Source organism: Oryx dammah, unplaced genomic scaffold, assembly GCF_014754425.2.
Source record: "Oryx dammah isolate SB20612 unplaced genomic scaffold, SCBI_Odam_1.1 HiC_scaffold_25, whole genome shotgun sequence".
Lineage (NCBI taxonomy): Eukaryota > Metazoa > Chordata > Mammalia > Artiodactyla > Bovidae > Oryx > Oryx dammah.
Genome location: NW_024070209.1, coordinates 7,169,588 through 7,230,254, shown reverse-complemented (window position 1 = coordinate 7,230,254; position 60,667 = coordinate 7,169,588). Strand labels below are relative to the sequence as shown.

The window sequence follows — 60,667 nt, the reverse complement described above, 5'->3', positions numbered from 1 at the left end:
TTATTAATCATGACCAAGAGATGACTTATTAATCATGACCAAGAGATAACTTACACGAGTATGGAGTTCTTCATTGATGGACTCTTTTTTATTGGTCTTTCTAACATCCAGATACCTGACCAGAGGGCCAACTGTGATTCCCTACGTTGTAAACAACAAAAGAAAGGGTTCTGTTGTAGCAAAGACTGTCACTGTAGAGACCACAAATCTATTAGCAAAACTATGGGGACTCCCAATTTTTATGTCTTTGTTTTGTACTAGTTTCTCCTGAATAAATGCTCCAGTGTTTACTTTAGTTCTTATTCAATGTTTCTAAATTCTGCAATAAAAACAGGTATTATATTTTAAACCAAGAACCTAGTTTCATTCTTTAAAATAAACTCCCATTAGTTTGCTAAGCACTAATTCCAGTTAAAATAAAAACTATTTAGTACTAACTGGAATCTTATTTTCAGTAATACACATTAGAGGTGCTATCATTCACCTGTACCTAAGAACATTTCGATTTTATTATTCAAAAGTCATCAAAATTTTAGAGTTTATGGCATGACCCAAAACATGATCTAGACATATTTGGGAATTTAGTTTCAGTATTGAACACATATCTGAAAATCCGACAACAGTATCCTTGTCTTGGTATTTTATTAATTTAACACACAATCCTGAGAGGAATAGACTTATTTCAAGTAGAAAAGAAATCTACCAACCTGAATAAATACGGTAAAATATATAACGACTAGAGTAGCGGTGACAAACAGTTTCTTCCTAGGAAAAAGAGACAGAGGAAGCAAAAACGCAAGGGAAAAACTCCCAGCTCCTCGGACACCGCTGTAGAAAATTACGCACTGGTCCTTGATGGAGAAGGGGAAAGTCCGAAACTGGTTACTGACATAGAAGAGGACAAACACGCCTAGAAGGGGGAGAACATGTATTAGAGGAGAGGGCCATGAATGAGCAGACACAGTGCTGGTGAATACAGGTCGTGCCGTGTGCCCCCAAGCAAGGCGACTGAATTCCATCACACCCAGGACTGTCCGCGCCCAACAGATCAGCTCACAAAGCTTCTCACTTCTCAGCTAGTGGCACAGCAGTGCTTCAAGGCAGAAGCCTTGTTCCTGACAGAGATGCTCACAAGTGTCTGTGTTTCCATGTGTGTTTCCGTGTGTGTGTTTCCTTGTGTGTGTGTGTTTGGGATTTCCCAGGTGGCTCAGTGGTAAAGAATCAGCCTGAAATGCAGGAGACAAGGGTTTGATCCCTGGCTTTAAAAGATCCAGGAGAAGAACATGGCAGCCCACTTCAGTATTCTTACCAGGACAATACCATGGACAGAGGAGCCAGGCGGCCTACGGTCCATGGGGTCACATAGAGTTGGACACGACTCAGTGACTGAGCACATCTGCGTATTTAGAGGAATACATCTCGATTCTTTTGCTATAAGAAATGGCATCTGTTTTCATCAACTTTGCTCTGCCTTTCAAAATTAAGGAAAGCAATGGTATTACTTGGAGGGTACGAGCCTTTCTATCAACTCCTACTCTCACTGAGTCAGCAGAGGAGGTGTGTGACTTTCAAGGTGAGAGGGGCCCTCTCAGTGCCTGGGGGGTTCTCTGCAGGCGAGCAGAGCTTGTGTGGGTGGTTTGGTTCTTCTTGAAACTCAATGCAAACAAGAAAGGAAGTTGGCAAGGGGTCACCAGGGGGCTTCTTACTGTCAGGAAGTGGAAATGGAGGGTGGGAGAGCTTCTTGGAAACAGGTGTTGTCTATCACATCTTTCTCCATCTCCCAGTGGCCCACACGGCTGAGTTACAACCAATGCAGGATTTCCTGGTGAGAGAGGTCCCTTCACTTAAGCTCTGACTAATCAGAGAATAATAAAGCACTCGGTATCCTCATGTGACTTCTAATGACACAGACATCTCAGCAAGCACCCTTGACACTAACTCTACTGCCCTATAGATTGCTGTAGTATTAGAACTGAAAGGGACCTAACGAATTGGTCCACACCCACAGTTGTGTGCTTGGGGTAGAAGTTTTTGAGTAGTTGACTGTCTGCTCAAGGTCAAATAATATCACCAACTCAAGAGACAAGAATTTGAGCAAACTCTGGGAGATGGTGGAGGACAGAGGAGCCTGGCGTGCTACAATGCACGGGGTTACAGTCGGACATGACCTAGCTACTGAACCACCACCACCCGCAAGGTCAAACGGCTAGTTAGCGATAGTGACAAGACTTGATGTGACATTATAAATCTATATCAGAGTATTCTTAATTCTTTTCTCCCCTGAAGACCCAATAGGCACGTATATTCAGAGTTAATTCTATGAATAATTTAAATATTCCCACATTCTTGTTATTCTTTCCTAGCATCCTTTGATAGTAGGGACACTGCAAATGCAGGAGACAATGCAGTTTAATGGTTTTCATTTTGCTTTGTTTGTCCCGGCTCCTCCACGGGCTAGTCATGTGACCTTGGACAAGTGTCTTAATCTTGTCAGGTCCTCAGTGTCCTCATCTGCTTTATGGAGATGCTGACAGTATTTATATCAGAAGATGGAGGTAAAGTTCAATAAACTCAATATTTATAAATAACAGAAAACATGACCTTCTATGTTATAACCCTACGTGAGTGAGAACTATTCTTAGCTACGATGAGTCAGGTAGTAGCCAGAGAGCTGGACTCTGACACCTGGCTCCGTCCCTCACCCTGATGTGGCCAAGTCATTTTCTTGGGAACTGTTCCATCATTTCCCTTGGATGGAAAATACAGGAGCTGGGCTGGATGGTCACCAAGGGTCAACCGTGATGAGGTCTCCGCAACATTAATCTGCTAGATGGTTTCTATTCTTGTTGGCTGGGCTGAAGCTCTGAATCTGATGCTCCTCTTGACATTAACTTGACTCTGTAGGTCCCTGCAGTATTAGAACCTAAAAGGACCTAAGAAATTTGTCCACGTCCACTGTTTTGTGATTGGGGAAGAAGCTTTCCAGTAGTTAACCTTCTGTATGGGTGCTCAGTCGCCTCCAACTCTTTGTGACCCCATGGACTGTAGCCCCCCAGGCTCCTCCGTCTATGGGATTTCCCAGGCAAGAATACTGGAGTGGGTTGCCATCTCCTTCTCCAGGGGAATCTTCCCAACCCGGGGATTGAACCCATGTCTCCTGCACTGGCAGACAGATTCTTTACGGCTGCGCCACTTGGGAAGCACAGTTAAGTGTCTTCCCAAGGTCAAATAACTAATTAATGATAAGACTTGATCTGAGATTATAAATTTATATCATAGTATTCTTAATTCTCTTCTCCTCTGAAGACCCAAGGCACACATATTCAGAGTTACTTTTATCAATGTTTTTAATATTTCTGCATTCTTGTTATTCTTTCCTACATCCTAAAAACCATTCTGAATTTAGAATGGATATATTCAAGATGAGTTCTCAGCCATTTCTCCTGATTTCTCTCTGAGTAATTGGCTTGAAACTACCTAGCAAAGTCATGTAAAAAATGCTTCAAATATTGGTCAAAACCATTTTAAAATATAACTGCTTCCAAAAGAAATCTTATAGTTCAGTAATGAGTGTTCTTACTAATTCCAGAAACAAATATACAAGTTAAATTAAAAGGCCTTTGACAAGACATCTCATGTTTTTAAATGATGCATATTTGATTGGGATGATCCGACAGGGGAACCCAGCATGCAGCAGTCCTGGGATCGCAAGGATTTGGACATGACTTAGGTACTGAACAACAGACAATGAGTTACATGGCAGAGTTGCCTTTACAAAGCATTTTTTTTTTTTTAAAGAAAGAATCCACTTCCTTTGTTTTCTATACATCATACTCAATCCTTGACTAAAACCATCTGTAATATTTAGGAGATTGTTTTCTAGCAGGATTTGCCTTCTATAGACTACAATTTGTGAGATTGCACTTTTCCTATACAAAAGTGTAAAAGAGAGCCTGCAGTTTATAATCTATATCTAATTTAAGGTGCAAGAAGGTACAAATTGGCAAAGATGTGATGAGCAAAGGGTAAATGTACTGAGTTATATTTAAATGTGTCTTTGTGAAATTTCTCTCCTCAATTAAAAAAATAAAAGTGCTCTGGCTCCAGCCTTGTTTTAGTGCAGAAACTTATCAGCCAGTAATTATTTTGAACTGATTGAGGAAGCAACCAGAGAACATTCCTGGTCACCATAAGGTACCCAACCCCTCTTACCCCGACCCCCAACCAGTTAAACCAGTTGGCATCATCTCATTGCTTATGCTTTAACCTTGCAGGAAGGAATAAGAAAAACAAAAAGAGAAGCAGGTAGGACTCTGTGGGCCCTGCCATGTCTTACTGATGGCCCTCCAGATCTGGCAGAAGAGCAGGGTGAAGCAGATAAAAGCCCAGTTCCACTCGTGGTTCTTTCCAATGGTGGACACGCCCATGAAGATGAAGATCAGGGTCTCGCTGACGCTGCTCAGCATCTTCATGAAGTACTTGATGGTGGTGTATGAGGTCTGGGACACGTTTTCTTCCACATACTTTTTCATTGTCACCGCACAGGCTGTGATTCTGCAGCAGGAACAGAGAGAAGCCACAGGACCTTGTCCCTCACCGGAGATGGTGTATATGGATGCTCACTCAGTTGTGTCTGATGTCTTTGTGACCCCCATGTATTGTAACCCCTCAGGCTCCTTTGTGCATGGGCTTTTCCCAGGCAAGGATACTGGAGTGGTTTGCCATTTCCTCCTCCAGGGGATGTTCCCGACCCTGTGTCTCCTGCATTGGTGGGCGGATTCTTTACCACTGAGCTACCTGGGAAGCCCACGATGGCACAGAGACACAAATCCTGTTTTTATCCAGACAGAACATCTCCAACTGCAAATGTTCATTTTCTTTCTTTTTCTTCTCACTACCCAAGGGGTCTGCACAAGTTGACTGTGATGGGGGAAGGTGGGAGTGGCATGGTTTCCAAAAAACAAAATGGTGCATAATTCATGCAGGAGCCAGAAGCAGGACTGTTTCTATCTTGCTCTCATCAAAAGCTATGTCAGCCCTACCTCTTACCCCCAGCTTCACTCGCCTTAAACCAAAATAAAGCCAGTGCAGTCGCCCAGAAAGAATAATTCAGCAAGACCCCTCATACCATAATGTTCCCTACAAAAATTTAATGAGAACATTTTCACTTAAAATGCTTCATTCTAGAGCCACTTAGCAAGTTTGGAAAGGAAAGGATTTGCTTTGTCTTAGTAGTTTGTTCGATTGTTTTCAGTACATAGTAGGCTTTTATTATTCAAAAAATATATATACTTTTAGTATATTAAATAAATCAAGTGGGTTTCAAAAATGCAAGATAGGTTACATGAGCCAAATACATTAATTTGAATAAAGTGGCAGAATCGTTACTTAATTTTAGACTTGCGACTTCCTGATGAGAACTAGAAATTTCCTTTTGCTGATGGTATTTAGTTATTTATACTTGGAACATAACTGCTTTACAATGTTGTGTTGGTTTCTGTCGTACAACAGTGTGAACCAGCCATAAGTGTACATATATCCCCTGCCGCTTGGTCTTTCCTCCCACCACCCCCCACCCATCCCCCCGCCCCCAGGTCGCCACAGAGCACTAGGCTGAGCTGCTTGTGCAACAGCAGCTTCCCGCTATGTTTACACATGGTCGTGCACATACGTCAATGCTTCTCTCCCAATTCTTCCCTCCGCTCCTTCCCCATCTGTGTACACAAATCTGTTCTGTCTGTTTGCAGCTCTATTACTGCCCTGCAGACAGATTCATCAGTACCGTTTCTCTAGCTTCCACACATGTGTGTTAGTATATGATATTTGTTTTTGCCTTTTTGTCTTACGTCACTCTGTACAACAGACTCTAGGTCCATCCGCATTCACTTTTAAGGAAAGAGAAGGATGAGTGCCTAGACTTTGTGAAAGTGAAAAAGCGTTAGCTGCTCAGTTGTGTCCGTCTCTATGTGACCCCATGGACTGTAGCCTGCCAGGCTCCCACGTCCATGGGATTCTCCAGGCAAGAATAACTAGAGTAGGTAGCCATTCCCTTCTCTGGGGGATCTTCCCGACCCAGAGAATGAACCCAGGTCTTTTGCATTGCAAGCAGATTCTTTACTGTCTGAGCCGCTAGGGAAGCTGCCTAGACTTTACATTACTGTATGTAATCAAAATAAATATTTCTATACAATAAAATTGTGCCCAAGGATCTGGGTATGAGGATAATGTCATTTAAAAAAAGGCAGCATGATCAGATATAATAAACCAAGTTGAGAAGCCTTATTCCAAGATCTGAACAAGGATAAACATTTCAAAAAATATTTTCATTAGAAAAAAAAAATCTGAATTTCTAGTCTTATCCTATCTCTTGAGTTTTACTCCACACTGACCAGTCCTGGAGCAATGACATGACTTAAGTGAAAGAGCAGAAAGCAGAGTCCAGGAATGAAAGTAGTTCCTGGCATGCTTCCCTTTAAAATAATGCATTTTTCAAGGAAAAAAGATAACAACTGAAGTGAAACCTTAACCTTGAGCCTCTCCCAGCTCATCTCTGCACTAGCTTTTCTGAGCATTATAAATTGACCTTGTACTTGGCTAAGCAAGCTCTCTTCAGGCAAATCACCAGGACAGAGCAAACGCAGGTGCTGGGGAGAACATTTGTTTGGCAAAGGACCTGAACCAGATTTCACAGAAGTTTCAAGAAACCTGAATCCTGCATCGCTTTTGAGGACTAGCTTTAGAAGTCAGGCCTTTCCTAATTCTGGTCCACAAGATGTGGTCCTAAACTCTCCTTCTTGGATGCGAGTTGGTCCTTCGTTTGTACTCACGCCAGGATGCCAGAGACGTAGAGTGTCTCAGCCACTAAGTAGGACAAGTAGCTGAACATGAAGACGATGAGGGGTTCAATCGCAGAGATGTTCTGGGTGAAACGGGTGATAAAGGCAGAAATGAATCCAAAAATGACACCAAAAAATACACCCCCACACCCAACGATGATAAATCGGGCACATCCAGCCAAAATGTCCACAGGTTCTATGTCTTCAAATTTATGCATCTTCGTGAAGGCAATTAATATGTTATACAAGACCTAGACAAAAAGAAAATGAGAAAAGGAAAGTAGACTTAAATTAGAAATGAGAAACAGTTGTGCTTGCTTTGGCAGCACAGATACTAAAATTGGAATGATACAGAGAAGACCAGCGCTGCCCCTGCTCAAGGCTGACATGCAAATTTGTGATGAGTTCCACATTTTTTTAACCCCAATACAAAACAAAAAGTTTAAAGCTTGGGAAAAAATAAAAATAAATTTAAAAAAATTTTAAGCATCTTAAAAAAAAAAGAAAAAGAAATCAAGGTAGCCTTTACAAAGTCATCTACATAAATTTTCCAGCTAGTAATACCAACCAGTCCTTACCATGAATTCAGATGTTAATTTGTTTAAATCATTCATTAAAATTCATGTAATTAATTCTAAAGAAACAAATGAAAAACAGTTTACATGCAGATCTTTTTTTCAAATTGTTTTATTATGGTAAAGTCACATAATATAAAACACACTATTTTGACCAGGTTTAACTGTATAGCTCAGTGGTACTAAGTACATTCACATTGTTCTGCAATCTTACCATCATCCATTTCCCAATTTTCCACCTTCCTAAACTTAAACTCTGTCCCTAATAAACACTAAGTCCCCAGCCACACAATCTACTAAATATACTTTCTGACTCTATGAATTAGTCGCCTATTCTAGGTAACTCATTTTGAGTGGAATCAAAACCTACGTATCAACACCTACTGTAAACTGGAATGCATTTTCAAGCTTAGCTTAACACATGTTCTATAAACAGATTGTACCTTAATTTTTTTTTGCTCACTGTGCTGTAGAGTAGGTTTTCATTGGTTATCTACTTTATACATAGTTGGTTTACACACAGATTCTTAACTTTGGGTCTAGCTGAATAATATACCACAATAAATTACATAAGAAGACATATTGACACAGCTGCCTAAAATTATACGCATTCCAAATAATCGGGATCTGTTCAGCTTCAGGGAGTTAAGTACAATCTGTCCTGTGCTCAGTTGTGTCTGTTTCTGTGTGACCCCATGGACTGTAGCCCACCAGGCTCCTCTGTCCATGGGATTCTCCAGGCAAGAATACTGGAGTGGGTTGCCATGCCCTCCTCCCGGGGATTTTCCCAACCCAGGGATCAAAACTGCATCTCTTGTGTCTCCTGCATTGGCAGGGGTTTCTTTATCACTAAATTACCTGGGCAGCCCCAAGAAGGATAATACAGCTTTAAAGCATGGAGCACCTGCTTCGTGCCAGCCTCTTCGCTGAGTTTGGTATCATTATCAATTGATTTCCTCTGGCTCTGAATGCACCCTACAACATAGGCTCCATAATAAACAATGAAAGTCTTTTATTGCTCTCCGGAGTCAGGATGGAATCAATTCATACACTTTTTGCTGTCCATTTGCACATGAAGATCAGAATGTTATCCAGCCCAGCACAGGTTGTCTTTTGGAATGTGAGTTGGCAGAGAGCAACATTCCTGAAAGTAGTTCAAGTGTTACCAGTCTTCAGGTGGGTGGCTTCATCTAATGAACTCTACTAATGGAGAAGAAGGACCGTGAGGGGGGCATGCAACTGCCCCTCTGCTCACAGGTACTCATGCCCCGCTCCAGGGCAGCTTGGCCACACTGCCTTCTATGTTAGTTCCCTAGGGCTGCTGTAACAAGGCTTCCCAAGTGGCGCTAATGGTAAGAACCCACCTGCCAACACAGGAGACACAAAGCTTCCATCGCTGGGTTGGGAATATCCCCTGGAGGAGGAAATGGCAACCCACTCCAGAATTCTTGCCTAAGATATCCCATGGGCAGAGGAGCCTGGCGGGTTATAGTCCATAGAGTTGCAAAGAGTTGGACACGACTGAGCATGCAAGCACGGATATTATTTAAGCAAAGCAAAGCAAAACCATGCTCTAAGAAAAACCTTGCCTGAGTTTTTACAAGAAAATTGTGACTTATGGTTTCAAAATGAATCCAAAAGAAACTTAGTGGTTGTATCCCAACTCAGTGACTGTATTTAGTTCAATTTAACCTTTTGCCTGACCTTGGAGCAACCCATGTGGAGGTCTTAGAAGCCCTGGGTGTTGCACCTTTGAAGCTGTGCTCATGTTCCAAGGAGTGAAGCCAAGATGAGAAGCCGGAAGCTAGCATGAAACTCAAAAAGCAAATTTGAATGAGTTTAACTGGGACTCTGAGAGTTTATTTGACTCTTAAACCCAAGGAAACTCACGGAGTGTGATGGGGACTCAAAGATTTGCATGTTTAGGCCACAAACGAAAACTCTTTTGCATTGCCTTACAGATTATAAGAAGCAGCCTGATGAGGTGGATGAAACTGGAGCCTATTATACAGAGTGAAGTAAGCCAGAAAGAAAAACACCAATACAGTATACTAACATATATATATGGGATTTAGAAAGACAGTAATGATAACCCTGTATGCGAGACAGCAAAAGAGACACAGATGTATAGAACAGTCTTTTGGACTCTGTGGGAGAGGGAGAGGGTGGGATGATTTGGGAGAATGGCATTGAAACATGTATACTATCATGTAAGAAACGTATCGGCAGTCTAGGTTCGATACAGGATACAGGATGCTTGGGCCTGGTGCACTAGGATGACCCAGAGAGATGATATGGGGAGGGAGGTGGGAGGGGGGTTCAGGATTGGGAACTCATGAACACCCGTGGCGGATTCATGTCAATGTATGGCAAAACCAATACAGTATTGTAAAGTAAAAAAAAAAAAAGAAGCAGCCTGATCTGTTCCTAGGACCTGGGAAAGTCAACAGGACTACTCCTGGCCCCAGACACCAGTTCGTGCTGCCAGGAAGAGGCTACGGCATTTTCAGAAGCTAAAGTCATACGTATAATTAAGAAGACTACACTTACAGACATAATCCATACGACTACACGGAAAACAATTCTTATCTTTCAAATTATATGGCTCTGGATGTCATTACAGTTATGAAAGATTTTCTTTGGATTCCTTTCAAATCACAATCATGTGTGTATATTTTTAATATATTGGAAGGGGAAACTCAGCCAGTGCTAACGCTCAAACACATGCCTGGCACTAAGGGGAAACAAAATTAGATTTACCTTCTTCGCTCAGTGGGCAGGTGCAACATCAGGACAAAATAAGAAATATATATCTTAGAGAATTTCCCTGGTGGTCTGGTGGCTAAGACTCCGTGCTTCCCAGTGCAGGGGCCCTGGTTCCACCCCTGGTTAGGGAAGTAGATCCCACATGTTACAACTAAGAATTTGCATGTCACAACCAAAGATCCCACATGCCACAACTAAAAGATGCTGGGGGGAAAAAAAGGATCCTGTGTGCTGCAACCAAAAGCCAGCGCAGCCAAATAAATCAATTAAAAAAATAAAATAAAATATTAAAACATATACATATATATGTTTTTCTTTGTCCCCAGTACCTGGCACAAAGTCCCTAAAGATCTAGCAACTCCCTGAGTCATTTGTAGTGAGTGCTTTTCAGTCCCTCCTGAATTTACACTAATGAGGTGACTCTTGCTGGGGTTCCCTTTTACCCTGCCCCCAAGGAGGGGGACTGGTTGCTGGAGGAAACAACCATGTGATGAGAAGGTTGTATCTTTCATCCCCACTCCCTGACCCTCCAGGAGTGGGGAGAAAGGCTGGAGCTTGATTTCAAGCTGACTCATCAGCTATAGACCCTCCTTGGGGTTGGTTAATTTGCTAGAATGATTCACAGAACTCAGAGAAACATCTTACTAACTTGATGACTGGTTTACTACAGAAGGAACAGCCAGATGGAAGAGATTCTTAGGACAAGGATGGGGGCAGAGCTATGGGGTTCCTGTGCCCTCCCCAGGACCACCACCCTCCCCAAATCTCCGCCAATCTGAAAGTTCTCCAAAGCCAATCCTCTAGGCTTTTTACAGAGGCTTCGTTACATAGACTGGGTTGATTAAATCACTGGTCATGGGTGACTGACTTTAATCCAGCTCAGCTGCCTTTCCTGGAGGTGGGAGTAGGGAGGCTTAAGGAGGGAGACTGAGAAGTCCAACTCCTTAATCATAAGGTTGATTCCACTGGCAACCAGCCCTCTTCCTAAGGTTATGTAGGGGCTTTCCAAAAGTCACCTCATTAGCATAACAAACAGCTCTCTTCACTTAGGAAATTCCAAGGGTTTTAATGAGCTCAATGCCCTGAATGAAGATGAGCTGGTTGGATGGCATCACTGACTTAATGGACATGAGTTTGAGCAAATTCTGGGAAATAGTGAAGGACAGGGAAGCCTGGCATGCTGCAGTCCATGGGGTCACAAAGAGTCGGACATGACTGAGCAACTGAACAACAATAGCAATGCCCTGAATGTGGACAAAGACCAAATATATGTTTTTTCTTGTAAATCATAATATTACAAACACCAAAGGTCTGTACTTAACTCTGTGCCAGGCATTGTTTTAAATGCTTATGTGTATCAACTCACTTGAACCCTCAGACATCCTGGTCTCCAGTTTGCAGAAAGGAAACTGAGGGTCAGAGGGGTTAAGTCACTCAACTGAAGTCACACAGTTTGCAGGTAAAGAAGTCAGGACTTGAACTAGGGCATGGGCTCCCTGTCCATGCTGACGGGCACAATTTACTGCCTCTTGAATAGGATGTTCCTGGAGCTAGAATTTCTTTGAGGCAGGAAAATATTAATATACACCAGAGAGACTTTTGGAGGAAAATTCACCCCCAAATGAATGTTTTTAAAAATCTCTTCCAAATTAGACACAGTTTCCTCTGGCAAGCTGTTCATTGCCATCCTAGCTTGCTTTGAATTTACCACGTCATCCATACCACCCGGGTCAGGACGATCCTCTGGAGAAAGAAATGATGATCCATTCCAGTATTCTTATTCCCATGGATAGAGGAACTTGACAAGCTACAGTCCATGGGATTGCAAAGAGTCAGGCACAACTGAGTGACTAAGCTTGCAAGAAGCAAAGTATGTAAAATACCTGCCAGTGTGGCTGGCCAAAGGTTCCTGCTCAGAAACTTTCAGTGGCTCCTTCTACCACTCTCTCATCCACTGTGCTCCCAAAGAATGGACCACAGTGGCACCAAGATGCCCAATGAAGACATTATCAGAGGAAGGAGAAAAACTAGAGAAGAAAGTAGGGGGACAGTGAGCAAGGGGTGAAGAGGCAGCATGGAGTGGCAGTTAGAAGCAGAGATGCTCTGGAGCCAGGCTGCCTAGGTTCAAATCCCAGCCTTGGCCAAGCAGACTTGGGGTCCTCTCAGTGAGGTGGAGGAGGGGGAATGCAGGGACCTCTCAGATGAGGTGGAGTGGGGGGATGCTGAGACCCCTCAGTAAGGTGGAGGAGGAGCGTATGGGGTGAGATGCGAGGCGATAGGAACCTTGGTGGCCTTACCTTGTTGCTTATTCAGCAAATCGATGCAGGAAAACCAGGGAGGAATACAAATGTAAGAACAAAGTGCCTACAGTACCTGAAGCAGTGCTATATTTAAAACCAAATGCCTACTAAGAGGGAGCTAACCAGCACAGACATCCATGAGTTCAGTTCAGTTCAGTTCAGTCGCTCAGTCGTGTCTAACTCCTTGCAACCCCATGGACTGCAGTACACCAGGCCTCCCTGTCCATCACCAACTCCTGGAGCTTACTCAAACTCATGTCCATTAAGTCAGTGATGCCATCCTATCATCTCATCCTGCGTCGTCCCCTTCTCTTCCCGCCTTCAATCTTTCCCATCATCAGGATTTTTTCCAATGAGTCAATTCTTCACATCAGGTGGCCAGAGTATTGCAGTTTCAGCTTCAACATCAGTCCTTCCAATGAACAACCAGGACCGATTTCCTTTAGGATGGACTGGTTGGGTCTCCTTGCAGTCCAAAGAGTCTTCTCCAACACCACAGTTCAAAAGCATCAATTCTCTGGGGCTCAGCTTTCTTTAGAGTCCAACTCTCACATCCATACATGACTACTGGAAAAACCATAGCCTGGCCTAGATGGATCTTTGTGGACAAAGTAATATCTGCTTTTTAATGTGCTATCTAGGTTGGTCATAACTTTCCTTCCCAGCAGCAAGTGTCTTTTAATTTCATGGCTGCAAACACCATCTGCAGTGACCTTGGAGCCCCCCAAAATAAAATCTGCCACTGTTTCCACTGTTTCCCCATCTATTTCTCATGAAGTGATGGGACCAGATGCCATGATCTTAGTTTTCTGAATGTTGAGCTTTAAGCCAACTTTTTGACTCTCCTCTTTCACTTTCATCAAGAGGCTCTTTAGTTCCTCTTCACTTTCTGCCATAAGGATGGTGTCATCTGCATATCTGAGGTTATTGATATTTCTCCCAGCAATCTTGATTCCAGCTTGTGCTTCATCCAGCCCAGCACTTCTCATGATGTACTCTGCATATAGGTTAAATAAGCAGGGTGACAATATACAACCTTGACGTACTCCTTTTCCTATTTTGAACCAGTCTGTTGTTCCATGTCCAGTTCTAACTGGTGCTTCCTGATCTGCATACAGATTTCTCAAGAGGCAGGTCAGGTGGTCTGGTATTCCCATCTCTTTCAGAATTTTCCACAGTTTATTGTGATCCACACAGTCAAAGGCTTTGGCCTGAGTTGGTGTGATATAAAACAACAGCCAGCGTGCATGGGGTTCTCCCTGCATGCTGAACACTCACTGTTCTAAAAGCTTAACAGGAATTTTCTAGTGGTCTTAAGAGCTAAGTAATACCATCACCCTAATTTTACAGAACTCAGGCACAGAGATGACCAGAATCTTTCCTGGATCCACACGCAGGACTTGGCCAAACAAGCCAACTCTATTTTGGAGAAAGACCGCTGGATTTCCTGCCTGCTGGACATGAGCCCGGTCTCCTCACTGGTAACATATGGGTTCTCTCCTGTCTTTCCAGCTCCATGAGCTGAACATTCAAAGGGTAAGAATAAGAGAGAAGAGAAAGGGGGACTTCGCTGGTGTCTCAGTGGTAAAGAATCCACCTGCCAGTGCAGGAGACACAGGGTCAATCCCCGGGTCAGGAAGATCCCACATGCCGACGAACAGCTAAGCCCTGTGCCACCACTTTTGTGCTCCAGATGCCATGCTCTGCTACAAGACAAGTCATGAGGAACCGATGCACCACAATGGAGGGTAGTCCCTGCTCACTGCAACTAGAGAAAAGCCTAGACATCAATGAAGAGCCAACACAGCCAAATACAAATAAAATGAGAAAAAAAGAAGAGAATGGGAAGAGAGCTTCTTGTGCACCCATGTCTGGTCCATCATGGCCAGGCTGGATGCCCTTCTGCAACTTCACTCCCTTTGCTATAGTTTCTTCATCTGTGAAATATGGTTATTCATTCAGGCCTGACAGTAAAAATCTAGGGATTGGATCAAATAGTAAATGCACAAGTGACCCCATACAGAGCCTGAACATAGCAGCTGCTTCTCTCTTTCTGCTATGAAGTTGGCCATGAGATTCAACTGAGGATGCGTGGTGGTTTAGTTGCTAAGTCGTGTCTGACTCTTGCGACCCCATGGACTATAGCCCACCAGGATCCTCCATCCATGGGATTTCCCAGGCAAGAATACTGGAGTGGCCAGTTCTTTCTCCAGGGGATCTCCCTGACCCAGGGATTGAACTGGCAGGAGGGTTCTTTACCACTGAGCCACCTGGGAAGCATGTGCTGAGGATACTAGTTATTATTTTAAAGGTACTTGGGTTTTGTCTCTGCTTCCTCTGCCCACCACTAAGGAAGTTCTTATGATTAGAGCCATAACCTAAAATTTGCAGCAAGAGGGAGAAGTTACGTGGACAAGAGGCCTGGAGGGTCATCACTCTTTTCCATGGTTCTGCAACATCTTCCCTTCAGCGCCAGGCAGCTCTTCCATGGATGAGGATCTGCAAAGTTGTCTCAAGTCACCCGCAAATCACAGGTCTCTCTCTGCTGACTCAGACTTTCTGCTGGAAGAACCCGCGTGTGAAGGCTGCCCTCCTCAATGAAAGGGTGAGTCCAAGCCCTGAGCTCAAAATACAACTGCCCTGCATTAAATACCAGTTGCTGTCAAACTGCTTTCTAAATCCAGCCCCGAGCTTCTCCAGTTTCACGCAGGGATGCAGAAGGGCCCCAGCACACACTTAATATCACTGTGCTGTGGGTGACCAGAGTGACCCGGAGTGACGTGTGGCAAGCCCCCATCTCAACCCGGAGCCAACGCCACAGCAGCTTCGCCGGGTGGAGGTCACAGCAGGGCCGTCCACAGATACTCTGGTCAGCCGAAAACTGCAATTTTATTTTGAAATGATCATTAAAAAAAAAAGTCCAAGTGGAAGCAATTAAACTTTGAGAAAGTCAAACAAATGTCGTCAGCAAAGAACCCCCAAGCCGTGACAGGTCTAGATGTAAAATCTAGGGACAATTCAGGCCAAAGTGAGTCTCAAGTTCAGAGGCAGCCAGGGAGATAGCAGAGCCCCGTGTTTTCATGGCCACCTGATGCAAAGTGCTGACTCATTGGAAAAGACCTTGATGCTGGGAAAGACTATCAGCAAGAGAAGAGGGAGACCGAGGATGAGAATGGTTAGATGGCATCACCAACTCAATGGACATGAATTTTAGCAAACTCTGGGAGATAGTGAAGGAAAGGGTCCATGGGGGTCACAAAGAGTCAGACATGACTTAGCAACTGAACAACAATAAAGAATACGTCTCGGCAAGAAAGTTTATAGGTTGCATCAAGAAAGAGATTGTTCTATGAAAATTAAGTGAGGTGATACTATCATTTCTAAATTTCTCTAACTGTGGAGCCCTATAGCAAGATCACAGGTGTAAAGGCTTTTGCCAAGGCCACAGATGCAGAGCCCTGTACCAAGGTCACCTTTGGAAGTGACCGAGCCCCTTAGCAACCATTGCTTTGAATTTCCCTGACCTGAACCATGCAGCTCTCGGACCCATATTAGGTAAAAATGCCCACCCATAGAATCCTAGCCAATCACCTAATGCCAGCCTTCCAGCAGGAGTTTCCTCCGTCTTGAGGCTGTAATAATTGGCTACTATCCCCTGAAAGGTGTCGGCTCTCCCTTGCAATGGCCCACTGTTCTAACAGCATCTCTCACTCTAAAAGACCCTATTCACCTCTCATTCTGTCTCGTGTCTGCAAATTCTTCTCCACCTGGCGCACAGACCATGACACTAAAGATTTATGAAGAGGAGAAGAATAATGGCCTCATGATGGGTTGCCAAGAGGCCTTACATGGCATTACAGTCAGCAAGGGACCCCAAGGGACTTGAATGTGAGTACAGTGAGATGATGTCTGGAGGCATCATAGCTCAGAGAGGCTGCCTTAGGAGGGGGAACTGGTTCCCAGCTGGCAGCCCTTATTCTATTGTAACAAAACCCAAAGTAAGAAAGCATCTAAAGAAAGAAAGGGTAAGGGAAAGGGGATCTCCAAGATGAGTCTAGCCCAGTCCTTTCCCAGATGTAGCAACGTTTTATATCCAGATGGGTCAGTTTCTTGACACTTAAAGGCCATGAACCAGGAGTTCTCAAACATTAGCCATTGTCTGAGATGCTGGTTAAGAATACAGATTCCCAGGCTCCATTCCCAGACAGTGTGGATCAGTGGGTCTGGGGTGGGGTTTGGATGTCTGAGTGCCCATCAGACTCACTTGGGGGATTCTGAGGCACAGAGCTTGAGGGCCACATGCTGAGAAATGAGGCCTCTGCATGGGCTGGCAGGCTGGAGTCCAGGGTCCTGTGGCGACTCGCTGACATCTTGGCTTTCTGAGATGCTCACCCAGCAGGAAAGCTTGTGCCCATCTGATGAGCCTAGAGTCATGCTCAACACTTAGAGATTCTCATTATGAATAAAGGAAGTGATTTCTAATTTCAGGTGTGGGTCTCTTCCACTTGGTGAATCCACCCCCATATCTTGGATTATTTTCAAAGCCTTCCCCTGCCCCCAGTACTAGCTATTTTGACATCAAATTCTCACAATAGAATATTGTGCCAGGATGAACAAGGTCCTACTGTAGAGCACAGGGAACTATATTCAATATCCTGGGATAAACCACAATGGAAAAAAATTTTGAAAGGAAGGTATGTATGTATATAACTGAGTCTCTTTGTTGTATAGCGCAAGTTAACACAACATTGTAAATCAGCTTCAATAAAACTAATACACAAAAATTCTAAAAAGAGAAAATAAAATTATGGCTAACAATACTAAAAAACTGTGTGCTAGGTGACTTACATAATGAATTGTAAAAGGGGGGAAGTTTTTTTTAAGTTTATATGATTTTTGGTTATGTACAATGTCAGAAAGCAAAATATGAAAAGAATATGACAGTAGGTTTGACTACATACAAATTTAAAACTTTTACAGGACACCAAGATTTAAAAAAATTAAGGAACAGAATGGGAGAAAATATTTGTTTTTTATGTAGCATCCAAAAGTTTCAAAAGTTCCTTTTTAAAGTTTTCTTTAAAAAAGAAAAAAAAAAAAAAAGACCAGCAAATGGTCTCAAAGAAAAGTGGACAAACATCAATGCTTGTATACAATAACTGGGACACACTTTTTAAATATGATTCATAGTTTATATGAAATCCAAGTTTAACTGGTGTCCTATATATTTATTTTAAGTCTGACAACCCTGATAGGACATGAACTTCCAATTTGCAGGATAAGAAACACTAGTGATCTACAATTGTTGAAAAGATGCTTAATCATCATGCAAATTACAACAAACACTTGTCATCCTTTTTTTCTCGTTAGATGAGAAAACATTAAGAAACAAGGCCCTTTGTTGACAGCAACACAAGGAAATATGCATTTGTTAATAACACATTTTCTATGGAAATATAAGCCCATAAAGATTTCCAGGAAATCTTGGCAGCTGTGTACATAAAAACTGAAATTAAGGTTTAATAGTTTATTTGGTAAAAAGGGGCGGGGTCCTGAGTGACCCTACTGCAAGCTCCCCTTGCAACCTGATGCCAGGGTAACATCCTCCAGCCAATAAGCTCCTTATTCAGGGACCAGTACTTGCATATCCATGTGAACTAGCGGCCAGTTCCCTGCCAGCTTGTGGAATTACTCAAAAGAATTTGATAAAGAATAGATACATGTGTCACTGAATCACTTGGCTGTACACCTGAAACTAATACAACATTGTTAATTAATTATGCTCCAGTATAAAAAAAAATTTCTAAAAAAGAGCAAAGAACCTCATCTCATTCTCATTATTGCCACCCAAGTAAGCTAGCACAATGCCTAGAACAAAATAGGTACCAAATAAATGTTTGTTTAAAAAAAAAAGACCAGAAGGGATACGGAAACTGGATCCAGGGGGGTGAGGAGAGGGCCAGGTGGAGGCTTTTGTTTACTTGATATAATTTTGTACTGTTGGAGCCTTTTACACTGAAAGTGCATTCTAGTATTTTTATGTGATGTGATATCAATGTAAAAATAAGAAAAGTGCATCAAAGTTTATATAAAATCATGGAGACTAACCCCTGGTGAAGGTTTACAGTAACATAAGGAAATAGCAATGCAACAGCCAGTCTAGAATATTCCAGCACCTCTAGCCAAAGACACCTCTGGGGTTGATGCTCTGTGCTGATCTGGCCTGTAAAGCCTTCTCAGCTTCTCTCCCAGAGGACTCCTAAGCAAAGGTGCCCCCTCACATTCTCTATGGGAGTCACACAACTGAGTCACACAAACAAGCCAATGCATTCGTGCAAATCCGCCATCATCTCTCTCCCGACCCCTATCTTTTATTTAACTTCATCATCTAAATCAGGACTTAAGAAAGAGATCTAAAAGGTGAGGTCCGACGCTGAGAGGACATTAAATCCGAAGTATTGCTTCTCCCAGGCTTCTCAGGTGTCAGCGGTAAAGAATCCGCCTGCCAGGGCAGGAGGCACAAGAGACCCAGGTTCAACCACTGGGTCGGGAAGATCCCCTGGAGAAGGGAATGGCAACCCACTCCAGTATTCCTGCCTGGAGAATCCCATGGACAGAGGAGCCTGCCAACTATAGCCCATGGGGTTGTAAAAGAGTTGGACACGACTTAGAAACTAAACAACAATAATGTTGTTCGTCCCAGTGTGAAAACCCAGAAGAGCCTTTAGCAAGGGTTTCTGCAAAGTGAAAAACCAAATTCACTAGACTTATGCATCCTCTCCTCTGTTTCTCTCTTTAAAGAAGGCAGTGGGGATCTCCCTGGCAGTCCAGTGGTTAGGACTTTGCCTTCCAATGCAGGGGGTTGCAGGTTCAATCCCTGGTGGAGGCGCTAATATCCCACATCCTTCTTGGCCAAAAAAAACACAAAACTTAGAACAGAAGCTAGTGAAGGCGAGCAGTGTAGCAAGCCATTGTGGGCACCCTGCAGATCCCAGTGGCAGATGTGGCCAGGCCGCCCGGGGACCATCTCTGTGCTGCCCGCTTCCCACCCCCGGCTCCGGCCCCGCTCCCTGGGGACCGTGTGTCCATCTCACCACGCTGATGCCGTCATTGAGCAGGGCCTCCCCGAAGATCATCATGTACAGCTGCTCGTTCACACGCGCCTCCTCGAACACGGCCAGGACGGCCACCGGGTCCACGGCCGAGATGAGGCTCCCGAACAGCAGGTTCTGAAGCAGGTTGACGTCGCCCAGCCCGAAGGCCGGGGCCTGGCAGACCAGGTAGAGCGAGAGGCCGATGCCGAAGGCGTTGAGCAGGGCGCCCAGGCCCGCCCACCACAGGATGGAGCCGAGGTTCTCGAAGAAGGGCCGCGTGGGCATGAAGTAGCCGCTCTCCAGGACGATGGGCGGGAGGAGGTACAAGAAATAGATGCTCGAGTCCATCACCGGCGGGGACTTGTGGTCCGTTCCGAAGATGACCGCGCCTACCAGCGCCCCCACGAGGATGAGCAGGCAACTCTCGGGCATGAGGCCGGGTAGCCTGCGGGTGAGGTGGAAGCCTGCGGAGCAGAGAACCACGATGAGAGGTGGGCAGGTAAGCCGGCTCTGGCCGCTGGGACACCAAGGGGGTGGGTGCCAGGGGCCTTTCAGAGCCACGCGGATGGGTACCCAGGCAAGTCGGCGCTCATCCCCCAGCCTCAGCATCCTTGTCAAGGCTGGAGCTTGACAAGATCAAGTGCTTCCCACAGCCTGTACAGGTTCTAGGATCTTCTCAGTCCTTCCGTGCCCTCCTGCCTCCTCCTGCTTTCTGCCTCCTCCATCCTGAGGGCTATGAGAGGGAGAACTCGGCTCTCATGCAAAACTCGCCTTTGAAGCTCAAGCAAGAGTCTTGAGGGATCCACGGGATAAACTAGCGAATTTAATAAAAAATAAGCAACTTCCCAGGTATAGAGAATAAACTAGTAGTTACCAGTGGGGAGGGGGACAGGGCCAGGGTAAGATATAGGTAGGGGAGTCAGAGGTGCAGACTATTAGGTGAAGCATAAGCTACAAGGATGTATTGTACAGCATGGAGAATATAGCCAATATTTTATAATAACTATAAATAGAGTATATCTTCCCAGGTGGTGCTAGTGGTAAGAACCCGCCTGTCAATGGAGGAGACACAAAAACACAGGTTCTGATCCCTGGGTTGGGAAGATCTCCTGGAGAAGGAAATGGCAACCCATTCCAGTATTCTTCTTTGGAGAATTCCATGGACAGAGGAACCCGGCTGGCTACAGTCCATAGGGTCGAACAGAGTCGGACACAACGGAAGACTTAGCACCCGTGCATAAATGGAGTATAACTTTTAAAAATTATGAGTCACTATGTCGTATACCTGTAACTTATATATACACCTGCACTTCAACTAAAACTAAAGTAAAACAAGCAATTTTAATTTAAAAAAAATCTATCACGGGGATTTAACACCAGCTCCTTCCAAATGTACACCTCCTTCTCAACCAAACCGATAAAGAGGAAAAGTCTTTGTTTCCCTGATTTAACCGATGACATTGCCACCCATTCAGCCACTTAAGAGGAAGTCAAGTGGCATTCTTATGGGGACTCCATCAGCTCTGCTGCTCATGCACAAGCAACCTGTTTCATCACTTGCACCTTCCACTCGCTGCCCTTGACGCGTCTCTTCTCCACTCCCATGGCTCTCACTGAGGGCGGGGCCTCCCTACTTCTCATCTACTCACTGCAGTCTCTTCCTGACCTCCTAATCCACCCCCCATCTCCCAGCCCATTCCTCATCCTGCTGCCAGATGTTCTAGACCATGTATATCTGGGCATCGAATCCCCACTCAAGGGATACAGCCCATGGGGGTCGTAAAAAGTCAGACACAACTGAGCAACTAAACAGCAACAAGGACTTACATAATCGAGTAACAGAAGGGAAGGCATTTTAGAAGGGGAGAACTTGGAGAGAAATGGGGGAGAGTCAGGAATAGCCCAGCTAGATAGTTTCAAAAATACCTTCATTCATCGAGTAGATTCACCTTGTTACTGAGTCCAAACTTGCTCTTTGGAGGGTCTGGATGCCAGTTTCTTTTATAAAACGCAGAGACAGAGGAGGTGAGGAATTAAAGTAAAAAGTCCTATAATCTTGCAAATATCTCCTGGGATGCCTAGCACTGGGAGGGCATGGGTTAATTTCCTCCTTCCTGTAGCAATCCACAGGTGGACCCAGTCAGGGTGTTTCCCTGAACAAAGGCACTTTGGTTTAACCTTCAGGCCGAGGGGCTGGGTTCACCAAGGCAGGCCATTATGTACAGACAGTATCCTCTTAGTAAACAGAAGCAAGGAGAAGGAAAGGTTAAAGTAAAAGAAACAGATCCGACCTGTAGTCAGATTTTGTTCTTCCCTGCAACAATCTGACTGGAGCACATTTTAATTGGGAAGATTCTTAGGGGAAGAGTTGCAAGATAATTTTGAGCTAAACAATGGAGGGTGTGAAATTCAAGGCTAAAGAGGTAGTGTTAGTCCCTCAGTCCTGTCTGAATCTATGCAACACTATGGACTATAGTATGTAGCCCGCCAAGCTCTTCTGTCCACGGAATGTTCCAGGCAAGAATACTGGAGTGGGTTTTCTTTCTCCCTCCCATAGGCCTTGGGGGCCATGGAAGTTCTTCGTAGGAATTTTCCGATTCAGAGCTTGTGAACTTCCCTGACCACAGCTGTGAATTTCTCCATCTACCATTAGCAGGCAGCTTAATACAATGGACTTTAATTAGTATCCAGAGACACAGCAAACCATACAGCCAGCCCACTGGCTTCAAGACCAGTTTAAGTTCTCCTTCTAGAGTGCTGCTTTCTCTTTTTCTTCCTTTTTTCCTTATTTACTTATTTCTGGCTGTGCAGCATTGCTGCATGAGAGCTTTCTTCAGTTAAGGTCAGCGGAAGCTACACTCAAGCTGCGGTGCCCAGGCTTCTCATTGTGGTGGCTTTTTTTGTTGCAGGACACAGGCTGTAGTGCACAGGCTTAGTTGCCCCGCAGCATGTGGGAATCTTCCTGGACCAGGGATCGAACCCGTGTCCCCTGCATTGGCAGGCAGATTCTTAAGCACTGGACCACGAGGGAAGCGCTCCCCATTTCTTACTAACAGCTTCCTTCTTCTCGTTCTCCTCTCTCTTGCTCCTCTTCCTTCTTCAATGAGTGCTTATTTTAATCACACTTAACTTTTAAAATACATAAGGTAGGCAGAAGAGCCCCTAGTGCGATTTTTTTTCAGGCCCTGTCTCTCCCCCGGGGTGGTCCTGCTTCCAGGAATTGAGTTTCCTGAAATGAGCCCACGTCACCTGCCTGAAACTAAGGTGCATCTACACACTGATAGCAGGAAGAGGGTTCAGCCTGTAGCAGGATGCTAAAGCTGAAACTCCAGGACTCTGGCCACCTCATGCGAAGAGTTGACTCATTGGAAAAGACTCCGATGCCGGGAGGGATTGGGGGCAGGAGAAGAAGGGGACGACAGAGGATGAGATGGCTGGATGGCATCACTGACTTGATGGACGCGAGTCTGAGTGAACTCCGGGAGTTGGTGATGGACAGGGAGGCCTGGCGTGCTGCATGCAGTTCATGGGGTAGCAAAGAGTCGGACATGACTGAGCGACTGAACTGAACTGAACTGAAGGCCCTTTCAGGGAAATACTTTGTCAATTTCACCTTTCACAACTCTTCTCCCTTTCCATAATGGACAAAAGAGACACTCACTGTTAGACTTTACAGTTTCAGAGCCTGAAACTTAAATGGCCACAGATAACTAAGTCCTGCCTTAAAGTCAAAAATGGCCCTTGTTGGAACACTTCTGCGGCACGACTAGACTCACTCATCTCCTTTGAGGCTGAGAACTGAAATGATTCCCACACATTGCCTGGGCGCTCAATACATGTGTCTTGGTAGAAGACTGAATAAAAGAATGAATGATAATACTAGCAATTATTAATCAGATTTTGATTCAAGCTTTATAATATAGAATCTAAAAAATCTTTGTGGACTCCTTAAGTATTAAAGTTTTATGTCATCATTATGATGATGATTATTTTGCTATCATATATAAAGTTATCCAGTCAATCCTAAAGGATATCAATCCTGAATATTCATGGGATGGACTGGTGCTGAAGCTGAAGCTCCAATACTTTGGTCACCTGGTTTGAAGAGCCTACTCATTGGGAAAGACCTGATGCTGGGAAAGACTGCAGGCAAGAGAAGGGGGCGACAGAGGACGAGATGGTTGGATGGCATCACTGACTCAATGGACATGAGTCTGAGCAAGCTCCAGGAGGTAGTGAAGGACGGGAAAGCCTGGTGTGCTGCAGTCCATGGGGTTGTGAAGAAACAGGCACGACTTTGCGACTGAACAGCAACAATGAAGCTACAAGCCCAGTGCTTGGATCACACTATGCATTCACTAAATTTGACCTTCATTTCAAGTTGCTCAGTCGTGTCCGACTCTGCAGTCCACGGAATTCTCCAGGCCTTTCCCTTCTCCAGGGGATCTTCCCAAACCAGGAATCGAACCGGCGTCTCCCGCACTGCAGGCAGATTCTTTACCAACTGAGCTATCAGGGAAGCCCTCTTTTCGTGTACAAGACAAAAATAACCTGAATTCTTAAAGGGCAGCAAATATGACATTGTTTTTCAATAGGCATACGCCAACTGATAACTTATTTTAGTTTTCTTTTTCTATAGCTTGTTGAGTTGCATCCACATGAAAATCAAGAATATTTAGGCAGCAGTTCAGTGAACAGCATCCTCACAGGACTCTCAACTTGTAGACATAGTCTGGGCACATGCAACACCTCTAAAGAACTATCTGTACTCTCTGCTGGCGTAAAACATACACTGTGTGCATGGAGATGTTCAGTGGTGTAGAATGGAAGCTTCTTTTCCATTAGAAAATCCTTATTTGCACCAAGAAGAGATCTCAGGAATAATTTCACAGATGAACAAATTGAGATTAAAAAAGACAACGTGACTAGCTAGTCAGTGGCAGATTTAGTTTCCTGGTTCTGGACCAACTTCACGCATTCCTGTGGAAAGGAAGGGAATGGGTGGGACCAGAATCACTGGCATTTTGACAAAAGACACCTCAAGGTCACAGAAGATCACTTGGACTGTTCTTAGCATCCGTATGGTTGCAAGAAGTGAGAATATCATCCCCTAGGGAAACCCCATCATTACTTGAGCACTTCTCAGAAATAACGTGAGACCCTCTGTGTGACCGCACAAGAGTTCTTCAAACTGACAATTTATCTGCATACCTTACGAGCTCAAAATGAATGACAGTTATGAAGGGCGCCTAATGAATATGCTGGTGCCCCCAACATCCACGAGGAGCGAGTTCAATGAAATGGCCAGCATCCTGAGTTAACAGTCTGATTTCTTGGCTTAACCCACACTTCACAGCCATTCCAGACAAAACGTACAAATAACCACCCACATACTTCACTGCGTCTCCTTCAGTGAGGCTATCTACTCAAATAACACAGTGTATCACTAAGGCAAAGGAGGTGATATGCTTGACCGCTGAGATGATTGTGTCCACTTTCCACTCTGGAATACCTGTTTTCAAGGAGACAAGGGGTGAAGTTGGGGGTTAAATGGTCTCAGAGTGGAATCCATCACTTGGGCTGGAGGCACTAAGAACCCTGGCTAGAATTTCATCCATGAGCTTGAATCCATTTTATGTCGCAGAAGAAACCACAAGTGCATCCTTGGCTCCTCTTGGCTCAGGTGTAAACCAAGATCTTACTGACAGATACCATCTCTGATTCCACCTCCCTCATCACTGAGGGCTATGAGTTGCCACTGGTTGTCTTATTTCTTGCTTTCTGTCAATTTTCAAGGAGCACACACCACTTTTAAAAATGAACAAAGAGAGTCATTGATGAAGCCCATGGTTCCATGGCCAAGAATGAAGAAAGCACATTTTACAGAAGAATCATTATGTGGGTCCTAAAATTTCCAGTGGGCATCACCCCAAGGTCAGCATACTTTACTCCGCATTTCTTAACGCACAGAACTTGAGATTTTTACATACCAAATAATGTCACATGACTATCACTCTGAAAGGAGATGAAATAGAAACAACCCCACCTCCCCAAAAAATAGAAACAACCCAGAGCCCAGAAGTAGGTTCTTAAATTTCATAGCACAACCTGAAGCAATAAATAGCCAGACAAAAATCAGTTATGCCTTTCCCTTGAGTCAAGAGAATAGAATTTCCATGTAATAGCAGCAATAGTTAAAGTCCACTTGACCCACCATCTACAAGGCATTTTCATACACATTATCTCACATAGAAAACAACTCCCCAAAGCAGGTAAGACACTCGGGGCCCTTACCTATTTTTGCAAGTGATGCTAGGAGTATCCAGAGGGTGACCTCGTAGGGCATTTGCACGTAGTCATAATCCAGTGTGAAGACAGATATTGCCTCGGCTGGCTGGGAGCTGGCAGCAGCAAACCGGATGTTAAGCTCACGCTGGGCAGAGGAATCTGTGGATCTGTTCAACTCAGAAGATGCTCCGCAACACTGGAGGGTCGCTAGCAACAGGCACCAATTCCAAGGACAGAAAGGCACAAGCCCCCGAATGCCCATGCTGTGGGCTCCTCTCAGGGCACGTGCCCTGATGCGCCACACTTGTGAAGAGAGGACTTTCAGAGCGCACCAGCCTCCACCTGGGTCACAGGTGATGTACACACAGCCCGTGGGTCAGTCCGGGAAGAGTCCAAGCGTGCCACTGAGTTCCAGGTATAGATGTTTTCAAGCCAACTTTAGAACATTTGTGTTCAGGCAACACAGCTTCTGAGTCAAATGCATCCTGTCACTCAACAGACTCGAGAAAGCCCAGGGAACTAACTACCTGTGTGACTTCCATCCGATCGTGATTCGAAGAGCAATTTATGAAGCAGAAATACCTGTTCCTTTAAAGCTGTTTCCTCACGTCACTGCACACTGGTTTCATTTTGTGAGCGAAAATTAAAAAGAACACCATGGTTCTCATTTCAGGTGTCACTAGGGCCCTCCTAACCAGGAAGAGGGTCCTTCCCTCTCTCCCAGAAACCTGCGTTGCACCTGCTCCTTCTCTCCTCCCCCTGCTAGTTCCCTTGTTTTGAATGGCCAAAGCTGCAGGTAGCTCTTGAACCACACTTAATTATTTGTTCAGATTTGACTTCTGTAATCAAATGCTTTCCCTGAGTTCTCTGGCAGTTGCACTGCTGACACCTAGTGGTCAGCGTCAGTACTACACATTGGAAGGTTCAATTAATGATTAAGTCAAGGCTATGGTTTTTCCAGTAGTCATGTATGGATGTGAGTTGGACTATAAAGAAAACTGAGCATTGAAGAATTGGTGCTTTGAACTGTTCTGTTGGAGAAGACTCTTGAGAGTCCTTTGGACTGCAAGGAGATCCAACCAGTCCCTCCTAAAGGAAATCAGTCCTAGGTGTTCATTGGAAGGACTGATGTTGAAGCTGAAACTGCAATATTTTGGCCACCTGATGTGAAGAGCTGACTTGTTTTTTCAAATGAGACCCTGATGCTGGGAAAGATTGAAGGCAGGAGGACAGAGGATGAGATGGTTGGAGGCCATCATCGACTCAATGGACATGAATTTGAGTAAGATCTGGGAGTGGGTGATAGACAGGGAGGCCTGGCGTGCTGCGGTTCATAGGGCCGCAAAGAGTCAGACTGAGTGACTGAACTGAACTGAACTGATTCGTCATTTCAGTGGTGGCCGACTCTCTGTGACCCCATGGACTGTATCACCCCAGACTCCTCAGTCCATGGAATTGTCCAGGAAAGAATACTGGAGTGGGTTGACATTCCCTTCTCCAGGGGATCTTCCCTATCCAGAGGTTATAGCTGGGTGTCCTGCATTGCAGGCCGATTCTTTCCTGTCTGAGCCGCCAGGGAAGCTCAGGGATTAAGGTAACCCATGTAATCGTCACCTAAACCAGGTTCATAGACGAATAGATTTGAAACATGATGGAGGGAAACTCAGCTTGCAAAGCAGAGCACCAAAGGAATTTTTATGGCATTTCAGGTCAGCAAACTAATGACCCATCTGAAGCTTTTGGTTTAATCATCTGATGACTGTATTAGCAGTAGAAACCTGGCTTCCTCTGACCATTTTTGGTGCCAGGTCCCAAGAAGCCTTGTGCTCCTTGTCATCTGCTCTTCTAAACCCGTCTACTCGTGGAGTTCAGTGGTGTGGAGGATGTCAGTGGAATGACATCCTCTTCCAGTGGATCCCTTGTAATTTCAGTGACCAAATCCGGTCCACCCTCAAGAGACTAATTAAGGGGTGATGTACCCAGCAGAGAAATCTCTCTTCACCTAGGACTTCAACTGTGCACAGTTGGAAGCAAAGTTTGAGGTGGAGGGTGCTGGTTTTCTTCCTTTTTACCCTCAGTTTTACAAAGCCACTTCTGTTCTGAAAGAGCAGAATTGACTTTTCTGTGCCTGCCCATGGTTAATTAGATAATCACCTTCCTCCAAGACTAGTTTTAAACAAAATGATCAGCACATCTTTTCTTCTTTCCCCTAGTAGGTGGTATAATTGACTTTGCTGAAAAGTATCTACACAGCGCTTCTGGAATTGAAGTATCCATGCTTGCCCCAAAGCTCTTGTTACTTTGTTGGGGCTCAAATTTGATTCTTTTTTTAGGAAGAAAGGAGAAGAAAGCAGTGATAGAGAATTGGCCGGTGCTGTCCAGAAACACCATTTGCTTTCCAAGCCCGCAACTAGCAATTAAGCTGGATGGCCTCAGATCAAGGGCTGGCACGTCACACCCTAAATTGAAAGCCTGCATCCCGCGCTGGAGTGAAGTCAAGAGCTTTGACCCCGCTCTCAGGACAGAAGAGCCGAGCTCTGTCTCTGCTCCCCAAAGTCAAACTTCCACTACTCAGGGAGGAACAGAGGACGCTGCGGAAGGGTGCAGTATACTCTGGGAGATTCCGCATCGTGAGGGGAGGAGAGGCACCATGGTGCTGCAGGTGGATGGGGTGGGCGTGAATATGAGCTCTGAAATGAAACACGTGTTCACACCAGAGTGTGGCTCCTGGCTCGGTCTTACAGTTCTAATGTGATTGCTTCCTTAAGGGAATAGGGATTTCATAGAGAGAGGAAAGTTGAAGTTGTGTGATCCTGGGTGTCTTCTAAACACCACAGAGCTTCAACTGCCTTATTGATGGTGCTGATGATGGTTATGATGGTGATGGTGGTGATAATGATGACTATCTTAAAGGTGAGGTGAAGATTAAGTGATATAACACATGTCTGAGAGGAAAGTGCTTAGTACATATAATAGACACCAGATGAATTTTATTTAAAAAAAGTATTGGCATATAGTTGCTTTACAATGTTGTGTTATTACAGTAAATTGATCATTTATACATGTATATATATCCCAGGTGGCTCAGTGGTAAAGAATCTGCATGCAAATGCAGGAGATGTGTGTTTAGTTCCTGGGTCGGGAAGATCTCCTAGAGAAGGAAACGGCAACCCACCCCACTATTCTTGCCTGGAGAATCCCATGGACAGAGGCACCTGGTGGGCTACAGTCCATGGGGTGGCAAGCTGTGCACGACTTAGCAACTAAACAACAACAGGCTTCCAAAGTGGCACTAATGGTAAAGAAATCACCTGCCAATGCAGGAGACATAAGAGACTCAGGTTCAATCTCTGGGTCCAGAAGATCCCCTGGAGGAGGCCATGGTTATTCTTGCCTGGGAAACTCCATGGACAGAGGAGCCTGGCGGGCTACAGTCCACAGGGTCACAAAGAGTCAGACATTACTGAAGTGATTTAGCATGCATGCACACACATCATGCTTTGAGCTTCAGCCAAGCTGTGTGTGTCTCAGCGGTACATTCTCTTCTGTTGCTGAGAAGTACTTAATTTTTGCATGTACAGCTATTGATGGATTGGTGCACGCTATGCCAGGAATCACTCCATTACCTCTTGGCCCCAAATTCACCATTCAGTATCCACTCCACGGAATGGACTTAGTTTCCGAAGCATTTTTCCCTTATGGTGAGCACCATGGAGCTCCGACAGCAGAGGGAGCTGGAGGGACCGTGCAGGAGAGCCTTCCTGTTTCCCGCGGCTGTGTTCGGTGTTTTTCTTCCTCTTGCAGCTCCATCAATCAGCAGCATGGTGTGTGATGTCTGCCAGTGCCCCTCCCAGGCTGTACACACAGAGTAAACCGTCTCTCATCTGTCCTGGACGCCATGCAGTTTAAGCCTCTGGCCCACGATGGATACCCCCCTACCCCACCCATGCCCCTGTGCACACCCACATTGCTCTGACTCACCGGTGGCTTCCCAGATGGTGCTAGTGGTAAAGAACCTGCCTACCAGTACCGGAGACATGGGTTCGATCCCTGGGTGGGGAGGATCCCTCTGGAGGAGGGTATGGCAACCCACTCGTACTCTTGCCTGAAAACGTTATGTCCATGAACAGAGGAGCCTGGAGGGCTACAGTTCATGGGGTCGCAGAGAGTACGACTTGAGCACAGCCCAACATGAGGGATAAAAATATATTTACACTTTCACTTTCTGCTTGGAAATAATATTTTACTACTTCAAGCTATGTGCCTTACCACCACACAAAGGCCCCTACCTTGTCCCTTATTTGTTGGCATTACGTCTACCTGCATTGAAAGTTCCATCAGAAAATGTCGGTTTTTGCTCTCAATGGACTGTATCCTGGATATTTGAAATATTATGTCATGCAACTCTGGATCTTATGAAATCCTGTGTAGGATGCTACTTTGTTTAAGCAGGCAACTGACCTACTTGGACTCAAGCCCAAAATTCTAACCAGCCTTGTGGTTTCACTGTCAGTTTTATTTCACTGTCCTTCAGTTCTGTTTGCGCTTGTCCCTGGAACTCAGGAAGCAGTCTATCCTATAGTTCAGTTCTCAGAGTTGATGGGGTTCTATTTAGGGTCAGATTCATGCCTCTGAAGCTTGGGGGTGAGCCCGCTTTCCTGAGTGCCTTCCTGGCTACACTCGGCAAGGTCTCAGGTTCTACACACGTCTTGCTCCCTCTTCGAGAGCGCCCCACCCTGCAGTGCGTTTCCCGCCGCGGCTTCCAGCGCCCCCACCAGGTGGTAAGAGGAAAGAGAGAAGCATCAACAGATGTTGGCCACTCCCTCTTGAGACCACAGCTCCAGGAATCAACACGGACAGTTCCCCCCCCCCCGACCCCGGCCCCCACCACAGAGACAGCGGCTCTCGAAACCAAGCAGGTACCCAGGAGTGTAAGTTATGCGTGTGTGTGTACATACGTACCTTTGACAGTATTCTTTCCTATGATGATTTATCATAGGATATTGAATGCAGTTCTGTGGCCTTGTTTATCCGTCCTGTACATGGAGGCTTACATCTGCTAATCCCAGCTTCCCACTTCATCCTTCCTCCAGCCCTGCTCCCTTGGCAACCACCAGTCTGTTCTCCATGTCTGTGATTCTGTTTCTGTTTCATAGATGGGTTCGTTCGTGTCATATTTGAAAACCCAGACAGATTTCTATATGCCTCTAATCCAAGCTTCATAGCTACAAAGAGTGGAGGAAAGGTGGTTGAATGCTTACTCCATCGTATCTGGCACTGCAGTCTGGAAAGGTAATAATGTAGATAGTAAATGTGGGTATTAAAACCCAGGTGAGACCAGGGACATTGTCAGATCTGCCTGAGATATCACCCAGGGTCAGTAAAGACCATTCTACAACGTGCCCTAGAGGTAAGATGATGGTCATCTAAAATGGGACACATTTTCAGAATCAGAAATTATGCTCTCGCTATGAAATTGCACGTGGACAACAGGTGTAAAACAGAACCAGAGTGTATGGGCCCCTTATTTAGAAGGTGTGGTGGGGGAAAAAAAAATCATTCCTTCACATTGTAATTTACCAAGATGAGTTGTTTAATTACCATCAGTCTCCTGTATATACAAACTTGTTTTGGCTGTCCACCTTGTTCTATTGAATTACCTGTAAGAAATATAAATAAAGCTTTATCCTAAATGTTTATTTGTCATCCTCAGTGCACCTATTCGCCTGAAACAGTGTATTCCGTAAATGGTAGACCTAGTTTCTTTTTTGAGTATATGCAGAAATAAGCTTTGGATGGAGAAGACAGTGGTACCCCACTCCAGTACTCTTGCCTGGAAAATCCCATGGACAGAGGAGCCTGGTAGGTTGCAGTCCATGGTGTCGCTGAGGGTCAGACACGACTGAGTGACTTCATTTTCACTTTTCACTTTCATGCATTGGAGAAGGAAATGGCAACCCACTCCAGTGTTTTTGCCTGGAGAATCCCAGGGACGGGGAGCCTGGTGGGCTGCCGTCTATGGAGTCGCACAGAGTCGGACACGACTGAAGTGACTTAAGCAATCTAAGAACATTGACTGAAGCAATCTAAGAATGAAACTCTAAGGACCCCCTGGTGGTCCAGAAGCTAAGACTCCGCATTCCCAATACAGGGGGCCTGGGTTTAATCCCTGGTCGAGGAAATAGATTCCACATGCCTCAACTAAAGATCTCACACGCCAAATCGAAGGTTGAAGATCCCATGTGCTATAGCTAAGACCCAGCACAGCCAAATAAATAAATAAGTAAATATTTTAAAAAGAACAAAACTCTGGACCTCCGGAAATATCAGTTATGGCCATACTTATTCTAGAATAAAAGAAACCTGGATAAACTGGCCGAAAGAGATTTCTGAGGCTTAGGTCTCTGAGAGTGACCGACCGGAAAACCAAGGACTCGGGTCATCTCCATGACACCATGGCACAACGACAGCGTGCCTCCTTCCCTTCTGAGACCCTGCAATGAGGCTTCCCACAAGAAACTCCGTCCAGGAATAATTTGTACCCTTGAACTCATCTTTAACTTTATCACTGAAATTCCCAACAAGGATGCTGCCTGATGCCAAGCCACTGTGGTTTTACTGATGTGGGTGCCTCTGTGCAAAGATACCTCAGAGCCTTTCCCACAGGCATTAAGCAGTGGCCAGATGACAATAACTTTAAACCTGGATCATGCTCATACCAGTGAATGGGACACAGAATGTGTGAATCAGCCCAGAAGGTGCTTTGCTTTGCTGCACAAATGAATCGTTCCCTTCTATTGGGGAAGCTCCAATACTTTGGCCACCTGATGTAAAAAGCTGACTCATTGGAAAAGACCCTGATTCCGGGAAAGACTGAGGGCAGGAGGAGAAGGGGACGACAGAGGATGAGATGATGAGATGGCGTCACTGACTCAATGGACCTGAGTTTGAGCAAACTCCAGGAGACAGTGAAGGACAGGGAAGCCTGGCTCTCTGCAGTCCATGGTTTGCAGAGTTGGATACGACTTAGTAACTGAACAGTAACAACAAATGGGGAAGACAGAGCGTGGCATTCAGACATCCGTCTGTGACTAGAACACTGTTATAACTGCAGGCTGAACTCTCATCAGGAAAACACACTAGTGAGAATGAAATGAGCCTTGTCTAGGAGAAACAGGTACTTGGTCCCCCGGCTGATGGTCCATCACTTACGAGGAACTCAATGAGACCAGTGGGTCAGGAAGCACATGGGGACCCCCAGTCTCAATGGGCCAATGGTTCAGACTTAAGCACTGTTCAAGCCCTAATACTGCTGTCTGTTAACCAGTGTAGACAATCATTTCCCAGACTGTTGTCTTGACTGCTGCCTCTTGCCACTGTCTTTCTATTGGGTTGGCCAAAAACTCCATAACATCTTACAGAAAAACCTGAACGAACTTTCAGGCCAACACAATATTTTGCACATAAGATCCCTGGGTCAGGAAGATCTCCTGGAGAAGGAAATGTCTACCCATTCCAGTATTCTTGCCTGGAGAATCCCATTGACAGAGGAACCTGGCAGGCTACAGTCCATAGGGTTGCAAAGAGTCAGACATGATTGAAGTGACTTAACACACATACTCACACATACATACACACACACACTCATGCATGCAAAACCACTGGTCAATTCCTTGTCTCCTCATTGGCCAAATCATGTTGGCTTAATTGGTCCCCACTTCTTGTGGTCCAGAGTAAAGCATGAATTTCAGGCTCTGCACAAAGGCCAGGCGACAAGGAGAAGCTAACACTAACCCCACTCTACTCCCTAAGGCCTGTGTCCTGACTCAGGGCTGTGTCAGCCCAGAAGAAGGGGGTCTTCCTTCTAGTTCCCACAAGGACGTCGTAGAGCTGAACCAAGGTCCTGTCTGGTCCTTGACCCCTGTTTTCTCTTTTCCTCCTTGCATACTGGGCTCCAGTGAATGGTAAACACAGAATAAGAATTGTCTTCTTCACAGAGATGCTTTAGGCAAAGTTTTAATCACTTGTTTCTAATAAAGTAATATTTATTCGATTGCAAAGATATATAAAGCAATGTGTACGATACATAACAGACACAACCGTTCACAGCCACAAAACCAGGTGGCTGTATCTGCCGATTCTGCTCAGACCACTAGGAAAATCTTAGGGACTTTGTGGGCTGAATGTGTTCAGGAGTCTGGAGAATTCGCCCTCTCTCTGTCCTGTCCAGGGAATCAGAGCCTTGCACCACAGCCTGCGTTCATTCCAGTGCCGGCCAAGCTTGCTCGGGGCTGGCAGGGCCCTTCCCTGTGATATCAGCCTGGAGTGTGCTGCGTGTTCCATCTGTCAAGGTCTCTGCTCACCAGGGGCAGGATGGGAGGCAGGGGAGGCGGTTCACGTGCATTTTACCGTCCTCCAGGCTGGGAGCTCCTCCCAGTGGATTCTGTCTTACCGCGTCTTTTCCAGAGAAAAAATCCATGGCATAATTCTCAGATGGTTCCATGTGACTCCCCTGGAGCTTTTCACAGGCATATGGTAGCGTATTTGGGTCCAGAATCTAGAGTTAGGAGGAACTGATTTTAAGCCTTTCCAGGTGACGGTAGGCAAAACCCTGAGAGCTCTTCTCACTAGATGAGGTAGGGACTCCGGCTCTTGGAAGGAAGAGAACTTAATTAAAATCAGTTTGAGTGTTTGATCCTCCAAAGCCAGATTCACTGCTGCTTGTAGTTCAAAGATGCTGGGTCCACTGACATAGTTGGGGCTCAAGATGAAGATTCCCCTCCTGCTTTTCTTAATAACGCTGACAATGTCCTCTGTGTACACTGGAGAGAAAGAATTTAATTATTTGCAATTGTTATTGTTAAACCTTGAGTCACCATAACCCTGAATCTCCCAGATCTACCCAGCGGGGTTCTTTGCGATGGCAGAGGAAAGGAGAAGCCTGGTTTTCTTGATCACTTCTACTGCATCAGCTAACTCTACAGACAGCTGGATTATACTCCCTGTCTAGTGACCATCAGTGTCAGCTTCCTCCCCTGTGTTCTCTCCCCTCCACTTCTGAGTCCCTCCAGGATCAAAACTCACTGGAACAAGGTTGACTGGAATGAGGGAGGGGCATGGCTCCTGGGTGGGGGCCTCTGAGGCAGAGGAGGACGGTGGGACGAATGAGGTCTGCACATCTGATGGGTGCCCGGCCCGGGAGCCTGCTGGGCCCAGTGCTGAGTCTGTGGCTGGCAGAGTCCCAGGAAGGAGAGGGACCACTCATTTGGGAGGACAGAACTAACTTCCGGTTGAGGAGCCAGAAAAGATAGCTCTGTTCTGGAAGTCTCTCTGGGCTTTCTGAAGACGGATTTTTTTTCACGATGGAGCATGTCTCTGCAACACACGGCTTTCCGTGTCGTTGTTGCCCAAGACATTCTAAGCTCATGAATCCTTCCAGAGGATACGTAGCCCAGGAGAAAGAACGGAGGACAATACAGAGAGTGCTGAGAACACAGAGCATGCCTGTAGCTCCTTCTGTTCTGCGCTTCCTGCCGGCTGCAGACCTACCTCCCCCAGGGGCCACATCCCTTTCAAGCAGGCACAGGGTATATCCATATTTGTTTTCCAAAACATCAGGGAGAAGATTCAGGGCCAAGGTTTCCTCACTCAGAGATGAAGAGGCCTCGCTCTCAAAGGGGCTCCATTTCGCATAGGATACAAAGGCGTCAAACTCCTTTTGGTCTGAGAAAGAGGAACAAGAAAAAATGAAAATACCTACCTAACCTCAAGCCTTATGGTAAGTGGGGAAGAATTAAGACTTGGGATCCTTGTTTAGTTATTCAGTTGGATCGGACCCTTTGTGACCCCATGGACTGTAACCCACCAGGCTCCTCTGTCCGTGGATTCTCCAGGCAAGGATATTAGAGTGGGTTGCCATTTCCTCCTCCGGGGGTATCTTCCCAACTCAGGGGTCAAACCCACGTCTCCAAGATTGGCAGGCAGATTCTTTACCACTGAGACACTGGGGAAGCCCTGAACTGATTTTGAAAATCAAAAGCAGCATCTGCGTTCACTTTTTCAGAACCACACTGCTGAGGGGCATCGACTGTGCACCCAGAATCAGATTCTAATCAATGAGGCACTTCTGCATCTTCCCTGAGGTCAGATCAAACAGCTGGGCCTTTTTCTCTGATTAAACCACACACACTCCGGAGTTCCTCCAAGCTTTCTCTGTAGCTGCAGCCCTGCTGTCTCATTAGTTACACATCAAAGGACAGTGTGCTCCATCAAAGCATGATAATATCCAGAGAGCAAAGCACTGTGAGGGCCCAGCATGCTAGCGAGCTGACGGCACACATACCTGGGTGTAAAATCAGGGACCCCTGGCAGGCTGCTGTCAGAGTTTCCTGGGATAACGTAGATGAAGAGTTTAATGTCTGACTTACAGCAGGCTTATTCCTTTCCCTTTCAGACAGACAAATATATTTTGGAACTTGTTTAGGATATTTTTAAGGTCTCATAAGATTCTACTGGGGCTTCCCAGCAGCAAAGAATTTGCCTGCCAATTCAGGAGAGGTGTGGATGGGGAAGATCCCCTGGAGAAGGGAATGGCAACCCACTCCAGTATTCTTGCTTGGAGAATTCCGTGGACAGAGGAGCTTGGTGGGCTACAGTCCATGAGGACACAGAGTCAGACAGGACTTAGCGACCAAACAACAATAACAACAAATGCCGTGGTTGACTCAACTATTATAAATACACATAGATTCTAAGGTGTGCTGAAGAACTAAATGGAAACTTTAGAAAATCTCAATAGTTAGCCTCTGGGCTCTGAAACTGGACACAGCTGGCCCATTTCCCAGCCCTTTGCATGATGCCTCTCACATAGTATTATTGGACAGAGGGGATATATGTATACACATAGCTGACTCACTCTGTTGCACAGCAGCAACTAACACGATGCTGTAAAGCAGCTATGCGTGCATGCTCAATCACTCAGCTGTGTCTCACTGTTGCGACCCTGTGGACTGGCTCCTCTGTCCATGGGATTTCCCAGGCAAGCATACTGCAGTGGGTTGCCATTCCCTTCTCCAGGGGATTGGATCTCCAGAATCCAATCCCCATTGGCAGGCAGATTCTTTCCCAGTAGTGCCACCTGGGAAGCCTGGAATGGACATGTCCTGTGTGCTTACGTTGTGCGACATGCTATTCTAACCCTCACTGTGTCCATTCAACAAGTCCACATGGCATTCGTTGTGATTACAACCCTACTTTACAGAAGAGAAAACGCAGGAGGCATGGAGATGTTAAGTCATCCACCATCTCGCTTTAGGATGTTGAGTGGAGAGTCATTTTTAAGTCCAATATGTCCTACAGTAGCATCATTGGCAAGATTCCTAGTAACTGGAATGAGAAGAGATCATTTCTCCCCCAGGGGCCCAACCCTCCCAGGTATAAAGCCACCAGACCAGCAGAAGGATCTCAGAGGCTGGGGGTCACGACTTTGTCCCTCAGGGAACGTGCGTGTCCCAAGCTCTCTCCCTCTAGGCCCATTCAGAGGGGAAACAGCAGAGGTGAGGTGGGCCATCTTACCCCCGAGCGTCTCGTCCTTGCTCTGGTAGGTTCGGTACAGCAGCACTATTTCAATCCAGTACATGTAGAAGAGCGCGCCCGTGGTCAGCATGCCTGCCAGGCCTGTGACTGCGCCCAGGAGGATGTAGAGGAACACGACTGGGGACAGAGACGCGCAGCTGTGAGGTGAGCGGTCACAGAGGCAGAGCACCCGCCCACACACCCACTCACACGGCACCTGCCCGGCGCCTCTGCCAGAGGTGATTTACCAGAATCACTGCCACTGAAAACATTTCTCTCGATTCCGGACATGTCTTAAATCACGTCTTGAAGGAACTGTCATAAAATGAACTCAAGAGAACCCGGGATAATGGCCAGTTCCTGACTGGGGGTGACCGGGGAAACTGGCAAAAACTACTTTTATTTACTCTTCCCTGATAAGCTTCCCTCTCATTGCCTACTATAATTTACTTTCATGTGTTATCAAATCTACTAAAATCTAAACTTCCTGAAGCTCACAGCTACTTCCAACTTGGTTTCTCACCTCTAAAGTACCTAACAACTGGCACCTTCAACCACACCTCTACAGAGCATCCAGCAGGCACCAGGCATTAAGTGCGTCCTAGTTAAGCCTCACAAGCTTTCCAAACGTGCTTGTTCTCTCGTCTCTATTCATCGGTGAATGAATGATATCACCTTCAACTCTGAACTTCCTAAAGAAATTTGAAAGCTATTCCTTATCAGGAATTTCCTCTCCAGCCACAATCTGTGATATATACGTGTAACTCCTAAACTTAGCATTTTTCTCCGTCTCCCTTCTTTCTCTCCTCCACTCTCCAAGTCCAGACCATCACATGCTCTGGATTTGGAAGCCAGGGGAGGAATACAAGAAAGAGGGCTAGGTCCTAGCGTAATGCCTGTCATGTAGGGCTTGTTCTGTAGGTCTTTACAGAAAAATGAATGAGTGAATGAATGAATGATAGGTTTCTCCAGCACAGCCCCTGTATGCAGAATATCAGTAAGAGGACCAGCTCTCGATCACCGATGTGAAACTTACAGCTGTGTGGCCTTGGTGAAGGTAATGAATGAATCAACACAAGCAAAGTGCACACTTAGAACTTCGGCATCTGGTGCAAGTTTGTGGCCGTCATCACCATGACTACTGTTTAGGAAAGTTCCTCTCCTCCTAGGTAAAAGCAGTTGCATGCATTCTGCACCCCCCTTCAGGCTCACCTCCTGTCTTCTTTTTTAGCTGGATGGACTGAGTAGTGTTCCCAATGGAGTTCTGGGCAAAGCAAATGAACTTCCTGCGAAGATCACTCTCAGTAACTTCTTCCAAGAGGACAACACGTTCTATGACTTCATCCTTTAAGGTGGATTTAACACTAGGAAAAGAGGGAAAATACCACACCGCTTGGGTAACACAGATTGACATGCATTAAACAGTTTTTGGAACTTGTATAAGCAGACAAACTGTTTGGCTTTCAGAAGAGCTGTCAGATAGTACAAGGAGATGCTGGAAGGATGGAGGATACTCAGAGATGACCCACTTTTTAAAACTGATGGAGTTGGCTAAGCATCATACTAAACATTTATACTAGAATATAATTGGTTGTTGGAGAAGACTTTAGAGCCCCTTGGACTGCAAGGAGATCAAATCAGTCAATCCTAAAGGAAATCAGTCCTGAATTTTCATTGGAAGGACTGATGCTGAAGCTGAAGCTCCACCACTTTGGCCACCTGATGCGAAGAAGTGACTGATTGGAAAAGACCCTGATGCTGGGAAAGATTGAAGGCAGGAGGAGAAGGGGACACAGAAGATGAGATGGTTGGATGGCATCACCAACTTGATGGACATTAGTTTGAGTAAGCTCCGGGAGTTGGTGATGGACAGGGAAGCCTGGCGTGCTGCAGTCCATGGGATCGCAAAGAGTCAGACACTACTGAGCAACTGAACTGAACTGAACTGATAATTGCTTGTGGGCCTCATCTGATCTTTCTTTCATGACAAATTCCCCTTGAGAAGACATACGACAATTTATAAATGTCTAACTTCTACTGAAAGACTTCCTGGTGGCTCAGCAGTAAAGAATCTGCCTGCAGACGCAGGAGCCGCAAGTGCTGTCCGTGGGTTAGGACGATTCCGTGGAGAAGGAAATGGCAACCCACCCCAGTATTCTTGTCTGGGGAATCCCATAGACAGTGGAGCCTGATGGGCTACTGTCCATGAAGTCACAAAGAGTCCAACACGACTGAGCAACTAAACAATAACAGCAATAGCATTGTAAATAAAGCTGCTGTGAACATGTATAAAAAAATAAGAAAAAAATAGCTGTCCTATCTCTGGCTCTCACTTCCCAGGTCGGATTGTGTCAGCTATTCCCCATGTCTTGTAATTTTGGTCAGACTGCTTATCCCTGTGCCTTTTCCTCTGGATATACTCAGACCATTAAGGACTACGGAGTTCAGACCCTGACTCACCCCACTGTGAAAGGAGGACCGACCGCACAGGGGCATGGGAGAGTCTGGCACGGGTGTAGAGTCTTCTCCAGTCTGTTAGACACACCGAGTCTATTCAAGTAGCCTGGGTCAGTGTGCCTGCTCGTTAGCGTGGTGGGCAAAGCAGCCACAGCAAACTGTTCTACAAACAGGACTTTGAAACAGCTGATAAAATTAAAAAAAAAAATTTTTTTTTAAGTAATTTTTAAAAAGGGACTTCAGGGACTTCCCTGGTAGTCCAGTGGTTAAGACTGCATTTTCTAATGCAAGGAATGCAGATTTGATCCCTGGTCAGGGAACTAAGATCCCACATGCTGCACAGTGCAGCTAAAAAAAAAAAATCACAGGAAAAAAAAAAAAAAACGGAGATGGGGGAGAACTTCTGATAGTCTAGTGGTTAAGATTCCGGGCTTTTACTGCCAGGGTCCTGGGTTCAATCCCTGGTCAGGGGAGTAAGATCCCACAAATCACGAGGCCAAACATAAAAATAAATTTAAAAAGTAATAAAACAACTGAAATATTTAGTTCTATGACCCTCTTGACTGTACCCCACCAGGATCCTCTGTGCATGGGATTTTCCAGGCAACAATACTGAAGAAGGGTGCCATTTCCTACTCCTTCCCAACTCAGGGAGGGAACCCACATCTCTTGTCTTGGCAGGCAGATTCTTTACTTCTGAGCCACCAGGGAAGCCCCCAAAAAACTGCCTTTGGCCCCCAGGTTTAAAATTAACTCATACTTTGCACATCTACGCTTTTCCTTGCTCCACTAGCTGGCACTGGTGGCCACACCATCAACTGTGGGTATGGGTGTGCAGCTCTGGGTGTACATTTGAGGGGTTTTCTAAAGGTGAAAGCCTTTCATGTGAGTTACAAAGAATAAGTTGGCTCATTTCCTTCTTACCTTCTTCCCTTGGGTGTTTTGATTTCCCACTCCTGGTCAGAATCTCTGATGTACCATTTTATCACAGGATTAAAGTTTATTTCGAAGCCAAATCGAGCCGTGCAGTTAAGACTTAAAGGCTTTCCTGAAAAGGAAAGAAATCAGGAAGGCCACTGGTGAGAATGATGTGCCCTGAAGGAGGAAGACACCACCTGGAAACTGTCCCCCAAGGCGGTCAGGTGCACAGGTAGGGCAGGCGCGCTGGACATAGCCAACCATCTACCCATCTCTCATTGAGAAATATGTAAAACCAGCAATGTTTGTCTCTACTGGGCAACACTTAGATCTCAAACCTGTGGCTATATTTACCCGAATGAAGACTGGCATGGTCATACACTAAGAGTTCTGATGTGGTTTCAGGATAAACACCAGGAAAATGAGCAGTTTCAATGACTAGCCCCGTCTTGCAACGCTGCTGCTAAAGTAGTTACAAGGCTGTTGCTGAAGAATATTTTATAGGCAGTATTTGCATTTCTTGTTGTTCAGGCACTCAGTCGTGTCTGACTCTTTGCGACCCCATGGACTGCAGCCTGCCAGGCTTCCCTGTCCTTCACCATCTCCCAGAGTTTGCTCAAACTCATGTCCATTGAGTTGGTGACGCCATCCAGCCATCTCATCCTCTGTCACCTTCTTCTCCTCCTGCCCTCAATCTTTTCCAGCATCAGGGTCTTTTCCAATGAGTTGGCTCTTCGTAGTAGGTGGCCAAAAGCATTTGCATGTTAAAGGAAAATCCTGAGGTTTTGGTGATTATCTGGATATTCAGCTCTATTTTGAATTGTGCTCTGTGGATGGGTGTGCGTGTAACTACACTGCCCTCTTTTTACCCATTTTCTGGGGAAGGGTTATCCAGAAATTCAGTATTTTAACCATAGGGACTTCATTTGAAAACTCACCTTTCCACCTTGGTAATGCTTTTCCGACAGTAATAAGGCCAACATTCACTGGTACCACACGTAATTAGGGTTCCCCACGTGGCACTAGTGGCAAGCAGCCCGCCTGCCAGTTCAGGAGACGTGAGACACTCAGGTCCAAGCCCTGGGTCGGGAAGATGCTCTGGAGGAGGGCATGGCAACCCACTCCAGTCTTCTTGCCTGGAGAGCCCCATGGACAGAGGAGCCTGGCGGGCTACCGTCCACAGAGTCGCAAAGAGTCACACACAACTGAGGCTACTCAGCACAGCACATAGGTAACGTGGCTATTTCTATATTAGTTAATGCTTTCCCTCCTTCTTTCCTCCTTCCTTTCATTCTTGCGATGTTGCCTGTACTATTGGGTTGGCCAAAAACTTCATCTGGGTTTTTCCAAAAGGTCTTACAGGGAAAGCCCGATGACCCTTTTAGCCAGCCCAGTAGCTATAGTTCATTATCAGGGTATACCGCTACCGCCACCTAGTGGTAATTTACCGTATCTATCTTGACATTTCTTTCTATAAGTAAGTAAAGTCACTCAGTCGTATCCGACTCTTTGTGACCCCGTGGACTGCACCCCACCAGGCTCCTCAGTCCATGGGATTCTCCAGGCAAGAATACTGGAGTGGGTTGCCATTCCCTTCTCCAAGGGATCCTCCCGACCCAGGGATCGAAGCCGGGTCTCCCGCACTGGAGGCAGACGCTTTAACCTCTGAGCCAATCTTGTTTAGTCACTAAGTCTTGTCTGTAGCCCACCAAGCTTCTCTGTGGGATTTCCCAGGCAAGAATACTGGAGTGAGTTGCCATCTCCCCCTCCAGGGGGAAAAAAGATCCCTGGATCTTTCTGACTCAAGGATCAAACTAGTGTCTCCTGCTTTGGTTCCTGGGTTCTTTATCCCTGAGCCATCAGGGGAGCCGTAATTGGCATCTAAAAGGAATTGCTACACGGTGGTCTTTTACAATAATATTACTTTTTCCTTTCTTTCTGCAAGGATAAATACTTTATTAGCACTTAAAATGGCATTTATTTTACTGGCACAATCAGCACTTGGTTTTGAAGACAGCAGTTCTTACATGGCTATGTGGGAAGATGTAGATATTATTGAAGCTGATAAAATCAAAGGGAACCACTAGACGCCGCTTCCCCTCCAGCCCAAAGAAGACACTACTTTGGAATACAACTTATTTAAACAGAGATTGTAGTATTCTCCTGTGATTACCTTAAAGGCCAAACCAAACACACTATGTTCATACATATTTAGTGCTGCCTACGTTGGTAAATTAGGAGAAGGCAATGGCACCCCACTCCAGTACTCTTGCCTGGAAAATCCCATGGACGGAGGAGCCTGGTGGGCTGCAGTCCATGGGGTCGCTAAGAGTCAAACACGACTGAGCGATTTCTCTTTCACTTTCATGCATTGGAGAAGGAAATGGCAACCCACTCCAGTGTTCTTGCCTGGAGAATCCCAGGGACGGGGGAGCCTGGTGGGCTGCCGTCTATGGGGTCGCACAGAGTCGGACACGACTGAAGCGACTTAGCAGCAGCAGCACGTTGGTAATTTGGTTAAATTTATAATCAATGGACCTAACCAATCTATGTTCCAATTTATGTGGAGTAAGGAAGAATCTTTTTTAAAAATCTATTAACCATGGTTGACTTTCAAGTCACCATTATTTCTCAATGCAATTTTTTGAGGTCACTTTGGCTTGTCCAGTTACAGTTTTACAAACCATGGCTTCAAGAGATTTAGCCACTGTAGAAGGTCACAGAACTCATCAGTGGCCTAGTCTAGATTCACCCCCAGTTCTGTTTGACTTGAAATCCTGATGCTCTTCCTTAAATCACACTTAGACCTGCTCCCAGAAGTACAAGGTCATTCAAGGGTGATGACCCCATCCATCTTACCAAGTTCTACTTCCAAGGTGTCCTTGATGGGATCCAGAATATCTGGTTTGAGATTAGTGTTTTTCACTAAAAGATAAAAATAGAAATCATTATTTGCATTGGAAATCCAAAGGCCTGGTCTGCACTGTCACATTTTGATCTAATTTGGGGGAACTTTTCCAGATTTTATCCATAATCCATAAGACTAGAAATTCAAGTTTGCATGTGAAAATCATGCTTCCAGAAATGACTGTGACATCAGATTGCAGGTTTTAGCAAAACATGAGTCCTTGATAAGTCTATCCATCTGGGTATATTTTCTTCCAGGCCAGCCTGCTTGCCGACCACAGACTTGAACCCTCATCTTTTCCCTCCAAGGTTGGTTTGTGGTCCATCTGGAGAAATGGAACAGGAAGGAGAACCCACCTGAGGAAATGTACAGGCCAGCCAGATTGGAGTCCACCTCTTCCTCCATCCTCAAATTTACGATTTATTTCAAAATAAAGGTGAGTTCAGCCCTTCATGAATCATTTATCCCTCAACTTCCTGTCACAAACTTTCAAATGTTCCTCCACTGTCAAACTCCCTCCTGAAGATGCCTCACCTCCTAAGACAGGAAAATTCACCTCTTCTACTCTGGGCACTTCCTATCCCTCTCCTGCTTCTCAGGGATCTCCTTCCTTCAATTACACCATCCTTCTTGTATCTTTGACTTTCTCTCTCTCTCTCTCTCTTCCCATCAGCATTTATCCTTGCTCAGTCTTTCCCTCTTTTTTTTTTTTTTTGCCACTCCCTGCAGTGGCTTGTAGGAATCTTAGTTCCCTGACCAGGGATTGAACCTGCAACCTCGGCAGGCAGTGAGAGCTCAGAGCCCTAACCACTGGACCTCCAGGGAATTCCCCAGTCTCTCTATCTTAAAACAGAGGAAAAAACGCCCTTCAGCTCACATCCCCAGCCCTTCTCCTTCCTTCCCACTGAGTTCTGCAAGGAGCACTGTGTGTTCACTTCCTCCCTCCCCTCCCCTCCCACGCGTCTGATTTCTGCTCCTGTCTTCCGCCAAAGTTGCCAGTGACTTCCATGACCTCCTTGAACAAAAACCCGCTGAGTTTTTAACCTGCTTTCCCTCTTAGTAGCTAGGTCAGTATGATCCCCTAGAGAAGCAAATGGCAACCCACTCTAGTGTTCTTGCCTGGGAAATCCCATGGACAGAGGAGCCTGGTGGGACCCTCCGTGGGGTCAAAAGACTCAGACACAACTGAGAGACTAAACAACAGCAAGCAGCCTTGGCTGCTGCAGGCATGCTCTCCTCTCCTCCTTGGGTTGCACATTTCCGGGCCCCGATGCTGGCCTGTCCTCCCAGTCTCTGCTCTGCTCCTGCTCTGGGCTCCTCCTCCTGCTCAGCCTCTGGTGAATATCACTTCTCAGTTCTGTCCGGGTGGTCTTCATCCCCCACCCCCCTCTCTCCACGTGGGGCAGCTCCAGGCACCTTCCCCGTGAGAGGTCTCTGCCCTTGAAAGGTTCTCTCTCCTGCGTCATCGGTTTCACTTCCTTTACTGCTCCCTCCCTGCCCTTCCACTGATACCCACTTGCTGATGCAAATAATGGACCTTCTCTTCCCAGAGCCAGCGATCTCTTCCGGGGTCTCACCACATGAGGCCAAGCCTCCCTCCTGCCTTCTTGCAACACGTTATCTCCAAGTTCTGGGGGCAGTTTTCCTCTGTCCTCACACCCCTGCTTCCGCTCCTGTGAGGATGCTCCTCATCCCCCACACCCCCCAGCGCTGGATGCTCTGGATTTCTCCTCTCTGTCCTCACTCCCAGCCTGACCCCGTCTCCCTCGACTGTGTGCCAACCATTCTCACATTCATAGCCCCAGCTCTTACATCCCAGTCTGGTTTATCCAAACACCCACTTGTCACGCTGACTTGGTGGCTGAAAGTCCTTTCAAGGCTAACACTGAATTTCTTCCTCATACTCATTTCTTGTTCGTCTGTCTTATGACACGGTGCCACGGTTTACCAACTCATCGTGCCAGAAAAGTAAACTGTCTTTGATTTCCCTCTTTCATCTTGCACTTAAACTCCATCCACATGTTTTTTACATACATATAAAGCCATTTCTAATCACCTTTGCTAGGTCTGCTCAAACAGTGACCGGAGAGGACTTCCCTGGTGGTCCAGAGGTGAAGAATCCACCTTCCGATGCAGGGGACAAGGTTCCAGCCAGAGCTGGGGAACTAAGACCCCACATGCCATGGGGCACCCGAGCCCGAGCCACATCTAGAGAAGGCCATGCTCTGAAACTAGGGGAGCCACACACCGAAAGGAGGACCCAGCACAGCCCCTCCTGCAGAAGCGGCAAGAGGCATCTTTAAAGAGCATAGTCAAGCTTCCCGCCTGCTCCCTCTACCAGCCCCGCATCCCACATCCTGCCCTTCCACTTCTGCTCCGTCCCACCCCAGCTCACCCCACTCCTCCCCATTCTATCTCATCTTCTCTCAGTGTATTGCAGAAAGTCCACCTCCTTGCCCAACTTAAAACCTGGCTCTCATCCTGGACTCCTCCTTTTCCCTCTTCCTCACTCTTGATTCCCAAACCCCTTTACGTCTGGCTCCCTAAGTATTTCTGGAGTTCATTTACTTCTCTCTATCCCTCTGTCCCTCCTAGCTCAGGCCACCATCAGCAGCTGCCTGTTGGCCTCATAGCAGCCTCCTAATTCTTCTTCCTGCCTCCACTGTTGCTGCCCTAAACCCATTTTCTGCACAATAAGCAGAGAGATCTTTGTCAAAACCAGATCTATTCATGACACTCTCCTTCATAGAACCCTCCTCAATGGCTCCCAGTTGTTCCTTGGACAAAGTCTAGACTTACTAGAACAGTATGGAGTCAGTTCTGCTTCCAGATACCCTCAACTCACTTTCTTCTTCTCCCTGAATGCACCATGCTCTCTCTCATCTCTCGCACATTAGCTGTGCTCCTCACTCTGGCTGGAACAGCATCTTGCCCGTCTTCAGTGGACTGATTTGTCTGTCTCTCACTTCTCAGCTGGCCTCGGGTACCCAGGTGTGTGTTTGATGGGCCTCCTACATGCTTCACTGCTTCCCTTTCTCTTTATTCATCCTACTGAACTATAGCAGCCTGAATCTTCCTGGTTTGTCCCACAAGATAGAAAGTTCTAGGAGGTCAGAGAAATGTCCAGATGCTCACTCTTACATCTTTAGCATCAAGCCCAGTGCCTGAAATGTATTAGATGTTCTACAAATACTTGTGTGAGAATGAATACATGAGAGGATGAACTAGTAAGTGAGGAAGACAGAAATGATGACAGAGAAGGCATGCAAAGGTGCACTGGGTGTTTCAAGGTACACTCTGGAAGAGAGAAAAGCACATCATGCCACTGAAAGTTTGATGGGGTGAGTCATCATGCCTGAGCGAAAGAGCAACTGCACTCGGAGGAGCAGCTAGTGCTCCCTCCATGGGGGCTATTTGACTTCTAACCGCCCCCCCAAGGAACAATCTCATATAAATGTAAATGGCTGACGTCAAAAGTGGTGGTGAGTGCAAGGGCCAGGAAGTAGACAGGTCTCAGGGTGCCCTATGTGGTTTGTATCTTGTAGTGAAAGAAAAGGAAGTAAAAGTAATTAATGGATTTACTAAGAGCTCAGTCAACCATTCTGTATGGTTATGTTTTGAGATCAGCCATACTTAAATTATATCATATAGTTTATCCATGCTGGTGTTTGTAAATCTAATGAGAATGACTCAAGGGAAAGCCTGGGGTAAAAATAGACAAGTCACAGAAGAATAAGCTCAATGGACCAAGAAACGAATGACAGGATGTTCAACTTTGATAGTCGTCAGAGAAATGTAAGTTGGAATGGAAAAAAAGAGTCCAGTTGAGACAAATCAGAAAGTCTGAAACCTTTTCTAACTTTATTGAGGCTTTCAATGGCTAAGTCAAAGGTCTCTCTTGCTAAGTGTCACACTGCACTTGAAACTACGTGGGTTATTTTCAAATATCTTTTGATACTGATTTCTAACATGATTCTACAATGATAAGAGAGCACACTCTGTATGATCTCAATACCTTTAGACCATGAAATTTTTGCACCTTGTTTTATGTCCTTGGATATGTCCCAGTGCCTCCTGGCTTATGGTCTATGGAAACGTGAATAAAATGTATATTCTGCTGTTGTCTGAAAATTGTATAAATCTTAATTATGTTGAACTGGTTCACAGTGATTTTCAAGTCTACTATATCCTTCTGCTTCTCTGTATATTCATTCTATTAATTTTTGAGAGTTTGATATTCAAACTCCAACTAAAAATCTCAATCTATCTACTTAAAAAAGTAATTGTAGTATATAGTAGAACTATATGTAACTATGTTCTGTATTTTCCAAGTTTCTTATAAATGTATTATCATACTTTCATAATTCAAAAAATAATATAGATAGAAAGCCTGAAACCACCAAATATTATGAATATTTTGGACAAATCGGAATCTGTACATTGCTCATGGGGGTGTAATTTAGCAAAATAATGCCTAAGAACAGTCCCATTTGTTTGTAACACAAATCTCATTTTATAATATAAAATAATATCCTACTTTATTAATGGAAATATACATATGTAGCAAAAGCATAAACACATAAATGGAAAGAGTGGGCTACATCTGCAAAGAGAGGAAGTGGGAAGGGCTGGGGACCCAGACCTCAAGCTCTATCTATAGCGTTTTGTTTCAGTAAAGAAACAGTGGGATGGAAAAGCCTCTATTGAAGCTGGTGACAGGCACAGGAGTGTCACTTACCTCTGGGTGTGAAACATTTAGTATTGTTTTTAAATGTATTATCTCACGTGGGAAATATTTAAGCTTTTTTATTTCTGTGCATGAATCTTTCACTTTTTAATTAGGATTTTTTTTGACGTAGATCGTTTTAAAAGTCTTTATTGAACTTGTTACAATATTGCCTCTGTTTTATGTTTTGGTTTTTGGGCCAGCAGGCATGTGGGATCTTGACTCTCTGACCAGAGATTGAACTCACACCCCCTGCATTGGAAGGCAAAGTCTTAACCAGTGAACCACCAGGAAAGTCTATGTATATATATATACATAGCATCACAAAACAAAGAATCAGTGCATAGAAAACCCAAATTGTGACAACTGAATATGATCCACAACAAGGCCTTCCTCAGAGGATGGAAGCTGGGTTAATGGGAAATTGATGTTTACCAGTATTCCAGGCTTTTCATGACTGTAGTCCATGACTATCTTCTTCCCTTCACCCCCCAAAAGGAAAAACACCACTGAGCCAAAGAAGGTAACTTTAATTGGGTAACTGGACTTGAAATATCAAATATTGAAACCGAAAAATCTCACTTACCAATGGTTTTCACTTGAACAACAGCTCTTACTGTCCATGAACTTGAATTATCTGTCTGAGTGTAATCACACACGTACATGCCCTGATGATAGTCATAAACTTCATCCACTTCAATTGGGTTGCTCCTCTTTTCAGAAAGAAGTTTTCCATTCTACTCCAAGAGAGAAGAAAATTAAATAACTTAACCAGAGAATTACTATTCTTATTAAGCTCAGCTATAGCCAAACTTCACAAATTTGAACCAGAGAAGGTCAGTCAGATATAAGGATATTGCAGAAATTCATATCCTCAAATTGTGAAAAAATTCTGTATTTGTATCTTTAGGGGCACTGTAATATTTACTGAATGATGGGTGATCAGTATATCATTAGTCTTGTAATCATTAATTCTCTAACCTTCACATAGCACCTGGCCTTCCAACGTCCCACTAAGAGTGTACCAACAAGTACTCCAATGGTATATTTCTCACCACTGCAGTCAAAAGAAAAGAGATTAAAAAAAACAAAATAATGACAACCTATTACCCATGTAGAGACTTCCCTGGGAGCTGAGTGGTAAGGAATCAGCCTACTAATGCAATAGATGTGGGTTTGATCTCTGGATCAGGAAGATCCCCTGGGGAAGGGAATGGCAACCCACTCCAGTGTTCGTGCCTGGAAAATCCATGGACAGAGGAGCCTGGTGGGCTACAGTCCGTGGGCTCATAACAGAGTTGGACATGACTCAGCCACTAAGCAACAATGCATGTAGACTGCAAAGTTTTTTCTCTGTGTATTCCATATGATTATTCTAAGGGTTCTCTGGGTTTGCACAGACTCTATGTTTCCATTTTACAGATGAGAAACTGAGGTTCTGAAGTCTGTGTTTTACTCCATATCGTACACCTCACGAGAGACCTGAGAATCCATCTACATTTTTCTGATTCTGAGTTTCATGCTCTGATTAAGGAATTTCCCTTCCACTTTGCCTGCTGACTCTCAGAAGCAGGAATTCCCCTCCTCGAGTCCCTGGTGTGTTTCCTGTGGCCCCAGAAAGAATTTCCAGTAGGTTGGCCAGGGGCTGAGAAGAAGATCAGAGTTGGGCAGAGCTGGGCAGCTGCAGGTAGGAAGTCAAACAAGACCAAGAAGGGGGACAGATGAGGTTAGACAGTGTTTAGTGGATCTCAAGGATCAAGAGGCTTTTAAAAGGAAGCTTCAGAGCATGGGGTAAAACTCAGAGATGAAACTTCTAGAGAAGATGGTATATACCTACAGAACAGAAATTGGTGAAGGTGGGTTTTAAATTATATGAGAAAGTAGCACAGAGAAGAGGATGCAGAGTTGGAACCAGACTGTAGCTGGGCCATGGGGAAGATGAGTAATGACAAAGTGAGCCTGATTTATTTTAATGAAAAGTAAGTATGGCTGAATATGTATCATTAAGATTTTATGAGATGGAGGCTTCCTTGGTGGCTAAACCTGCACAGCACCAAAGACCCAGCATAGCCGAAAATAAATAAAAACTTAAAAACAAGAGTTTATGAGACAGAACTCAAGCGAAACATCAAAGAAAAGAGATAAACCATTGTCTCAAGAGGGATGGGAAGCTCTTCTAATAAGATAATCGTAAATGATCCAAGTAGGAAAAAGGTGCTGCTGGGGCCTCATGAGAGATTCTTTGTTTTACTCAGACAAGAAACGGTCGTGAACAAAACAGGGAAGGAGGGGAGCGGATCAGCGTGAGTGTATAAAGAGCACCAGTGAGTCCTACAGAGAACTGACACCTCTGACACCCTGTGGATTGCAGCGTTGCACAGAGGGCAGGAAGTTGCCCAGGATTCAGAAGTTTCACAGTGAGAACCATTGAATGGGCCAATGAATGGACCTTGGAAATAATTTCCAAAACCCCCTCCTTCCCTGGCATCACATCAGCCTTTGGTGAGCCTCACCTGCTCACCAGCTCCCCATGACCCTGGGCTCACAGGATGCCACTGGGCACCAGGGACAAGAAGAATGAGGCCAGGGGGAATGAAAAGAAGTGGCAGTCTATGTGTGAAAATTCCATGGAACTCGGGGTCAGAGAGGACGCAGCAGCCACGTCAGTGCTGTGGCGTGTCAGTGAGGCCGTCCTAAACCACCAATGGAAAAGTCATTTGGGCACACTCCTACTGGCAGGAGGTCACGGCCGTGTCGTGGGCACCCAAGGCTCAGTGCCCCAAGCCCTTGCAGAAGAGCCTCTCCCACCGCTCTAACTCTGCCTTGGGTCAAAGATTCACTAAAGATTGAACAAAAACATGCTCACCTTAATATTAGAAAGAATGAATCTCTCAGTCGTGTCGAGTTTTTGTGACCCCATGGACTGTGGCCTCCGTCCATGGGATTCTCCAGGCAAGAATACTAGAGTGGGTTACCATTCCCTTCTCTAGGGACTCTTCCCAGCCTAAGGATTGAACCCAGGTGCCCCATACTGAGGCAGATTCTTTACCATCTGCACCATCAGGGAAGCTCTCCCAGTGATACTGACTTGGTAAAAAACTTCATTTGGGTTTTTCCACGACATCTCAAAGAAAGACCCAAAGGAACTTTTGGACCAGCTCAATATACCATCATCTCTAGATGAATTCTGTTTATACCAGTTATTTGTCCTTATAGTTTTATTTAGCGCTTCCCTTGTGGCTCAGATGGTAAAGAATCTGCCTGCAAGCGGGAGACCTGTGTTTGATCCCTGAGTTAGGAAGATTCCCTGGAGAAAGGTATGGCAACCCATTCCAGTATTCTTGCTTGGAGAATCCCATGGACAGAGGAGCCTGTGAGCTACAGTCCAGTCCATTTGAGTTCATCGATTAATTTATCATTAATTTTAAATGTATGATTAATTTATTAATAATTTATTTATTATTAAATTATTAAGCTACATCTCTGATGTCTCTTGCACTGGCAGGCTGTTTCTCTACCACTAGCACCTGGGAAGCCCCATTTGTCTAATGTCATCACTTTTAGTGATACGCCGCTTCCAGGAGGTCTGTGACTTTCCATGATACTGTGTGACGACCTGTCCAAATCTTTATCAGAATGGATACATGTATATATTTGCTGTCCACCTGAAACCACCACAACATTGTTAATCGGGTATACTTCAATACAAAATAAAAACTTCCAAAAAAGATACAATGTTAACAACAGTCAGTCATTGTTTGCCTGCTTTCAAGACAGATGCATCATCACCACTGAACACATCCTGACCTTTGCAGCCAAGCCAGAGAAGAAATAAAACTTCCTTTTGTGCATGCCACAAGGTGTTAGGGTTTCGTTTGTAAGAATGGTTTATACAGAAAGCTGTCAGCTACGCTGTGGATTGTGCTTACCAGAAAGCAACAATAGCTTTCATTTTAGGGACACGAACATTGAAACTTCAAATGCATTTTCAACTTAAATAACTAGGGACAAGCTTACTTTCTGGGACTGGGAACAGCCACCTTGGCATAGTAAGATGTTGATCACCCCAGATGACAGATTCATTTGAACCATGAAAGCTTGGTTCTTAAGAGAGAACTGAAAATAATGAACAGAACCACTGACTTTTCTTACTACAATTTAGAGGTTATAAAATTAATGTGTTTTTTTAAAAATTCAAGGATGTTCACTTATAATGTTGTGTTAGTTTCTGGTGTATAGCAAACAGTTACACAAACATACACACACACACTATACATGTATGGATGTGAGAGTTGGACTATAAAGAAAGCTGAGTGCTGAAGAATTGATGTTTTTGAACTGTGGTGTTGGAGAAGACTCTTGGGAGTCCCTTGGATAGCAAGGAGATCAAACCAGTCAATCATGAAGGAAATCAGTCCTGAATATTCATTGGAAGGACAAATGCTGAAGCTGAAACTCCAATACTTTGGCTACCTGATGTGAAGAACTGACTCATTTGAAAAGACTGTGTTGCTGGGAAAGATTGAAGGTGGGAGGAGTAGGAGATGACAGAGGATGAGATGGTTGGGTGGCATCATGGACTCAATGGACATGAGTTTGAGTAAGCTCCGGTAGTTGGTGATGGACAGGGAGGCCTGGCATGCTGTGGTTCCTGGGGTCGCAAACAGTCAGACACAACTGAGTGACTGAACTGAACTGATAAAATCTCTCACTGTTTCCATTGTTTCTGCATCTGTTTCCCATGAAGTGATGGGACCAGATGCCATGATCTTAGTTTTCTGAATGTTGAGCTCTAAGCCAACTTTTTCACTCTCCTTCACTTTCATCAAGAGGCTCTTTAGTTCTTCACTTTCTGCCATAAGGGTGATGTCATCTGTACATATATATATGTATGTACAGATATATATATATATATACACATATGTATATACATATACCGGAGAAGGCAATGGCACCCCACTCCAGTACTCTTGCCTAGAAAATCCCATGGACGGAGAAGCGTGGTGGGCTGCAGTCCATGGGGTCGCAAAGAGTCGGACACGACTGAAGGGACTTAGCAGCAGCATATACATATACACACTCTTTTTCATATTCTTTTCCATTATGGCTTTTTACAGGATATTGACTGTAGGGCCCTGTGCTATACAGTAGAAACTTGTTGTTTATCTATTTTATGTATGGTCATTTGTATCTGCTAATCCCAAACTCTTAATTTATCCCTCCCCCTCCTTTCTCCTTTGGTAGTCATAAGTTTGTTTTCTCTGTCCGTGAATCTGTTTCCTTTTCATCAATAAGTTTGTTTTTGTCATATTTTAGATTCCACATATAAGTGATATCATATGATATTTGTCTTTCTCTATCTGACTTATTTCACTTAGTATAACAATCTCTAGGTCCATCCATGTTCCTGAAAATGGCAGTGTTTCATTGTTTTTTACAACTGAGTAATATCTGGCGTGCTGCGATTCATGGGGTCGCAAAGAGTCGGACACGACTGAGCGACTAACTGAACTGAATATTGTATTGTGTGTCTGTACACCACATCTTCTGTTTCCGTTCACTGGATGGACACTTAGGCTACGTCCGTAGTAAATGGTGCTTCAGTGAACATTGGGGTGCACGGATCTTGCCAAAGTAGCTTTTCGTCTGCGTGTATGCTCAGGAGTGCAGTTGCTAGACTGCACGGCGACTCTGTTTTCCTTTCTGAGGAACCTCCGTGCGCCGCTCATAGGGCTGCACCAATTCCACATTCCCATTCCACAGTGTCGGAGGGTTTCCTTTCTCCACATTCTCTTCAGCAGTTTTTATTTGTAGACGTTTTAATGAAGGCCATTCTGACCCGTGTGAAATGATGCCTCATTGTAGTAAGGTGTTTCTTAAATTCGGATTTCCCTGGGGCAGTATGTTTTCAGGGTCACTTTAAGATACAAAATTGAGACCTTAAGCACACACTCACCCTCCCTGTTCACTCACTTCTACAATGGCCATAACACCAGTTGTCATTGAATCTCAATCAAGTGAGGAAATAGCATCTTACCCCACAATAATTTTACCTCCAGGAGTATCTGATGCTGAGTCTGGGAAGACAAAAAGCCAACAGATAGAGACTTCCCTGGTGGTTCAATGGCTAAAACTCTGTGCTCCCAATGCAGAAGGCCTGGGTTTGATCACTGGTCACGGAACTAGATCCCATAGGCTGCAACTAAGCCCTGCTAAGCTGCTAAGTCACTTCAGTTGTGTCCGACTCTGTGCGACCCCAGAGATGGCAGCCCACCAGGCTCCCCCGTCCCTGGGATTCTCCAAGCAAGAACACTGGAGTGGGTTGCCATTTCCTCCTCCAATGTGTGAAAGTGAAAGGTGAAAGTGAAGTCGCTCAGTCGTGTCCAACTCCTAGTGACCCCATGGACTGCAGCCTACCAGGCTCCTCCATCCATGGGATTTTCCAGGCAAGAGTACTGGAGTGGGGTGCCATTGCCTTCTCCAAGCCCTGGTACAGTCAAATAAATAGGTACATTTTTTAAAAGAAATCATAAAAACTATTTGATCAGTGGCAATTTAAAATAATGATGTTACATTAATAAACGTATATTTGGAAGTCGAATTTAAACTTTTGCATGCTTTCTTAAAGCAAAGTATTGAACTTCAAACAAGCATTACAAGTGTAGGAGGCAATTTAAACTCTCTTCCCAGATTCTTTCACCCAGGGGTCAACTGACATCAGATGACTTTAGAAGAGACGCTCATGCAGCATTTGTGTATCTGATAGAACTTAGAAAAACCATAAAACCCAGTGGAAATGCGAAATGTTTTTGTCATGAAGTTTACTCACACGTCGTTCCTAACCCAGAATCGTTTGGGAACTTGTCTTTCCCTAGCTCCTGTTCCCTTTTTGGCTTAACACTGCCCTCCTCCCACCCACTACTCACCAATGCGAGACACCTGTTGCCTGGGAGGCCTTGTGTTTGCTGTCTGGTCTGCCCAGATGTGCCCTCTTCAGAAAGTATTCTCGTCTCCTGCTTCTTTAGAGACCCTTCAGGACACACTTGTTGGGTGTACCTTTCACCTTAACCATACCCTTTGCTTTCCAAAGGCAGTAAAGTTGAACAAATCAGGTTTTCTGCATGAGCGAGTGGTCATAAGTTTATGTCTTAGCCTCCCACATCATGTACTTGAGTTTTAGAAGATTTTCTGGCTCTGATCAAGAGGGTGGTTCCAATGATTGGGACATCAGACTCTGTGGCTGCTAGGGGATAGACTGCTTTAGGAAGTCAGGTCTTTTCCGTAGACATGAGGCCATGCTTTGGGAAGTTCTGGAGCAGTGGTCCCCAACATTTTCAGCACCAGAGGCAGGTTGCATGGAAGACAGTTTTTCCATGGACCAGGGTGGGGGAGGGGGTGCTTTTGAGATGATTCAAGCACATTACATTTATTGTGCACTTTATCATTATTACATCAGCTCCCCCTCAGATCATCAGGCATTAGATTCTGGAGGTTGGGGACCCCTGCTCCAGACCTCAGATTCAAACCCATGCTTCTGTGATGTACGTAAGGAGCTGTTATCATAAAAAAACAAACTCTGGCATCAGATTCAGAGAAGTCATTCTTACCTGGTACCAGGTCACCTCTGGACTCTGTGCATCACTTTGATGGCTGAGACCTGGGCAGTAAATGGAGCTCATGCTACCAAGAAGAAGGTGTTGCTCATGTGAGACAGCACTCTCACAGGACATATTTGTTTGGGGCTTAACTTCTAAGATCATCTGGACACAGCAGGCATTCTCTTGGGGGCTCCTAGGGAAGTTAATAAAGTCCCGTAAACACAGGAGATCAATCCAGTCAGTCTTAAGGGAAATCAACCCTGAATATTCACTGGGAGGACTGATGCTAAAGCTGAAGCTTCAATACTGTGACCACCTGATGGGAAGAGCTGACTCATTGAAAAAAGACTCTGATGCTGGGAAAGATTAAAGACTGGAGGAGAAGGGGGATGACAGAGGATAAGATGGTTAGATGGCATCACCAATTCAATGGACATAAGTTTGAGGAAACTCTGGGAGATTGTGAAGGACAGGGAAGCCTGGCGTGCTGCAGTCCATGGGGTCACAAAGAGTTGGACATGACTTAGCAACTGAACAACAACAACGTGAACACAGCTGCTATATTCAGATAGTAAAGGACGTGGAGATGTTTGCAGAGAGAAATGCACTTGAGACATTACCTCATCCTAGGTCTACAAATATATAACCCAGCATGATTTATCCCTGTGGTCAGAAAATGAAGGGTGCTCTTCTCCTGGATGACCTGAGGAGCATTTTGAGTGATTTCTACTGCTGGGTCTCCATTCTGAGGCTGTAGGTACCACTGGACATCAGGTAGGTTCTTACTGCCACCACAGGGCAGGTATTCAGATCCTCGGGTGGGTGAGAGTTGACTTCCGTGGTAGAAGTGGGATTTCTGTGGCTCTGGCAAATCACAAAACAAGACAAACTCCTCTCCACACCTTGCAGAGTATGTTCTAAGCGGCTTTTCAGTGAAGCAATCTGAAAATCACAATAAGCAAAACAACCCAGAAACACATTAGAAGATGAAACTCTATAGCTTTGGTGCATATACACTATAAAGAATAAAATAGATATCTAGTGGGAAACAGTTGCACAGCCCAGGAAGCTCAGCTCGGTGCTCTGTGATGACCTAGAGGGGAGGGGTGGGGGGTAGGAGGGAAGTCCAAGAGGGAGGGGATACGTGTATACATATGGCCGATTCACGGTGTTGTATAGCAGAAACTCACACAATATTGTAAAGAAATTACATTCCAATAAAAAAATAAAAGTAACTCTTTAACTTCAAACAGTGACTGGAAAATTGCCTATTCTGTTAAATAAATAATGAAAGTTGTAATTTAAAAAAAAGAAGACACTCTAACTTTTATTTCCAAAGAGTATATCGTTTCACAAAGAATTAAGCTCCCATGGGTGTCCTTCTTATTATTATTTCCCATTTTGTGAGGAAAAGAAGTTCAGGTCTAATTCCCTTCCACTGGTCTTCAGCATCACTAATAGTAATGGAGGTTTCCTGTTAGAGATGGCCAACCCGCCTGTAATTCCTCTTCAGTTGCATCCACTGAACACTCAGAGAGGGTAACTGGGCTCCGCATCAATGCTTGGGATCAACTCAAAGCTGTTCGGCCCAATCGTGTCTCCCCCAAGAATGTCACCCCCATTTTAACAGCAAAGAGGAAGCGCTCTGTATAATTATATAATTTTCTCATGTATTACAGAATATCTGTCTCTTTCAGCTTGGAACATAAGACTCACAGGGTCAGCAGGAAAAGTGAAAAACCCCTACCTGGAGTATTCAATCCTCTAATTCTCCCTCGTGCGACAAGCCAAAGAAATATCCAGCCCAAATAAAGCATCATTCTCCCTGGGTCCCTGTCATCGCTTCAGGACATTGGTTCTGTGGCCACAGTAGAGGACATTGCCCCTCAGAGCTCCACCCTGAGAATCCTCTTCGTTTCTGTAAATCAAGAAATGGGAAATGAAGAAATTGGAACCAGCGATCAAAACACAAGTCACACAGGAAGCTCTGAAAGGGCAGGTCCTGCCCAAAGAGCCCTCACATGCCCACACTCTAGTGGTATTTTCAGTGGTGTGTGGCAGTCCTTGCACACGTCACTTCTTACTCAACTGAAGGAGGAAGGGCATCTCTGACTCTGTGTCCTGCTTGAATTTACACTCTGTACAGTGTGTTCTTTTGATGCTATTTCTTCCTGGAATACTTTTTTTTTCCCTTTTCTTAAGTTTCTCACCAAGTATGTGTATTTTCAGGCTCCCTGGTGGCTCAGCCAGTTAAAGAATCTGCCTGCGATGCGGGAGACCTGGGTTCAATCCCCGGGTTGGGAAGATCCCCTGGAGGAGGGCATGGCAACCCACTCCAGTATTCTTGCCTGGAGAATCCCATGGACAGAGGAGCCTCGTGGGTTAGTGTCCATGGAGCTGCAGAGTCAGATAAGACTGAGCGACTTTCACTTCACTTCTAATCGCGTATATTTTCATGAGCAGTTTAGAAAGAGTTCAGAGAAAGTTTTCCTGAAAAGATGATCCAGGTTGAGTGAAAATGGCAGATTCTTGTTAGGGAAGCTAGTCCTGTAGCTCATGTGTATAAATGAGAATGTCTGTCCTTTGCTGGTTTGTAATAGATGTTAGAGAACAGAGGATGTTTGACTTGTTGTGCCCCAAGTAAGACAGGGAATATTGTTGCTGGGTGGCGTTTCTAAGGATTCTCTGAAGTCTGAAAGGGAAAGAAGGTCACCCCAGGGTAGAATGTCAGACCCTGGGCTGTGCTCACGGTGGTTTTGTCCACCTTGTTGATAGAGTGGCTGCTGGACCCTTCAGACCATTTGGAAGAGAGGAGAGATGAGGTTGCTGGGTGCATACCCAGGTGCGTTCAGGTTGTTGTTGTTATAGTTCAGTCGCTCAGTTGTGTCCAACTCTTTGGGACCCCGTGGTTTGTGCGATAGTTTGAACATTTTTCGAAGACATTGTCCTTCTTTGAGACTGGAGTGAAAACTGATGTTTTTCAGCCATGTGGCCACTGCTAAGTTTTCCAAATTTGCTGGCATGTAAAGTGCAGCACTCTAACAGCATCATCTTTTAGGATTTGACATAGCTCAGCTGAAATTCTATCATTCCACTAGCTTTGTTTGTAGTGATGCTTCCTAAGGACCACTTGACTTCACACTCCAGGATGTCTGGCTCTAAGTGAGTGCTCACCCCATCATGGTTATACTGGTCATTAAGACCTATTTGGTACAGGTCTTCCGTGTATCCTTGCCATTCAGATTGCCATAACAGGAAACCAAAGACTGGGTGATATACCCAAGAGAAACATCTTTCTCAAAATTCTGGGGTCTGGAAAGTCCAAGATCGAGGCACCAGCCGGGTCAACTTCTGTGAGGCCTCTTTTCGTGGTTCCTAAGTCACACCTTCTCACTGAGTCCTCATATGGCAGAAGGGGCTACCCGTATGAGAGAAACAACACGGAGACCACCCTGACCTGAAGCACAGAGGAAGTTTGGAGGAAAGACTCGGTATCGATGGTGAAAGCCACAGAGAAGTTGGGTACAAGCAAGACCGGACAGCTTCTGTGAGGCTTGGCCGCGGCCGATCAGATCCGCAAGTGTGGAGGGTTTAAGGTTATGGGGACGAGGGAGTCGGAAAGGAAGGTGGGGAGTGGGGCAAGCCACGCCCTCCCCAGGCTACCCTGCACACAGGAGGCAGGACAGGGAAGTGTCTCCTCCTGTGCTGACTTCATTCCGCCTTGGAGGAGGAGTGGGAGGGGGAGCAAGTGAGGGTAAGGAGAGACAGCATGTACCAACTTCTCTGAGGGGGCAGGAAGGGACAAACCCAGAAAACCACAGAGACTTTATCTTGGATGGAGGCGAACAGAGTCACATACAGCGGGAGGTCCCTCCAGATCCGTTTGCCCAGGTGGGACCCGAAGTCAGGCTGTTTCCACCTGGTGGCTGATCTGCTGAGAGGAGGGCGTGTTCAGTGAAGAAAAGGCTTCCCAAGGTGGTGGAAGACCTAGGGTGCCAGGGACGGGGACCAGAGTCACCACGTCACTTTTCCCCAGTGGTAACAATGCGGCGGTGAGAGGGGGCTCTTCTTATCTTCTTACCAAGATGGTAATCGAGGAATAGGGCAGGATAAGTAGCTGCCTTTCAAGATGCGGTCTGCCTCCCGCCTCTGCTTGCCTTTCCTTTGCCCGCAAAGCCACTGAAGGGATAATATCTCCATCTCCAGTCACTGCCTAGAAGCATCTGCCTAGACAACAAGCCTGAGAAGGACATTTCTGTGCTGATAACCTCACCAGCCCTCCACCCATGAGATAAAGAGTCCATTCCAATGCATCAGATGCCAAACCCTGTATGACTTGATATGGCTCCCTTGGGCCTTACCTTGTGCTTCATTCCCAGAGAGACCTCCACTGACCACTTGCAGCGTGATCAAGTGGTCTACCTCCCTTCCTATTCCCCACTGCACCAGCCAGCAGCCATCTCTCTTATTACTCACATGTTGGATTGCTTCGTCTCAGCACTCATTAGTGTCTGAAAAACATCTTGTTTTAGAGACTTTCCCCCTAACTAGAATCAAAGCTCCATTACGGCAGGAACTGAGCCTGTCTCACAGGCTGCACACTGTCTCCAGGAATAGGGTGTGGCTC

General features: G+C 45.3%; 2 protein-coding genes and 1 non-coding gene across 3 annotated transcripts in view; 1 reads left to right on the top strand and 2 right to left on the bottom strand.

The window, feature by feature from the left end:
* Nucleotides 1-26,599, bottom strand: part of SLC9A4 (solute carrier family 9 member A4) — a 48,903-nt gene extending 22,304 nt beyond the window's left edge. The window contains exons 1-6 of the mRNA XM_040223819.1: nt 25,866-26,599; nt 19,572-20,035; nt 6,828-7,087; nt 4,337-4,554; nt 708-910; nt 55-141 (exon numbers count right to left, since the gene is read on the bottom strand). Coding sequence (XP_040079753.1) covers nt 55-141; nt 708-910; nt 4,337-4,554; nt 6,828-7,087; nt 19,572-20,035; nt 25,866-26,121 — 1,488 coding nt within the window. The 5' untranslated portion in view covers nt 26,122-26,599. The remainder of the gene's footprint in view (nt 1-54; nt 142-707; nt 911-4,336; nt 4,555-6,827; nt 7,088-19,571; nt 20,036-25,865) is intronic.
* On the top strand, nt 7,147-7,253 carry LOC120852391. The gene has a single exon (XR_005718564.1). It is a non-coding gene; the product is annotated as a U6 spliceosomal RNA (small nuclear RNA).
* Nucleotides 26,600-33,859: 7,260 nt separating the features above from the next.
* On the bottom strand, nt 33,860-58,335 carry LOC120851211 (interleukin 18 receptor accessory protein). Its single transcript, XM_040223818.1, has 10 exons — nt 57,788-58,335; nt 56,661-56,982; nt 56,050-56,233; nt 49,029-49,179; nt 43,668-43,733; nt 40,815-40,938; nt 38,646-38,797; nt 37,434-37,571; nt 35,409-35,582; nt 33,860-34,681 (listed from the first exon to the last, which is right to left on the bottom strand). Exons 1-10 carry the CDS (start codon nt 57,858-57,860, stop codon nt 34,308-34,310), a joined length of 1,758 nt encoding a protein of 585 aa, XP_040079752.1. The 5' UTR covers nt 57,861-58,335; the 3' UTR covers nt 33,860-34,307.
* Nucleotides 58,336-60,667: the final 2,332 nt, after the last annotated feature.

What these genes read in the sequence shown, in the direction of transcription:
- LOC120851211 (XM_040223818.1), bottom strand. Translation starts at nt 57,860, where the DNA reads ATGATGCTTTATTTGGGCTGGATATTTCTTTGGCTTGTCGCACGAGGG. An exon ending in GCTAAAAAAGAAGACAGGAG is followed by an intron (nt 37,572 to 38,645) that starts GTGAGCCTGAAG and finishes CTCTGTCCCCAG; the next exon opens with TCGTGTTCCTCTACATCCTC. An exon ending in CAAGGACGAGACGCTCGGGG is followed by an intron (nt 35,583 to 37,433) that starts GTAAGATGGCCC and finishes CCTCTTTCTCAG; the next exon opens with ACCAAAAGGAGTTTGACGCC.